This window comes from Somniosus microcephalus, chromosome 14 (assembly GCF_052327205.1).
Source record: "Somniosus microcephalus isolate GS21.2 chromosome 14, FLI_Smic_1.0, whole genome shotgun sequence".
NCBI lineage: Eukaryota > Metazoa > Chordata > Chondrichthyes > Squaliformes > Somniosidae > Somniosus > Somniosus microcephalus.
The window spans coordinates 74,027,609-74,099,697 of NC_141000.1; the positions used below are offsets into that span (position 1 = coordinate 74,027,609).

The 72,089-nt window shown below is 46.2% G+C and overlaps 1 protein-coding gene across 2 annotated transcripts; it reads right to left on the reverse strand.

The window, feature by feature from the left end:
• Nucleotides 1-5,887: 5,887 nt before the first annotated feature.
• fundc1 (FUN14 domain containing 1) lies at nt 5,888-60,437 on the reverse strand. Of its 2 annotated transcripts, none has more exons than XM_086006689.1 (5): nt 60,352-60,437; nt 36,149-36,305; nt 34,643-34,718; nt 26,721-26,849; nt 5,888-7,600 (listed from the first exon to the last, which is right to left on the reverse strand). In XM_086006689.1, the coding sequence occupies exons 1-5, from the start codon at nt 60,380-60,382 to the stop codon at nt 7,523-7,525; spliced, it is 471 nt and encodes a 156-aa protein (XP_085862815.1). In that variant the 5' UTR covers nt 60,383-60,437; the 3' UTR covers nt 5,888-7,522. The 2 variants fall into 2 exon arrangements, with proteins under 2 accessions (XP_085862815.1, XP_085862816.1); XM_086006690.1 differs by lacking the exon at nt 60,352-60,437 and adding an exon at nt 48,281-48,350.
• Between the last annotated feature and the right edge of the window lie 11,652 nt (nt 60,438-72,089).

Genomic DNA, 72,089 nt, shown 5'->3' on the forward strand with positions numbered 1-72,089 from the left:
GGAACGATCGGGCGAGGGTCCCCCATGGAGACATCGCAGAGCAACGAGGTGCCTGGTGCGTGGAATTGCACATCGGCCAGTTGGAGGCTAGAGGTGTCGGTGCGATACGACTGCGTTTCATGGTCGGATGCTTGGTCGGTGGCCATGAGGGCCTAATCGATGCCCAACTGGACTGCCCGTACGGGCACGCGAGAAAGGCAATCGGCTACCAAATTGTCCTTGCCAGCTACGTGCTGGATGTCTGTCGTGAATTCCGAAATGTAAGTTAGCTGTCTCTTCTGCTGTCAGGCCGACCACGGTTCAGCGGTCTTGGCCATTGCAAAAGTCAGTGGTTTGTGATCTACAAACGCGGTGAAGGGACATCCCTCCATCAGGAAACGAAAATGGCGAATGGCCAGGAACAGTGCCAGCAACTCACGGTCGAAAGTACTATATTTGCGTTCATTGCGCCGGAGTTGGCGGCTGAAGAACGCCAGTGGCTGCCATGACCTGTTGATCCACTGTGCTTGCACGGTGCCTATGGCATAGCCGGAAGCGTCCGTGGTGAGGGCGATGGTGGCTCCTGGCAGAGGGTGCGCCAACATAGTTGCTTTGGCTAGAGCGGTTTTTGTGTTGTCGAAAGCGTCGTCCATTGCCGCCGTCCAGGTTATTGCATCCTTTCCCATCTTGCCTTTGAGGGCCTCGTACAGGGGCTGCATGAGTTGTGCTGCCTTCGGCACAAAGCGGTGATAGAAGTTCACCATACCCAGGAATTCTTGGAGGGCTTTGGTGGACTGTGGCTTCGGGAATGCCGAAATTGCTTCGACCTTTGACTGCAGCGGGATTGCACCCTCCTGGGTAATGCGGTGGCCCAAGAAGTCAATCTGATGTAGGCCGAACTGGCATTTGGCCGGGTTGATTATGAGGCCATGCTGGCTGAGGCACCGAAAAAGGGTGCGGAGATGGTCGACGTGCTCTGCTTTGGTGGAGCTGGCTATCAGGATATCATCCAGGTAGACAAATAAAAACTGAAGATCCCACAGGACCGAGTCCATGAGTCGTTGAAAGGCCTGCGCGGCGTTCTTGAGCCCAAAAGGCATTCTGAGGAACTGGAATAGTCCAAAGGGAGTAATAACCGCAGTTTTTTGGATGTCCTGCTGGTGTACGGGGACCTGATGGTAGCCCCGGACGAGGTCGACCTTGGAGAAGATTGAGTTTCCCACCAAATGGGCGGAAAAGTCTTGAATGTGCGGGATCGGGTACCAATCGGGCGTCGTTGCATCATTCAGTCGACGGTAGTCCCCACATGGCCGCCATCCGCCGCCAGGCTTTGGAACGAAGTGTAGGGGTGAGGACCAGGGACTGTTCGACCGGTGAATAATCCCCAGCCGCTCCATCGTGGCAAACTCGGCCTTCGCTGCCGCGAGCTTACCAGGTTCCAGTCGCCGAGCTCGTGCGTACACTGGGGAGCCGGTCGTAGTAATGTGGTGTTGGACACCATGCTTAGCTGCCGAGGTGGAGAAAGTGGGCTTGGTCAGCTCCGGGAATTCACTTAGTAGGCGGGTGAATTCGTCCGGCGAGGGTAACGCGCAGGAGACAGTATGGGCCGGTGCGGAACTGTGGAAGCACGGAATGGAATGGAAGGTAGCCGCGTTGACCAGTCGACGGTTTTGGACATCTACCAAGAGGCTGTTGGCGCATAAGAAATCCGCGCCGAGGATGGCTTGTGAAACTTTGGCTGTGATAAATTCCCACTGAAACCGTTGTCCGCAGAAGCACACCCGGACCTGCCGTTTGCCAAAGGTACGAATGGCCCCGCCATTAGCTGCCTCGAGGGCGGGACCGTGCCTCCCAGACTGGATGTCAAGTGCTGAGGCGGGGAGGGTGCTGCACTGCGCCCCAGTGTCGCATAAAAAGAGCCGGCCTGAAAGGGAATCGGTAATGTAGAGGAGCTTCCCGGAATTCCCAATCGCCATCGCGGCCGCAGCCCGTACCTTAAACTCGATCCTCCTTTTCTGGGGCTGCTGCCGGGGTTGCTGGGTTTTTTTAGGCGCGAAACTGCAAGGAGGGCGGCAGCTTCTGGCTTTCGCGCCGAAACGGGCGTGGTAAAAACACAAGCCGGGGGATGGAGGCGTCGGGGCGGCGTCCACGGAGGAGGGTTGTCTCGTGGCGGAGCAGTATTGCTGCGTGACCGCATAAACCGTGTCTGCTTCTGCAGCCAGTGCTGCGCAATCCGCGGTGTCCGATCTAGCGAGAGCGGCTTGAACCTGTTCGGGGAGTTGACTCAGGAATAACTCCCGAAAAAGGAAGCATTGGGGTTCGGAGCCCAGGAGCGTGAGCATCTGGCTCATTAACTCAGATGGCTTGGAATCGCCCAGGCCGGGCATAGAGAGCAGCTGGCGGGCCCGCTCTGCCTTCGTGAGTCCGAAGACCTGTATTAACCGTGCTTTAAGAGCATCATACTTGCTGGCCTCTGGGGGGTTTTCGAGCAGGCTGATGATCCGTGCGACCGTGGAGCTGTCGAGTGTGGAGACCACGTGGAGGTAGTGGGTCTGATCCGTGGCGATGTTACGGAGTTCGAATTGTGCTTCTGCTTGGACGAACCAGGAGGCAGCATATTGTTCCCAAAACTGTGGGAGCTTCAAAGCCACGGTGTGTGCTTCCATGTTTCATTACGCTCCTTTCGCGAAAATTGTCCACGAAAATTTGGGGTCACCACTGTAGGAACGGCTAGATTCCTAACTAAAGGACTGAGATCGAGTCAGTCTATTAAACAAACGATGTTTAATACTAATAAACAGAGTTTAACACTAAAACAATGGAAAGCTGGATAACAGGTCTGTACTGGTTGCTAGCTCCACGAGGACTGACTAGAGCCCCTCCCTGGTCGGACGTCATGACGTCATCACGTTTTCCCGCCGCTGGAGGATTACGTGATCAACGTGATGACATCATTGCGTTGGATCTCAGTCTTAAAGGGACCGCGCTATGTACATACGATAATATGAACAGAGATACAGATTCATTCTGTAGCTAACAATTAGTTAAAGATAATTATGTACATAAGATCAGAGTCCCCTTGGTGGCTCTGCCACAATACCACTTTGTATTGAGCTGGTTAGTAGAAAATGGGGCCCCATTAACGGACATGTTATTGGTTACTTGGAATAGTTCTGATTGCTTGCAGAGTATTCACACATTCTGAATAACAAGAATAATTTGCATTTACAGTATTTGGTGAGTTCCTAAGCATTCTATTCTAGCAATGTGCTTTAGGTAGCAGAAGTGGTTTATGGGAGAAGGTAGTTAAGCAAGGGATGTTTCCTGAACAGTAAATCCGTCCATCTTCTACCTTCCAATATCAATATTTCTTAATCTTAACAGCACTTCTTGTCCTTATTCTTTATTTCGTGCATTTGAGAAAACTAAGGATTTTCAGGGGAATAAAAGCCTAAACAACATAAATTTAGTAAAATGTCCTAAAGCACTTCACAGTTTGGGATCAGATCCAAGTAGGAGTAGGGCTCAGGGGAGGTGGCCAAAGGCATTGTTAAAGAAGTACATTTTAAGGAAGATTATGAAGGTGGAGATGTAGGAAGGGGTGTAGGGAGGAAATTCCAAAGTGTGGGACAAGATGGCTGAAGACTGCCAGGAGGGAACAAGCTGACAACCAGCATTGGAAGAGCAGAGGCTGTGAGCAGGAAGGTAAGACTGGACGAGATAGCAAAGGCAGGAAGGAGCGTGAAGATAGGAATGAAGATTCCAAAATTGATGTATTAAGAGACTGGCAGCTAATGGAGTCTTACAGGAATCGAAAATATGGTAACCTAGTAGTTACGGTAATGGACTAACAACCTAGCAGTCTTGAATTCAAATCCTGCCACGGCAACTTGTGAAACTGAATTCAATAAATCTGGTCATTTGTGGACTAGTACCAGAAAATGACCACAAAAGCTGTCAGATTGTTGTAAAAACTCAACAAGTTCACTAATGCCCTTTAGGGAAGAAAAAGAACTTGCATTCATATAGTGCCTTTCACAATCGCAGGAAATCTCAAAGCGCTTCACACCCAATAAAGTAATTTTGAAGCGTAATCACTGTTGTAATGTAGGGAAATGTGGCAACCAGTATTCACACAGCAAGATCCCACAAACCGTAATGAAATAAATAATTGAACTGTTTTAATGGTTGCTGGTTAAGGGATGAATGCTGGCCAGGACTCTTACACCCTTGGGGCAACTAGGAATGGATAATAATGAGGAATTTTGTGTGGGTAAGATCCAAGCTGCTGAGTTATGGATAAGTTGTAGGGTGGAGCTAGGAAAACTAGTGATAAAGAGATTGGAAGAAAATCACCTGGAGGTGACAGAGGGTGTGGGGGAGGGAGTTTCAGAGTGTGGGGTAAGAAGGGTGAAGGCTAAAAATACTAAATATAATGGCCCTGAAATTGCAGTCGGCAGCATAGCTAAGGAGTACACTACCAACCTCCGAACGAAATCCGCACTTACCTGGTGCGAGGCCCCAAACGAAAACTTGCTTTGAAATGCTGCAGAGCTGTGCGCAATGTAGTGGCCCACAGATCCCAGGGATGCACCGTTGTGCGTAAGCACACATGGGGCAGTGCTCCTTTCACTAGCCAATCAGGAAACAGAAATCTCAAATATAGAATCAGATTTGAGTTCAGATCTGATTTCAGATTGCTGGGAAAAGTTGTGGCAATGCATTACTCACCTGAGATACAGCATAGTATTCTGGAAAATAAAGCTTATTTAAAAAATATATATATTCTTCTCAATTTAAGAAAATATTCCTTCCATTTTTATCTAGTAGTGAGATCTCCCCATGGTTCAGTGGATAACATAGGAACTGGAGTAGGCCATTCTGCTGCTTGAGTATGTTCCACCATTCAATTAGATCATAGCTGATCTGCATCTTAACTCCATCTACCCACCTTGGTTCTGTAACCCTTAATACCCTTGCCTAACAGAAATCTATCAATCTGTTTTGAAATTTTCAATTGACCATGCCTCAATAGCTTTTTGGGGATGAGTGTTACAGATTTCCATTACCCTTTGTGTGAAGATGTGCTTTCTGATATCAACCCTGAACAGCCTAGCTCCAATTTTAAGGTTATGCCGCCATTGTGTTCTGGGCTCCACCTCCAGAGGAAATAGTTTCTACCTATTCTATCAATCCTTTAATCGTCTTAAACACTTCAATTAGATCACCCCTTAATCTTCTAGAATGCAAGGGAATACGAGCCTAGTCTATGCAACCTGTCCTCATTAACCCTTTTAGACTTGGTATCATTCTGGTGAATCTGCGTTGCACCCCCTCCAAGGCCAATATATCCTTCCTGAGATGCAGTACTCCAGATGGGGTCTAACCAGAGCTCTATTCAGCTGTAACATAACTTCCACCCCATTGTATCCCAACCCTCTTGATATAAAGGCCAACATTCCATTCGCCTTTATTATTTTTTGTACCTGTCCACTAGCTTTGTGATTTCTGTACTTGGACCCCTAAATTTCACTGCTCATCCACAGTTCCTAGCTTCTCGCCATTTAGAAAATACTCATCTATAAACGCTACACCCAATGTTGTAGTAAGCTGTACAGACCAGGAAACTCCCAAGTTCAATCCAGAGCTGTGCTGAGTTATTTGATCTGTTAAGCTGATAATGAGGGGCCTACACCCCATGGCTCCAAAATGATGGGGGGGGGGGGGCGAAATCAGGTTTCCCACTCCCTATTGCACAGGATTAGACTCAGTTTTGAGGTCCTCATGGTTAAATACTCACTGGTATTGTCTAGATAATCGGTGGTAGAAAGTGGCAGTGCCCTGTGGAACCAGACAGGTGTAATGAGAGGGAAATGGGGGGGCGGGAAGAAAAGAGAGACAATTGTAGAAGTGGGAAATAAATTGTTTTAATGAATTTTCATCCCCATCTCATGATAGGTTTGAATACACTACCATTGAACTTCCATTCTGATTTAGAGCCATAAGCCCCAAGGTTTTTAAAATCTTCTAAGTCTACTTCTAGCATCTGGCATGGTGTCAATCTTTTTAGCACTATTTGAACTGCAGCTGCTCACTTATGCCATGCCACCAATGTAGCACGAGACAGGTTAGCTACAGTTCGAATAGTGCCCAATTTTAGTTGTTTAGTCAGGGGAGGTGCCAACATGTTACCCGCACCAATGGGGATAAAAAAGATATTGAAAGCAATTCATAATTACTGATTATTGAGGGCATTGTAAGAGCCATCAGAGCAGGTCAAGAACAAACTTCTGTTTATATTGTGCCTTTAATGGTCTCAGAGTATCCCATAATGCATCACAGCCAATTAATGATTTTTGAAATGTAGTCACTGTTTTGTAGGCAAATGCAGCAGCCAATTTGTGCACAGCAAGCTCCCACAAACAAACAGATAAATACAAGTTAAACATTCTCCAGGACATTGGCAGAACTCCTACAGCTCTTCTTTGAATAGTGCCATGGTTATTTTTTCACCTGAATCCACAAACCAAGTTGAGAGATATAACTCAGTTTTATCCAACAAGTCCTCTTGTCTATCTCTACATTGGTGTTTGATTTCTCCCTGAGTTGCCTTGCACGTTTTTGTTGGATCTTTGGAAAGACCATTTATTATAGTGTACAATACTACACAGTGGCTGTTAGACTAAATTTACAATTATCTTGCTATGATAATTCAAGACAGATAGCTGAAAACAAAAATAAACAGAAGCCAAATACCACACTGTACTCAAGGTTATGTAGTTAGAAAACTGTAACAATGGCTACTGTAATGTAACAATTGTTAGAATGAAATTGCTGATCTGATATTTAGTAACAAAAGCTTGATGAGCACCAGACCTTAGCTGGAATTGTTCCTAAGTTACTGATTTCCTAAAGGTGGTCTCTCAAAACATTTATGGCTGATAAATAGGAAGGATCCACGTGTAAATAAATTACCAAAATTATACTTTTTTGATTTTAAGCAATATTCTGTGAAATCTGAGGCAGACTTTTTAATTTATATTCAACCAACTGAATTGCATGAATGTGGAGATAGACCAATTGCAGCTAGACAATAGTAAGCTCTTTATATATTAATCAGATCCATTTTTCTAATAAATTTTAAATAGTATGTTTAATAAGCCTATACAACAGAAAATACAGCATTTACTTGGCTTGCTCTAGAGTTGCGAAGAGGTTTACAGCATAATAAGTACAATATAAGAGGAGAAACTATACAAAACTTTTTTTAAAACTCAACTGAGAAAATTAAAGTCTTTCTTGACAATATAAATTATATCATAAATCGATTCAATGAATTAAAATTACAAGCACAGGATAAATATTTTTTTCTTTTGTGTCCTTTTAATATTTAACTCTGTGCACTTGAACTCTAAATTGTGACTCTTCGCGGGCTGTTGATACTGGTGTGCTAGTTTTGCTCATACAGTGCTTTGGATTTTCAGGACCAAACTGTAGCTTTGTCTTCTTTGTTGTCATTGTGTCTGTACAGTGCCAGAAATTCTTAGGAAGCCAGTCCCAATAAAAAGCCTCCAACAAAACCACTGGCCAACACGATATTCTTCTTTACAAATTCAGTTGACTGTGGGGAAAATATTCAACAGTCGTCAAGTGATATAACTCAAACCTGGAAATTTGCTTATATATACATAATATTGCAACATTAACACAAATAATTTTATGACACTATAAGATTATTTGTAAAAGGAAAATAGTGACTATATTCATTTTTTTGTAATGGTTGCATTACTAATTTTCACAGAAAGCATACACTGATTATCTAGCATTCAAAGATAACCAAAGTTGTTGTATGTTTTGTTAATGTAAATTCAAGTAGTCAATCCAGAGCCTGGAATTTAAAGAAACATTACGTTCACAGGTTTCAATCTTATTGGTCTAAAGAGTACACTCTTTTTAAAATATCTTGTTCATATACTTTGCTGAAAAATCCCTATAAAGATCTGAAATACGCATTGGTTCTGAAAAAGTTGGGTGGGGAGATTTTTGCACAAGTAACATACTAAAACTACAAATGAGGAGTGTATTAATTAAAAATAAAATAATAATTAGAGATAGGAGGAAGTGTAGATTTGTACTTTAAAAGACACTGTAAGAAATTTTCCCTATTGCGATCTTCCAAGGTACGACTGGTCAGAAATTGAAAGCAAAGCTGGTCAAGCCAAATAATAACATTTTGCAGAATATGTTTTTAACTACTAAAATGTTTGTGTATGGCAAAAATGGAAATTTCTCACCCCAATGATGATTGTTTTAATCAAAGTTCTCAGACACGCAAAAATGATTTAAGTGGCATAATCTGTTACAGCACCAATGAACATATGCCCCTTGGAAATTACATTACGGTTGTCATAATTGGCAGCCCTGTTTTTGAATCAACTGTCTAGCTGTTAGGAAATTTCCTTCTCAGTGCAGCATTTCTCCCCTGCCTGCCATTGACTCTATTGGCTTCAGTTCGATGGGTGCTGGTCCCTCGCCCAAATGTCCTTGGCAACTTGCAGCAGTGCATCCTGAGATGGTACTCACTGCAGCCAAGGTACACTCGTCGTGGAGGGAGTGGATGTGCCTCACATGTGGCTGGAGGATATTACTCGGGTAGGGTGAGATGAGGCTGTGGATTGATTTGAAAGTAAGGACAAGAATCTTGAAATTAATTCACTGGGGCTCAATACAACTCAGAAAGAACAGGATAGAAATGTAGTGTAATGTGCAGTTGAGGACATCTGTTCATGCACCCCCTTTAGGATTGTACCCTTTAGTTAATATTTCCTCTCCTCATTCTTTCTGCCAAAATGTATCACTCTGCTTTTTTCCGCATTAAATTTCATCTGCCACTTGTCCGCCCATTCCGCCAGCCTGTCTATGTCCTCTTGAAGTCTATCACTATCTTCCCCACTGTTCACTATACATCCAAGTTTTGTGTCATCTGCAAATTTTGAAATTGTGCCCTGTACACCCACCTCCAAGTCATTAATATATATCAAGAAAAGCAGTGGTCCTAGAACCGACCCCTGGGGAACACCACTGATTCTCGTAAAAACCCATCTGGTTCACTAATGTCCTATAGGTGGTTGACTCTTAACTGCCCTCTGAAATGGCTGAGCAAGCCACTCAGTTGTAAAAAACCACTACATAAAACAGTAATAATAATAAAACAGGATGGACCACCCAGCATTGACCTCGGCACCGGCTTCAGCCCAGTCGACCCTGCAAAGTCCTCCTCACTAACATCTGGGGACTTGTCCCAAAATTGGGAGCGCTGTCCTACAGACTAGTCAAGCAACAGTCATACTCACAGAATCATACCTTTCAGCCAATGTCCCAGACTCCTCCATCACCATCCCTGGATATGTCCTGTTCCACCAGCAGGACAGACCCACCAGAGGTGGCGCCACAGTGGTATATGGGGGGGGGAGTGGCCCTGGGAGTCCTCAACATTGACTCCGGACCCCATGACGTCCCATGGCTTCAGGTCAAGCATGGGCAAGGAAACCTCCTGCTGATTATTACCTACCGCCCTACCTCACGCTGATGAATCATTACTCCTCCATGTTGAACACCACTTGGAAGAAGCACTGAGGGTAGCAAGGGCACAGAATGTACTCTGGGTGGGGGACTTCAATGTCCATCACCAAGAGTGGCTCGGTAGCACCAGTACTGACTGAGCTGGTTGCGTCCTGAAGGACATAGCTGCCAGACTGGGCCTGCGGCAGGTGGTGAAAGAACCAACGCGAGGGAAAAACCTACTTGACCTCGTCCTCACCAATCTACCTGTCGCAGATGCATCTGTCCATGACAGCATTAGTAGCAGTGACCACAGCACAGTCCTTGTGGAGATGAAGTCCCGTCTTCACACTGAGGACACCCTCCATCGTGTTGTGTGGCACTACCACTGTACTAAATGGGATAGATTCAGAACAGATCTAGCAGCTCAAAACTGGGCATCCATGAGGTGCTGTGGGCCATCAGCAGCAGCAGAATTGTATTCCACCACAATCTGCAACCTCATGGATGGGCATATCCCTCACTCTACCATTACTATCAAGCCAGGGGACCAACCCTGGTTCAATGAGGAGTGCAGAAGAGCATGCCAGGAGCAGCACCAGGCGTACCTAAAAATGAGGTGCCAACCTGGGGAAGCTGTAACACAGGACTACATGCATACTAAACAGCAGAAGCAGCATGCTATAGACAGAGCTAAGCGATCCCACAATCAACGGATCAGATCCAAGCTCTGCAGTCCTGGCACATCCAATCGTGAATGGTGGTGAACAATTAACAGGAGGGGGAGGCTCAACAGTTTAGGGCCTAGGCAGCTGAAGACACGGCCACTGATGGTTGAGTGATTATAATCAGGGATGCTCAAGATGGCAGAAGGACAAGAGCAGCAGGCGCATGGGAACACCATCACCTGCAAGTTCCCATCCAAGTTGCACATCACCCTGACTTGGAAATATATCACCGTTCCTTCATCGTCGCTGGGTCAAAATCGTGGAACTCCCTCCCTAACAGCACTATAGCAGTACCTTCACCATACAGACTGCAACGGTTCAAGAATGTGGCTCACCGCCACCGTCTCAAGGGCAATTAGAGATGGGCAATAAATGTTGGCCTTGCCAACGACACCCACATCCCAGGAACGAATAAAAAAAGATCAAATCACACAGTATGTGCTGGTTGAATGTGCCTCGACTTTTTCCTCTGAGCTGTAGCCTTGGAGACAACAAAACTTCGTAACATTTGAATCAAATTAGAACATAAGAACTAGGAGCAGGAGTAGGCCATACAGCCCCTCGAGCCTGCTCCGCCATTCAATAAGATCATGGCTGATTTTCGACCTCAGCTCCACTTTCCCGATCCCCATTTCCCTTAATTCCCTGTGAAACTCTGCCTTGAATATATTCAACGATTGGGCATCCACAGCACTTTGGGGTAGAAAATTCCAAAGATTCACAACCCTTTGAGTGGAGAAATTCCTCCTCATCTCAGTCATAATTGGGTGACCCCTTATCCTGAGACTATGCCCCCTAGTCCTACACGCTCCGGCCAGGGGAGACAACCTCTCAGCATCTACCCTGTCAACCCCCCCTCAGAAGCTTATATGTTTCAATGAGATCACCTCTCATTCTTCTAAACTCCAGAGTATAGGCCCAATCTACTCAATCTCTCCCCATAGGACAACCTCCTCATCCCAAGAATCAATCTAGTGAACCTTTGTTGCATCGACTCTAAGGCAAGTATATCCTTCCTCAGATAAGGAGACCAAAACTGTGCACAGTACTCCAGTTTTGTGGTCTCACCAAATCCTTGTACAATTGTAGTAAGGCTTCCTTCCTCTTGTACTCCAACCCCTTTGCAATAAAGGCCAGCATGCCATTTGCCTTCTTAATTGCTTGCTGTATCTGCATGCTAACTCTCTGTGTTTCCTGTATGAGGACACCTAAATTTCTCTGAACACCAATATTTAATAGTTTCTCACTATTTAAAAATTATTTTGTTTTTCTATTCTTCCTACCAAAGTGAATAACCTCACATTTCCCCACATTATACCCCATCTGCCACTCTATTGCCCACTCACTTAACCTGTCTATATCCATTTGCAGGTTCTTTGTGTCCGTCTCACAGCTTACTTTCCCACCTAGCTTTGTATTGTCAGCAAACTTGGATACATTGCACTCGGTCCCTTCAAATAAGTCATTAATATGACTTCATTGGCTGTAAAGCGCTTTGAGACTTCCGGTGGTCGTGAAAGGTGCTATATGGCCTGTAGTTCCCTGTTTTCTCGCTCCCTCCTTTCTTGAATAGTGGGGTTACATTTGCTACCTTCCAATCCGCTGGGACTGTTCTAGAATCTAGGGAATTTTGGAAGATCACAACCAATGCAGCCACTATCTCTGCAGCCACCTCTTTTAGAACCCTAGGATGTAAGCTATCAGGTCCAGGGGATTTGTCGGCTTTTAGTCCTATAGTTTCTCAAATACTTTTTCTCAACTGATATTAATTACTTTAAGTTCCTCACTCTCATTAGCCCTTGGATCCCCACTATTTTTGGTGTGCTTTTTGGGCCTTCTATTGTGACGACCGATACAAAATATTTGTTTAAAGTCTCTGCCATTTCCTTATTCCCCATCATAATTTCTCCTGTCTCAGCCTGTAAGGACCAACTCTTACTTTTGCTACTCTCTTCCTTTTTACATAATTGTAGAAGCTCTTACAATCTGTTTATATATTTCTTGCTCATTTACTCTCACATTCTATGTTCTCCCTTTTGATCAATTTTCTGGTCATCCTTTGCTGGTTTCTAAAGCTCTCCCAATGCTCAGGCTTAATACTATTCTTCACAACATTATAAGCCTCCTCTTTTAATCTAATGCTATCCTTAACTTCTTTAGTTAGCCACGGTTAGATCACTTTTCCCATGGAGTTTTTATTTCTCAATGGAATGTATATTCGTGGAAAATTTTGGAATATTTCTTTAAATGTTTGCCACTGCTTATCTACCGTCATACCTTTTAATCTAATTTCCCAATCTACCTTAGCCAACTCACCCCTCATACCTATGTAATTGACTTTATTTAAGACTTTAGTTTCAGACTTAAGTATGTCAGTCTCAAACGCAACGTGAAATTCTATCATATTATGGTCATACATATTATTGTTCTAGGAAACTGTCTCAAATGCATTCCATGAACTCATCCTCCAGACTACTTTTTCCAATTTGATTTGCCCAGTTATTAAGTCCCCCATGATTATTGCATTACTGTTGTTACAATCTCCTGTTATTTCTTGATTAATACTCTAACAGTATGGCAACTGTTCGGGGGCCTATAAACTACTCCCACCAGTGTTTTCTGCCCATTGTTATTTCTTATCTCTACCCATACTGAATCTACTTCCTGATCTTTCGAGCCAAGATCCTGTCTCACTTATGTCATCCTTTATTAACAGGGCTACCACACTCCTTTTCCATTCTGCCTTTCTTTTTCAAACATCAAGTACCCTGGAATATTTAGTTCCCAACCTTGGTCACCTTACAATCACGTCTCTGTAATGGCTATTAGAACAAACCCATTTATCTCTATTTGTGCCACTAATTTGTCTATCTTGTTACGAATGCTTTGTGCATTCAGATAAATGCCTTTAATTTTAACTTTTTACCATTATTCCCTGCTTTCACCTTATTCGCTAATGCACTTTTACCATTAAATTCTCTGTCCCTTCCTGTCACACTCTGCTTATATTTACCCAAATCGCTACACTGCTCCATCACCTTGACTTTTCTCTTTAGATTTCTAAGTTTTCCCTCACCTGACCCCTCCCCTCCCCCCTTTTAGTTTAAAGCCCTATTTGCCAGGACACTGGTCCCAATGGAACAGCTCCTTCTTTCCCCAGTACTGGTGCCAGTGCCCCATGAATTGAAAACTCTTCTCCCACACCATTCTTTGAGCCACACAACTCTCTGATCTGCTTGTCCCTATGCCAATTTGCATGTGGCTCAAGTCACAATCCAGAGATTATTACCTTTAAGGTTCTGCGTTTTAATTTGGACCCTAGCTCCTTAAACTCTCAGCAGAACCTCAGTTTTACCTATGTGGACCACGACAACTGGATCCTTCCCCTCCCACTCCAAATTCTTCTCCAGGCGTGAGGCGATATCCTTAACCCTGGGACCGGGCAGGCAACACAGCGCCTTTGGAACTCCCGGTCACGGCTGCAGAGAATAGTATCTATCTCCCTGACTATACTGTCCCCTACCACTACAACATTCCTTTTCACTGCACCCACTTGAATGGCCTCCTGTACTACGGTGCCATGGTCAGGTTTGCTCATCCACCCTGCAGACTTTGCCCTCATCCACACAGGCAGCAAGAACCTCATACCTGTTGGATAAGGGCAAAGGCCGAGACTCCTCTAGGGGTCCCCATACCTGCCTGAGTCACAGTCACACCCTCCTGTCCCTGACCACTAATCAGATCTGTGCCACTACTTAACCTAAGGGGTATGACTGCCTCCTGGAACAAAGTGTCCAGGTAACTTTTCCCCTCCCTGATGTCCTGCAATGTCTGCACCTCAGACTCCAGCTTAACAACTCTTGAGCTGAAGTTCCTCGACACTTACTGCAGACCTGGTCGTCCGGAATTGCGATGCTCTCCACAAACTCCCACATGCTACAGTTGCGGCACACCACCTGCACTGCCATCCCTCTATAACCTTGTTTTATTTATTTAATTAATTAAAGTTTACGTATTTAATTAACTTAGCTTATAGTTTAGTTTGTTAACTAATTATTAGATCTAGTTTATGTTAAAGGTAGATTAAATTAAATATTTACCTGTAACACAAACCACTACAAGTATTGGAGGCAAAAAGCAGCACCTCTTTCCCCCTCTGCACCGAATTCCCACTCTCTCCAAATTCCCAACTTTAACAGTCTGTTTAAGTGCACTCCATTTAAGACCACTCTGTGCAGACCATTCACAGGCTGGGTACATGATTTTGAATCAGCTGTTATTTTTAAACTACTTTAGTATTGCAACTGAATTAAAAGGGACTTCCAAACTAAAACATTTTGCTATAGTGGCCAAGAATAACCCTATCATTACTGTTGGGGAAATACAATATAGTTTGTATTTTTATAAGTTTTTTCTAAGGAAAAATACAACAAAAATGATTTTGATCTTGATAGCACGAAGATTGTGCAGGGGCTAAATACTATTGAGATGAAATAGATTTTCCAAAGTGGACAATGGTGCAAGAAGAGAGAATTTTTTTAATGTAAAAGTCGATCTCATTGCACATAGGAGATGGGATAGATTTTGACTTTGTGCGATAGCGTAAATCGACAGCCCATTTTACATCTCCAGATTTCTACTGAAGTCAATGGAAATAAAATGAGGGAGAGAAGTAAAACGGGCTGCTGATTTGGTATTACCTGTTTTACACTATGGTACAAAGTCAAAATCTACCCTGGGGAATCAAGACCAAGATCAGTTGAAGCAGAGCTAAGGCAGGGGGAATAATTGAACCAAGACATGCAGGTGTAATTCAGCACCCATTTTAAAGTCAGGCATTATGTCCTTTTTATATAATAATTATATTTGATATTATTTGAAGTTAAATAGCAAATTTTACAGAAATTTGATGAGCAGAAAAGCAGAGTTGTTTGGAGCAAAGGAGCATCTCTACTGTACAGGTTGACGAGCTAGGAGTTGCAAAACTGAGGTTTTACAGCACCACCACTCGCCAGAGAGTGTAATTACTACATGACAAATTTACATAGGCAGTTTTCATTACAAATGTGCACATAGTAATTTATAATGGGAAAAAATGTGAATAAAACATGACAAGAACTAAGGAAGTAGAGAATAGAGGCATATGGCAGGCAGGGTGGGAAGAGGTAATCAGATTGGGAGGAGGTTCATGTGGAGTATAAAAACCAGCAGAGACCAGTTGGGCAGAATAGCCTGTTTCTATGCTGTAGATTCTATTTAATTTTAAGTAAGGTTTAGTAGACAGAAAGTGTGTGGAAATGCAACATTTTTAATATATTATAGATATACCACAACATTCTAAGTGATAAATCATTTAAGTACACTTGAAAAGCTATTTATTTGCAATATCAGTTTGAAATCATACGTATATGCCTGTATATTCCACAGGACACTACATAAAATTAAGATTTTAGCCTTGCCTTCTTACCTTTAAAATTTTTTTGTTAATTATATAATTCAGATTGTGACTTAATTATCAAGCATCAACATTGCTATGTGCGTGCTCATAATCTCTCAGAACTTTATTGTTCAGAATGGGGCTTTGAAAACAAAACTATGCATGAGGCCTATTAATAATTGAATTACTATCTGCTGCAGTTTATATAGTTGTTTTGTTACAATGCAAATACAAACAGAAATTCTGATAAAGTGTTTAGGTATTAGTGATGACATAACTGCAGTGAAAATCAAATCTAACTACAACTAGTCATGCAACTGCCAAGAGTGCATAAGTGTACCATGAGCAATGGAATAAATATTTGTACCCGTCATTAACTATATGCTGAGTTCATGATCTCACAGACCAGCATTAGGAGACATCAACAGTAGATAACAACTTCTCCAGAGAGGGAGGAAAAACTGCAAGGTGAGTCAAGCAGTTATTGAAAGAGCAGTCACAATTACAATTACCGTAATTGTGACCATCTTCAAGAAAGGTGACAAGTCCGAATGCGGTAATTACAGAGGAGTTTCCCTGCTATCTGCCACAGGGAAAGTCATCGCAAGAATCCTCTTCAATCGCCTTCTCCCAGTGGCCGAAGAGCTCCTCCCAGAGTCGCAATGCGGATTCCGCCCACTAAGGGGCACAATGGACATGATCTTCACCGCACGTCAATTACAAGAGAAAGGCAGGGAACAGCACCAACCACTGTACGTGGCCTTCTTTGATCTCACAAAGGCCTTCGACACTGTCAACCGTGAGGGATTATGGAGTGTCCTCCTCAAATTCGGCTGCCCTCAAAAGTTTGTCACTATCCTCCGCCTGCTTCACGACGACATGCAAGCCGTGATCCTGACCAACGGTTCCACCACAGACCCAATTCACGTACGAACCAGGGTCAAGCAAGGCTGTGTCATCGCACCAACGCTCTTCTCGATCTTCCTTGTTGCAATGCTCCATCTCACCCTCAGTAAGCTCCCCACTGGAGTGGAGCTAATTTACAGAACAAACGGGAAACTGTTCAGCCTCCGTCGCCTCCAGTCCAGATCCAAGGTCGTCCCATCCTCTGTCGTCGAATTACAGTATGCAGACGATGCTTGCGTCTGCGCTCACTCGGAGGTCGAACTCCAAACCATCGTAAACACGGTAAACACTAAACATCCGTAAGACAAAGGTCCTCTACCAACCTGCCCCCGCCACACAGTGCTGCCCCCCGATTATCAAAATCTACGACAAGGCTTTGGATAACGTGGACCACTTTCCATACCTCGGGAGCCTACTGTCAACAAGGGCAGACGTCGATGACGAAGTCCAACACCGCCTTCAGTGTGCCAGTGCAGCCTTCGGTCGCCTGAGGAAGAGAGTGTTTGAAGACCAGGACTTCAAACCCGGCACTAAGCTCATGGTCTACAGGGCAGCAGTGATACCTGCCCTGCTGTATGCCTCAGAGACATGGACCATGTACAGCAGGCACCTCAAAGCACTGGAGAGGTACCACCAATGCTGCCTCCGCAACATCCTGCAAATCCATTGGCAGGATAGGCGCACCAACGTCAATGTTCTTGCTCAGGCCAACATCCCCAGCATCGAAGCTCTGACCACGCTCAATGAGCTCCGATGGACGGGTCACATTGTCTGCATGCCCGATAGGAGACTCCCAAAACAAGCGCTCTACTCGGAGCTCCGGCACGGCAAGAGAGCCCCAGGTGGGCAGAGGAAACGCTTCAAAGACATCCTCAAAGCCTCCTTGAAAAAGTGTAACATCCCCACCGACACCTGGGAATCCCTGGCCCAAGACTGCACAAAGTGGAGGAGAAGCATCCGGGAAGGCGCCGAACACCTCGCGTCTCTTCGCCGGGAGCAAGCGGAAGCCAAGCGCAGGCAGCGCACGTCAACCCAAGCACCCCACCCACCCGCCCCTTCAACCACCGTCTGCCCCACCTGTGACAGAGACTGTAGGTCCCGCATTGGACTAATCAGTCACCTGCGAGCTCATTTTTAATGCGGAAGCAAGTCATCCTCGGTTCCGAGGGACTGCCTAAGAAGAGCAGTATTGGGAGAGGCCTTCTTGCCCCATCTTCACTTTAGTTTAAAAGCATATACAATAAAAGAATGAAAAGCCAGGAGAAACTTAAAAAACAGAAGTAAAACCAAGAGTTGTAAATTAAAAAGGAAATGCTACAACTGCTAGAAATCTTAAATAAAAACAGGAAATGCTTTATACACAGTAAGTCAGTCAGCATCTGTAAAGGGAGAACACAGGTTATGGTGTTTTAGCTGTATACCTTTCATCAGAACTGAAGACTAAAAAGATAGGCAGGCATATGTGTATGGTTGGAAAAATGGAGAAAAGGAGGGGAAGGGGAAGGCAACAAACAAATACATAAATCCCAAGGACCAGATGACCTACATCCTAGGGTTTTGAAAGAGGTAGCTATTGAAATAGTGGACGCATTGGTTGTCATCTTCCAAAATTCTAGATTCTGGAACGGTTCCTGCAGATTGGAGGATAGCAAATGTAACCCTGCTATTTAAGAAAGGAGGGAGAGAGAAAATGGGGAACTACAGACCTGTTAGCCTCACATCAGTAGTTGGGGGGAAATGCTGGAATCTATTATAAAGGATGCAATAACTGGGCACTTAGAAACTAATAGTAAGTTTGGGCAGAGTCAACATGTATTTATGAAAGGAAAATCCTGTTTGACAAGCCTATTGGAGTTCTTTGAGGAGGTAACTAGTGGAGTAGACAAAGGGGAGCCGGTAGATGTGGTGTATCTGGATTTTCAGAAGGCCTTCGATAAGGTCCCACACAAGAGGTTGGTGAACAAAGTTCAGGCACATGGAATTGGGGGTAATATACTAGCATGGATTGAGAATTGGTTAACAGACAGAAAACAAAGAGTAGGGATAAACGGGTCTTTTTCAGGATGGCAGGCTGTGACTAGTGGGGTATCGCAAGGATCGGTGCTTGGGCCCCAGCTATTCACAATCTATATCAATGATTTGGATGAGGGGTCTAAATGTAACATTTCCAAATTTGCTGATGATTCAAAGCTAGGTGGCAGTGTCAGTTGCGAAGAGGCTTCAAGGGGATCTTGACAGGCTCAGTGAGTGGGCGAGAACATGGCAGATGGAATATAATATGGATAAATGTGAAGTTATCCGCTTTGGTAGAAAAAACAGAAAGGCAGAGTATTTCCTAAATGGTGAAAGATTGGGGAATGCAGATGCTCAAAGGGACCTGGGTGTCCTTGTACATGAGTCACTGAAAGTGAATGTGCAGGTGCAGCAAGCCATTAGGAAGGCAAATGGTATGCTGGCCTTCATTACAAGAGGATTTGAGTACAGGAGTAAAGAAGTCTTACTCCAATTATATAGGGCCTTGGTGAGACCACACCTGGAGTACTGTGTACAATTTTGGTCTCCTTACCTAAGGAAGGATATACTTGCCGTAGAGGGAGTGCAACGAAGGTTCACGAGATTGATTACTGGGATGGCGGGACTGTCGTATGAGAAGAGATTGAGTAAACTAGGCCTGTATTCTCTTGAATTCAGAAGAATGAGAGGGGATCTCATTGAAGCATACAAAATTATTACAGGGCTTGATAGGATGGATGCTGGGAGAATGTTTCCCTCAGCTGGGGAGTCTAGAACCAGGGACCACAGCCTCAAGATAAAGGGTAGGCCATTCAGGACTGAGATGAGAAGAAATTTCTTCACACAGAGGGTGGTGAATCTTTGGAATTCTCTACCCCAAAGGGCTGTGGAGGCTCACTCATTGGGTATATTCAAAAGAAGTCGATACATTTCTGACTAGTAAGGGCATCAAGGGATATGGCCATAGGGCCGGTGAATGGAGTTGAGGCAGAAGATCAACCATGATCTCATTGAATGGCGGAGCAGGCTCAAAGGGCCGAATGTCCTACTCCTGCTCCTATTTCTTATGTTCTTAAACAGTTTGATGATATAAAAGCTCATCAATGAAATAACACTGAAGAAATGCTGCAGTCCTTGTGCTGATATTGCTTTCACAATGGTGTTAGATAAGGAATTACAGGATATTGACCCAGTGACAATGAAAGAATGGCAATATACATCCAAATCAGGATGGTCTGTGACTTGGAAATGATAGTGCTACCATGACATTATTGCTTTTGTCATTCTCGGTGGTAGAGGTCACAGGAGACAGAAGTGCTATCGAAATAACCTTGGAGAGTTGCTGCAATTCATCATGTACATTCTGCAGCCACAGTGCACTGATGATGTTGGGATTAATATTTAGTCCAGTGGCAGAGGCCACCACGCTGTCCTGGACGTTATAAGGCTTCTCGAGTTCTGTTGCAGCTGCTCCCATCCAGGTGAGTGCTGAGTATTCAATCACCCTCTGAATTGAGTTTGTAGATGATAAAGCTTAGCTATAAAAAGACAAATCACTCATTACAGAGTACTCTGCCTCTGTCCATAAAGTTATTGGCAATTAGGTGGCACTCAATGGCACTAATAAACACTCCTTCCATCACGTTACTATTTGCGACGAGGCTGACAGGTTTGGTTAGAGTTATTACATACTACATAGAATTACATATTACATAGAAATTACAACACAGAAACAAGCCGTTTGGCACAACCAGTTGTAGTTGGTGTTTATTCTCCACAAGTAGTAATGCTAATCCCATGTACCCGCTCTGTTCCCATATCCCTTTAATCCCCACTTTCCTTCAACCACCTAACTAACCTATTGTTAAATTAGGACGTGGTCCCTGACTCAATCACTAACTCCAGTAGTGCATTTCAGTCTCACAGCTCACTTAAAAAATGTTTTCCTGCTCTCTGTCCTAAATATCTTTTCATTCAATCTTATATCTATGACCCCTCGTTCTAGATCCCTGAACCATTGGAAACAGTGGCCTAGAAATTCAGTTGCTAGCGCCTTAGGAGGAGAAGTGGGGCGCTAAGCGGCTAGCGCCCGGGCGCAGCGCGATCTGCACCTCTCGCGAACTTCACTCAAGATTTAGCGTCGGCGCAAAACCGCAGCGCCCGCTCAGCTGCGCGCGCAGATCCCGACGTCATTTCATGGTGCAACGCCCTTGGTGCGCCCCGAACCGGAACTTCAGTGGCGCCGCCCTTCTGTGCGCCTGGCACCCCCAGCGACCGGTGGAGGGGAACGGTTCCCAGTCGCTCCGGGGCGCGGGGGGCGCTATTTAAAGGGGACTCCTCCTGCATTATGTGGCAGCCATTTTGTGCCAATCCTGTGTGAGAGACGGATATTTGGAGAGAGACAAAGGGAGAGAGCTTTCTGCTTTGACTTAGCGCTCGCACAGGTACTTCTGGCTTCAGGCCAGAGCTTTGCTCTTGGATTTAACTTTCAGTGCCATAGCCTTGAGTCGCCACATATAATGGGGGCTGCAATGGGTGGAAACGTTGGGCTTCTCCATTGCATTCAAAGGGCTCAGAGACGCCGTGAGAGAGTGCCAGTCATGGCCAGACGGAGAAGGGCCAACAGGCGTCGGCACAGGAGGCCTTACCCACCCAGGGTATACCGCCAGCAGTTCTCATATCTGAACATGTCTGAGGAGCAGTGTGTTCGGAGGCTGCGATTCAGAAGGGAGGTGGTCACTGAGATCTGCCACCTGCTTTGTTTGAAGGTCGAGAGCTGGAGTGACAGTTTGAAAGACGAGAGCTGGAGAGAGCAGTTTGAAGTTCGAGAGCTGGAGTGACAGTTTGAAGGTCGAGAGCTGGAGTGACAGTTTGAAAGACGAGAGCTGGAGAGACAGTTTGAAGGTCGAGAGCTGGAGAGAGCAGTTTGAAGGTCGAGAGCTGGAGTGACAGTTTGAAGGATGAGAGCTGGAGCGGAACCCGGTTACCAGGACGCCATGTTGGACAGCCAGGAGTAATGTGCAGGCCAGGTGTGTGGAAGAAACCGAGGGGAAACATCGAGAAAAACTGAGAGGAAACATCGAGAAAGACAGAGGAAACATCGAGAGAGAGAGGGGAAACATCGAAAGAGACCAAGATGGAAACATCGAGAAAGACTGAGGGGGCACTTTATTTATTTAATTAAATTAATTAATTAATTAAATTTATTTAATTATAAGTTGTGAGTTCCTCACGATGCTCTCCCAGTGCGGCCACCCTGTAACCAGAGATTATTCTAGAAGCCTGGGTAGAAATATCAATGTAATTACTGTAGAAATTACTTTTTTTACATTATTGCTTGTTCATTTTATGTGCTGTTTTTTTATGTCTTTTATTTATTTTATGTCTGCTTTATTTATATTTAAAGTATGTATGCGTGTATATGTCGGTATGTGTTTTTTTGTGATGGCGCCGATGAAGATGGCTGCCGTCCTTGCGAGCTCCGTGCGTACCAGGCAGCTAAGTGTTCTTGCTGCTTGGTGCTCTCGGCTCGTCAAGAAAAAAGCATTTCACTGACTAGATTACACTTCTTGTATTTAGTTATGTGACCAATAAAATTGAAATTGAATTGCTTCGCAGAGATCTGCAGCCACAGCTGAGGAGCAGGACGTCTCTGTCGGTGGCAGTGAAGGTGACGGTGGCTCTCAACTTCTATGCCACCGGCTCCTTCCAATCCGCTACTGGGGACATTGCCAACATCTCCCACTTCGCGGTACATTGCTGCATCCGCCAGGTGACCAATGCCCTTTTCAGAAGGAGACGTCAGTACATCTCCTTCCCCATGACCCTGGACAAGCAGCAAGAGCGTGCAATGGGATTTGGAAGAATAGCGGGCTTCCCCATGGTCCTGGGCGTAGAACTGATGAACCAGCAATGGGCAGGCCTTGCTTCAGGGCTGCAGTGTGCAGGGCGTTGCAGCCAAACAAATCGACCCTCCCCCTTTAAGAGCTGACCGGCGCCAGCGTGTCTGCCTTCAATCAGCAACTCGCCGCACCTGCGCTGCGCCCGCCCTCGGTGTTAGCGCCTCGGCTCGCCGGCTTAGCGCCTTATGATAGTCGTGCATCGCCTGCTTTAGCGCAGCAGCAACCTCTTGGGGCGATGCAACTCAATTTCGGCGAAGGTGGCGCTATGTTGCGCCGGGCGCTAAATTTAGCGAACGCCCGGCTGTAGCGCCCCAAACGTGGCGATACTGAATTTCTAGGCCAGTGTGTTTCTATCTACCCTATCTCATCCCTTCATAATTTTCAACACCTGTATTAAATCACCCCAGTGCTTGAAGACAAAGTCTAATTTCCAAAGTGAGGGCATTCTCCATCGTATAGTTGGTACTACCACCATGCTAAATGAGACAGATTGAAGAACCAATCTAGCAGTCCAAAACTGGCCATCCATGAGGTGCTTTGGGTCATCAGTAGCAATAGAATTGTGCGCCTCCACAATCTATAACCTCAGGACTCCTCACATCTCACTCTTGAATCATTATCAAGCCAGGAGCACACCAGGCATACCATAGAATGAGGTACCAAATGATAAAGGTATTGCATGCTAAACACCAAAAGCAACAGGCTATAGGCAGAGCTAAGGGGTCCCACAACCAATGATCAGAACAAAGCAATCTAGTCCTACCACTTCCAGTCGAGAATGGTGGTGGACAACAAGGCAATTAATAGGTAGTAATCTCTGGTTTACTCCTAGTGTCACGCGCTAGCGAGAGTAGAAATAGAAAGATAGGGAGGATCAATGCGTGGCTTGAGGCATGGTGCAGGAGGAAGGGCTTCAGATTCTTAGAGTATTAGGACCAGTTCTGGGGCAGGAGGCACCTATTCAAAAGGGATGGGTTGCACCTCAACAGGACTGGGACCAATGTCCTCGTGGGGAGGTTCACTAGTGTGGTTGGGGAGGGTTTAAACTAAATTGGCAGGGGGGTGGGCACCAGCATATAGAAGTAGAAAAGCAGAATAAGATGCATAAAGGAGGGAGAGTGTTGGATAGTACTAGAGAAGGAAGTAGTACCATATTAGATAGGAGCAGACTAAGAAGGACTACAAGGAATACAAAGACAGGTTTGGAATGCATGTACGTAAATGCACAAAGAGTGGTGAATAAGGTTGGTGAGCTACAAGCACAATTAGCTGTGTGGGAATATGATGTAGTGGCAATAATGGAAACATGGCTTAAAAATGGTGAGGACTAGGTGCTTAATATTCACGGATACAAGGTGTTCAGAAAACATAGGGAAGGTAAAAAGGGAGGTGGGGTAGCAGTACTGATTAGGGAAGACATTGTAGTGTTGGAATGAGAGGATGTCCTTGAGGGGGCAAGGACAGAATCCATTTGGTTAGAGTTGAGAAGCAAAAGGGTATGATCACACTATTGAGGGTATTCTATAGGCCTCCAAATAGTGAGAGAGAGAGAGAGGCGCAAATCTGCAGGGAAATCACAGAGATGTGCAAGAGCTATAGAGTGGTGATATGGGGGACTTTAATTACCCAAATATCGATTGGGATAATATTAGAGTAAAGGGAAAGGAGGGGGAGGAATTTCTGAAATGTGTTCAGGAGATCTTCCTTGACTAGTATGTTCTTGGCCCAACTAGGATGGAGGCATTGCTGGATCTGGTGCTGGGGAATGAGGTGGGCCAAGTGGACCAAGTGTCTGTGGGAGAACACTTGGGTACGAGTGACCATCGTATCATAAAATTTAGATTAGCAATGGAGAAGAGCAAGGAACAATCTAAGGTAGAACTTCTAAATTGGAAGAGGGCTAACTTCAATGGGATGAGAGGGGATTTAGCCAGGGTAAAATGGAACCAAAGATTGACAGGAAAAACTGTAACAGAACAATGGGTGATCTTTAAGGAGGAGATGTTTCAGGTACAGGCTAGGTACATTCCAACAAGAGGGAAAGGTAGGGGAACCAAAGCCAGGGCACCTTGGATGACGAGGGAGATAGAGAATATGATGAAACAAAAACAGAGGGTATGTGATGCATGTCAGGTGAATTCTTCAAGTGAGAACCAGGCCAAATACAAGATGAGAGGGGAAGTGAAGAGGAAAATAAGACTGGCAAAGAGAGAATGAGAGATAGAATGGCACTTAATATAAAAGGGAACAAAAAAATCTTCTACCGGCATGTAAATAGTAAGTGGGTAGTAAGAAGCAGGGTGGGGCCTATTAGGGACAAAGAAGGTGATATATGCTTAGAGGCGCAGGGCAAGGCTAGAATACGTAATAACTACTTTGTATCTGTGTTTACCAAGGAAGAGGATGCTGCCAAAATATTGGTAGAAACGGAGATGGTAGAGATAATGGAAGGGGTGAAAATTGATAGGCAGGATGTACTGGAAAGGCTGGGTATGCTTAGTGTGGATAAGTTGCCTGGTCTGGATGGCTTGCATCCCAGGTTGCTAAGGGAAGTGGGGATGTAGATAGCGGAAGGGCTTGCCATAATCTTCCCTAGATACAGGGGAGGTGCCAGAGGATTGGAAAGTTGCAAATGTGACACCCTTGTTCAAGAACGGGTGCAAGGACAATCCTCGTAACCGCAGGTCTGTCAGTTTAACATCAGTGCTGGTTTTAGAAACAATAATCAGGGAAAAAAATTAACAGGCATTTGGAGAGGTTTGTTAATTAAGGAGAGCCAGCACGGATTTGTAAAAGGCAGATCGTGTTTGACTAATCTAATAGAATTTTTTGATGAAGTAACAGAGAAGGTTGATGAAGGGAATGCAGTGGATGTTGTCTATATGGATTTTAAGAAAGCGTTTGACAAAATACCATATAAAAGGCTGGTTAACAAAATTGGGGCTCATGGAACAGGAGGGTCAGTGTCAGCTTGGATAAGAAATTGGCTTTTTTTTTTTAAATTTGTTACTGAGATGTGGGCATCTTTAATTGCCCTTGAGAAGGTGGTGGTGAGCCACCTTCTTGAACCGCTGCAGTCCATGTGGTGAAGGTACTCCCACAGTGCTGTTCGGTAGGGAGCTCCAGGATTTTGACCCAGCGACGATGAAGGATCGGCGATATACTTCTAAGTCAGGATGATGTGTGACTTGGAACGAACTTGGAGGTGGTGGTGTTCCCATGCGCCTGCTGCCCTTGTCCTTCTAGGTGGAAGAAGTCGCGGGTTTGGAAGGTGCTGCCGAAGAAGCCTTGGCGGGTTGCTGCAGTGCATCTTGTAGATGGTACACACTGCAACCACGGTACGTCGGTGGTGGAGGGAGTGAATGTTTAAGGTGGTGGATGGGGTGCCAATCAAGCGACAGGCCTTTTAAGGACAGAAAACAGCAAGCCGTGGTAAATGGTTGTTTTTCAGACTGGAGGGTGGTAGACAGTGGTGTTCCCCAAGGGTCAGTACTAGGGCCACTGCTTTTTTTGATATATACATATAAATGAGGATATTGGAATACAAAGTAAAATTTCAAAATTTGCCAATGATACCAAATTTGGAGGTGTGGCAAATAGTGAGGTGGATACCAATCGACTACAACAGGACATAGATAGGCTAGTAGAATGGGCAGACAGGTGGCAGATAGAATTTAATACATGTGGTGCGGTGCTAAACTTTATTGATCAAGAAAGTACCAGGTTTGATTCTTGGTCTGTGCCGAGTTTGCTAGTTTCAGTTGGGGAAGTGGTGTGGGAACTACAAATAGGGGAAAGCTATGGGTTCAACTCCTGTTCTTTGCAAGTTGGCTAATCTCATTTGAGACGATGATATGGGCAGGGGGTTGGAGGAACAAATAAATCAGCCAGAGCTGCTGCTTTTTGCCCATTGAAGTGTACGTGTGAACATCAGATGAATTTAGATTTGGACCCAGCTGTGATCTTCCCCACACCAGTTCAATAGTCCACCAACACTTACTAACTAGCCCAATGCATGCAGAACGAACATTTGGATGAGGTACTGGAGGTCTGCCAACACCTATGGAACTGCACCCTGCATAAGTCTGGAACTTATGAGAAGGATGGAAGAAAATTTGGGGGGAAAATACTGCCAAAGCTGTACAGAAAATACTGTACTTGAAATAGAGATTATTTCAGATGCACTTCTCTCACCTCTTCAATAAAGGTGTTGATTTCTGGAGCAGCTTTATTTGCTTTCTTTCTCAACTGTCGTTTGGCTTTATTTACATCTTTTTCAACTCTTTTCCAATCCACTTTAATATAGCCACTGTGATTTGCAACCTGAGGAAAAATATGCATTAATGAGTAAAGGTATATGAGATAGTCCTTGAGTACCTAATATATTTATAAATAAGTTATATAGGTTTTACAACTGGCTTGCTACAGTGAGTGAGTCAGCATTTGGATCCACTCAGGTATTGGCATTCTCATTTCCTCTAGAACTAGTGTGATACTAAAGCGGCAAATCATGCTACACGAGGCAAGTGTAGAAAATGAGATTTTTTTGCACAATTTCAATTGATAATTCGAATTAAGCAACTTTGAATTATGAGACGGCTGCAACTGCATTTGCATAACTCAGTTTATCCTACTTGTCCATAAATGCTTCTCTAGAAATCTAATCAAGTTCTAAATAATAAAGTAAAAGAAACTGATGTATCTATAGCATCAAAAGTCTTGTGTCTCTGATGTGGTGCTGTAGTTTGCAGTCCCTTTGACCAATCGGTTTGCAGAACCAGAGACTATTGTCCAGTCCACCAATCACCTGATCATAAAACACTAAGCATCACCTACCCAATCATCTGTTTCTGCTGTTGGGTTTTCCCCGGGATGAATCTGGAGGATCGCTGGGATTTGCTGTTCATACTATTACACTCTCAATTCAAACCAGAATCACAATGAGACTTGTAATATTTGAATTCCATATCCAATTGTAGATTTAAAATTTAACATTTATAGATACAAAATTGCAAATTTAAAATAGCCACCAACCTGTGACCATAGGCCCCACTTACAGAAACACATCAATGAAATGGCTATTGCATCACTCAAAATTGTCATTTAGTTTGTAAACAAAAATCAAAAGTTGAAGGTTTGCTAGCACTGTTCGGGGGGGGTTTAAACTAAATGGCAGGGGGTTGGGAACCTGAGCAGGGAGACAGAGGAAAGGAAAACAGGGATAAAAGCAAAAGATAGGAAGGAGAAAAACAAAAGTGGCAGTCAGAGAAATCAACGGTTTAAATCAAACGTGGCCACAGTAAATAAAATAATTCTAATAGGTCTAAGAGCGTTAAAAAAACAAGCCTGAAGGCTTTGGCCTAGAAATTCACTATGGCCCCGCCAGCTGGCTAGCGCCCAAAAGTTAGCGCTGGGCGGGAAGCCTATAGCGATCGTCAGATATTCATTGTTAGCGACCCAATTCGGAACCGGGAGCTATACCAGGGTGTGCCCGCCTCCGCTTGGGGCGCTGACACTGAATATCAGCGCTCTTGGCGCCGCTGCGCCAGCCGCTGCAGAGCGGCAGGCTGCGGTACTGCAGGCCTCCTCCTTCTCTTAAGGGGGAGCTGCCTGCAACGGGAAGATCGCCGCTGGATAGTGCCGGCAAATGAGCCCGGCACCACGGAGAAGTGCCGGGCTCGCGGAAAGCAGCCGGCAATGCCGCGGGGGGGGGGGCGGTGGAGGAGGCCGGGGAAGGAGGTGCGGGCAGGCGGCCGCCGAAAAAGCGGCCGGCCGCACCTTCCGCTTTAAAGCGCCCCACTAAGGCAGCAGGACGGCCCCGTTTTCTGGTCGCTGTTTGCGGCCGCTTCGGAGGAGGCGGCCGCAACTAAATATGGGGATCGGGCCGGTTTCGGGGCGGAACCGGGGCACTGCGCACACTGATGACGTCATCGGTGCCGGCGCAGCGCTAATGGCTACCGCCGCCAATACCGCTGCGCTGAATATCTGCGCAAACTCATTTCGGCCGCAAAATCACTCTTTAGGCGTTAACTGGGCGCAAAGCTGGCAGCGCCTTAATGAATTTCTAGGCCTTTGTGTCTTAATGCGAGGAGCATTTGTAATAAGGTGGATGAATTGGCTGCGCAAATAGAGGTAAACGAATACGATTTGGTTGGGATTACAGAAACGTGGCTCAAGGATGGCCAAGACTGGGAACTCAACATCCAGGGGTATTCGATATTCAGGAAAGATAGGCAAAAAGGAAAGGGAGGTGGTGTAGCATTACTGGTTAAAGAAGGGATTAATACAATTGTAATGAAGGATATTAGCTCTGATGATGTGGAATCTGTATGGGTAGAATTGAGAAATACTAAGGGGAAAAAAACATTAGTGGGAGTGGTATATAGACCTCCAAACAGTAAGGCGGAGGTTGGGGATGGCATTAAAAGGGAAATTAAAGAAGCGTGCAATAAGGGCACAGCAGTCATCATGGGTGACTTTAATCTACATACAGATTGGGCCAACCAAATTAGTAACAATACTGTGGAGGAGGAATTCCTGGAGTGTTTACGGGATGGTTTCCTGGACCAATATGTCGAGGAACCAACCAGAGATCAGGCCATCTTAGACTGGGTATTATGTAACGAGAAAGGGTTAATTAGCAATCTTGTTGTACGAGGCCCCTTGGGTCGGAGCGATCATAATATGATCGAATTCTTCATTAAGATGGAGGATGAAGTAGTTGACTCAGAGACAAGGGTCCTCAATTTAAATAAAGGAAACTACGATGGTCTGAGGAGCGATTTGGGTAGGATTGAGTGGGGAATGGCGCTCAAGGGGTTGACAGTGGATAGGCAATGGCAAACTTTCAAAGACCGAATGGATGAGCTACAGAATTTGTTCATCCCAGTTTGGCATAAAAATAAAACAAAAAAGGTGACTCAACCGTGGCTAACAAGGGAAATTAGGGATAGCATAAGATCCAAGGAGAGGACATATAAATTGGCTAGAAAAAGCAATAATCCTGAGGATTGGGAGCAGTTTAGGAGTCAACAAAGGAGGACAAAGGGATTAATTAAGAAAGGGAAAATAGAATATGAGAGTAAGCTAGCAGGGAACATAAAAACTGACTGTAAAAGCTTTTATAGATATGTGAAGAGAAAAAGATTAGTGAAGTCAAGCGTAGGTCCCTTACAGTCAGAATCAGGGGAATTTATAATGGGAAACAAGGAAATGGCAGACCAACTAAATACATACTTTGGTTCTGTCTTCACAAAGGAGGACACAAATAACCTCCCAGAGATGCCGGGGAACATAGGGTCTGATGAAAGAGAGGAACTGAAAGAAATCAGTATTTGTAGGAAAATGTTGTTAGGAAAATTGATGGGACTGAAGGCCGATAAATCCCCAGGGCCTGATGGTCTACATCCCAGGGTACTTAAGGAAGTGGCCCTAGAGATAGTAGATGCATTACTGGTCATCTTCCAGAACTCGATAGACTCTGGAACGGTACCCATGGATTGGAGGGTAGCTAATGTTACCCCACTATTCAAAAAAGGTGGTAGAGAAAAAGCGGGGAATGATAGACCGGTAAGCCTGACATCGGTAGTGGGGAAACTGCTAGAGTCTATTATAAAAGATGTAATAGCAGAGCACTTGGAAAGCAGTGACAGGATCGGACAAAGTCAACATGGATTTACAAAAGGTAAATCATGCTTGACTAATCTACTGGAATTTTTTGAGGATGTAACTGGTAAAATAGATAGGGGAGAACCAGTGGATGTGGTTTATTTGGACTTTCAGAAGGCTTTCGATAAGGTCCCACACAAGAGATTAGCGTGCAAAATTAAGGCACATGGGATTGGGGGCAAGGTATTGACTTGGATAGAGAACTGGTTGGCGGACAGAAGGCAAAGAGTTGGAATAAACGGGTCGTTTTCCGAGTGGCAGGCAGTGACTAGTGGGGTACCGCAAGGATCGGTCCTAGGACCCCAGCTGTTCACAATATATATTAATGATCTGGACGAGGGAATTGGATGTAATATCTCCAAATTTGCAGACGACACAAAGCTGGGCGGGAGGGTAAGCTGCGAGGAGGATGTCGGGAAACTCCAGTACGATTTGGACAGGTTGGGTGATTGGGCAGAAACATGGCAAATGCACTATAATGTGGATAAATGTGAGGTTATCCACTTTGGTGGCAAAAACAGGAAGGCAGATTATTATTTCAATGGCAATAGATTGGGAGAAGGGGAAGTGCAAAGAGACCTGGGTGTCCTTGTGCACCAGTCGCTGAAGGTAAGCATGCAGGTGCAGCAAGCGGTTAAGAAGGCAAATGGTATGTTGGCCTTCGTAGCAAAAGGGTTCGAGTACAGGAACAAGGATGTCTTGCTACAGTTGTACAGGGCCTTGGTGAGACCGCACCTTGAGTATTGTGTGCAATTTTGGTCACCTTACCTGAGGAAGGACGTTCTTGCCATGGAGGGAGTGCAGCGAAGATTCACCAGGCTGATACCTGGGATGGCAGGAATGACGTATGAGGAGAGATTGTGTCGATTGGGCTTATACTCACTGGAGTCTAGAAGATTGAGAGGGGATCTCATCGAAACCTATAAAATTCTGTCAGGTCTGGACAGACTAGATGCAGGAAGGATGTTTCTGATGGCCGGCGAGTCCAGAACCAGGGGTCATAGTCTAAGGATAAGGGGTAAGCCATTTAGGACTGAAATGAGGAGGAATTTCTTCACCCAGAGAGTGGTGAACCTGTGGAATTCTCTGCCACAGAGGGCGGTGGAGGCTAGTTCATTAAATATATTCAAGAGAGAGTTGGATATATTTCTTGAGGCTAAAGGGATCAAGGGATATGGGGAAAAGGCAGGGACAGGGTACTGAATTTGGATGATCAGCCATGATCACATTGCATGGCGGAGCAGGCTCGAAGGGCCGAATGGCCTACTCCTGCTCCTATCTTCTATGTTTCTATGTAACATTTTGACATCTGCTAACATCATCCTTGTTGTTCCATTTGGCACTACAGTCTCCATGGATGCCAACCTTATATTTAAATCTAGGTGTCCAACACTCTACAATTCAAATTATCACAGTTGGGCCCAGGGTGAATCACTATTAAAAAAAGTCATTTGATGGCTCCAGATAAATTCAATTACTTCAATAAAAATTCCAGATGCAGAACTTTTTTTGTGCCTTCTTCAAATTAAATAGGATTTATGGATTAAAATATGAACATTAAATTCTTGCAGATTTTCCACTGACAGCAAAAATTTACCACAGCTATTATCGACTTATTTGCAAATGTACAGTTGCCCAAGTTATGACTGACTTTAAAAACGAATGTATCTAAAGAATTGTGTATAGAATCATGCAATTTTGTTCCTATTTATAGGATTTCAAAAAATAAAATTTTTGTTTGCTGTTACAACTCAAATTGTACTGGAACATGCTACATAGTAAATATACAACAAACAGCATTTAGTCCAAATAAACATGAAGCACATGTAGAATTTTGGTTACCCGAGTCACAAATGAATAGATACAAGGTTCTCAGGTTTTTGTTAGGCCATACTTGGAGTACTGTGAACAGCTCTGGTCTCCATATTATAAAAAGGATATAGAGGCACTGGAAAAGGTGCAAAAAAGATTTACTAGAATGAGAGGTTATACCCATGCTGGGGCTCTTTTCTATAGGAAAGAGGAGACTGAGGGATAACTTGATAGGTCTTTAAGATTATGAAAGGGTTGAGATAGGATAGATGTAGAGAAGATGTTTCCACTTGTGGGGTAGACCAGAACTAGGGGTCATAAATATAAGATAGTGACTAATAAATCCAATAGGGAATTCAGGAGACACGTCTTTATCCAGAGTGTGGTTAGAATGTGGAACTCACTACCATCTAGAGTAGTTGAGGTGAATAGCATAGATGCATTTAAGGGGAGGCTCTATAAACCCATGAGGGAGAAAGGAATAGAAGGAAATGCTGATGGGGTTAGATGAAGAAGGGTGGGAGGAGGCTCGTGTGGAGCATAAACACCAGCATAGACTTGTTGGGCCGAATGGCCTTTTTCTGTGCTGTAAATACTATGTAAAATACATTTTTCATTTTTTTATTATGCTTTTATTACAACATTTTAGCAATTGTTACCATTATCAAGGCATTGAGTAAAAACATAAGATTTTTTAGGAATGTAAAACTGTAGGTTTAGGAAAAGGCCATTAGTTCTAAAAGGCCTCTCTCTTTCTGATACAACTGAACTCCACTAGCCATCTTCTCACCATCGGGGCAAATTCACTTCAATCGAAGTAAAGTCACAGGCTGTGTGTGCCTGCTATTTCTAAAGATTTGCTTCCCACGAGAGTCGCTCCCCACTGGGAGCATCAGATCATGGCTCCTCATATCCTTCAATCCCTTCTCTCTCCAGAAGGACATCTAATTATCTCTTGAACTCGTTTATATTGTAGAGCGCCATTAGTTTATAAAAAAATTTCCCTTGAGCATTGTGCTGTTACATTTCATTGATACATTAACTTAAGAAAACCATATGAATAAAATAAACCTACTAGCTACTTGCTCCTTTTGAAGCCAACGGTAGCATTTGAAAACATATTACCTACATAGCGCCAACAGGTTTCACAATACTGTTACAGGGTGCAGAATTAATTCTACTCCTGTCAAAATTTCTTTCTTTATTTTAAGGTCCTACATGCCGGAAGGTAGGTAAGCAACCTATTTCCTGACTTTTACCAATGCTTAAGTTTCTGCTAGGAGCTGCAAAGGTGGCCCAAGTAACTTGCCCTCCACTTATGGGCTATTCTTGGCACCTACCTAATGAAATTAGGAACTCAGTGTGCAAGGAATTGCGGATGTGAACCTATGTCTTACCTTCACACTGGTTCATTATTGGCACTGAACCAACTACAGTTTTGCATTTAGCACAAAAAGAAAAGGTATGTTCTCAAAAAGTGAACACCTTCCCTTCAGGACAATAAAACTACTTTATACACATACTAAAAAATTATAAGTCATTTTATATGTGGAAATGTCACATTTTGCATTGGAGAATTCTTCCCTCATTTTTTGTATTAAAATAACTGTGTTATCAATTTGTAACTACGAACTAAAATCTTAGCCTTCTATGTAAGAAAGGATTTATTAAATGAAAAATCCAGATGAAGGGCTAAAAATTGTTTTTGTAGAAACCACTTATAAAAACATTGAATTCGTTTGTTCTTCAAGATACAAGTGATTTGATTTCAACAGGAATTTTTTGAGTACATAATATTAACCTATACAAGTATGGGAGGAACACAATGATAAATATGAGTCCTGTTAGATGATTACAGAATCTCACTAACAATGACCATAGAAGGTCTATGCTTCTGATTGAATTGAGTAAGTGTAGTGCAGGAGACTGCAGTGGGGCCTAGAGAAATAGAGAGAGGTGCATAATCTCATAGGATGGTGGTGACATACGTAACAAATTTTTTTTAAGTTTCGCATTCTGATAAGGTTCTTATAAGTACCATAAACCTTACTTCAATCTTGTATATTTCCAAGCTGGTTTTGAAGTCCAATCTCCATCTGTCCCAATAATTGATGTTAACTGCAAGGTTTGATTCACCACTGGCATTAACTATATTCACATCAGGATAGGGCTCCTGCTGATACAAAGACTTCTGCCAATGCAAACTAGCATCAGACTTATAACTTCAATCTCACTAATGCTGGTTGACATTCTCTTTTTTTCTGGGTGCCACTTTCCTTCCACCTACCACTTATCCCTATCTAACAGGAACAATAAAGATTGGAAGCAACTGAACACCCAACCTGTATAGCAACTCAGTAAATGCAAAATGGATGACTGCCCCATTACAATGAACTGCTGCCTGGGTGAGCGTTAGAACTATAACAAAATCCTGGATGTTGACTACTTTATAAGCTACTCTGGTTTTGCTGCTGTGGTATTCTTGAGCAACAGACCCCTGTACTACTGCCTTTAAGGCTCTCCCACAGTTGACTTAATTTAAATAACATCGCACCCTATTACCGTGAAACTTGTCTGCCAACACTTATGAAAATTAAAATGCTGAACAGATATTATTCAAATTAACCTTTATTTACCTGCATCAAAAGGAACCCACCACCAATGGCTGTAGCTGCCAGCTTGCCAATCTTCTGAAATACAAAGCCTGCACACCTGAAAGTTAGGAGATACAACAGCATTAAATATTAATTTTAGTTTAGGCTCTCCTTCTAAAACACTTTACTTGGATAAGTAATTTTACACCTCAATGTTTGAAAGTTTATTTTCTCCCCATGTTTAGGGTTTCCTGGTCCCTTTTCACATATCCAAACCAACAGTCAAGGCAGATTATCTGTTCAATATCCTGCCAATACTGCTTTGTGCTAACATTTCTGTTGCAGTGTAGAGGGAGCTTTAATCCTCATACCAGACCTGGGAGAGTATGACACTAATAGCCAGTGCAAAAAAAGTAGGAAAACATTTCATTCACCAGCATTGGCATCTTTGTTTGATGGGTAAACAATGTATATATTTGTAAGCAGACTAAAATGAAAGATTGGAAAAATAAACAGGTCAAGCTATACTAGACAATTAGCTAAGAATTCCCTTATTCTACTTATTGATAGTAGTTAATACTAAGCACTGTGTTTAAAAGTAGGTAACCTATGTGGCATGCATAACTAAACCAATGGAATAAATCTGGCACTATTCATTCCTAAGTCAGAATAACAGTATGCATGAATGCATTCCACCAATGGGCTAATGGAAATATGCAGTATCTGTTCTAGCAGCAAAGCATGCAGACCAGAAGGTACCAGGGCCAACACCCTTGGAACTGTACTCCAGCTAGAACCAGTATCTTCTACAGAGGAACTAGAACAAATTTTTTAAAGTAACCACTCCTGTTAACACTAATGAAACTATTGTATAAACCTTACAGAACAATTTTGCTTATGCTAAGATGCACAGATAAGAACCACTGCTACTGAGATGAAAGAAGAGGAAAATTATAAAAGAAAAAGTAACATGAAATAGTCAATATAAAATTAAAGAGCATCACAATGCACCACGGTTAGTTTTTTCCATTTCCCACACCAACACTCTGCAACAATCTCATTTGAGGGGACACTTCAGTGCAAATTGATGCCAAATTAGTGACAGTTTTGTGCTATGTATCCAGGAACTGAGTTCAGACTACCAAACTCATTTCAAGTAGGTCCTTAAGAGCCAGCAGAGTCAGGAGACTTTCATCTCATCAGTCTGGGCTAAATTCAAACTGAAATGACAAAGCTGAAAGGACAGAGCATTGATCCACTGTGCGGCCCAGGATACTTTCATTAAAATATAACTTCTCTTTTATAAAAGCTACACATGTAGAACATTAGCACAGTGCTACTGGGCACGTGATTTTAAAATCCACGTCATTTTTGACCATACAAAAAAACTCTCAGGAACTATTTTTGACTCAAACAATTTATGCATTCCAAAGTTTTTGTTTCTCAGCTGCTTCTAAATGTGCATGTGCGTTGGGGGAGGGAAAGAGAATTGTAAGAGTAGTTTAAATAGTGTTAACTTTAACAATATACAATGGACTACACACTCACCAGCCAGTTACACCACCCATCATTATTTGAGTAGCTACAGAATATTTCTCCGCAACTGGTCCGGAATTCTGTCCAAAAATACGGCCCCACCACTCACGTCGTCCTGAATACTCTGTCAGATTTACTACCTCATAGGACTCATCATCACTGTTTTGACCTAAGGAAAGTGAACAGTACAAACAATGATTTATTTTCCTACTGCACAACAGACAAGCTCTTATGAGAAACAGGAGGTATGACAAAGAAGAGCTGAAGGAATAGAGTATGGTTTCAGTTAGAAGTTATGAAGAGAAAATCAGCCTAGGTTTCCATCCCCAATGCTGGTAATGTAATTACAGAGAACAAAGATAACACTAACTGCTCTGGCTAATATCAGGTATGCACTATATGGTGTCATTGCCGGAGCTGAGCGGCGGACCTGCGAGAGGCACAGAGTCAGCGAGAGGAGGATAAAAAGAGCGCGGAGAGGAGGCTTGGGACCGGAGCTGAGCGGCGGACCTGCAAGAGGCACAGAGTCAGCGAGAGGAGGATAAAAAGAGCGCGGAGAGGAAGCCTGGGACCGGAGCTGAGCGGCGGACCTGCGACAGGCACAGAGTCAGCGAGAGGAGGATAAAAAGAGCGCGGAGAGGAGGCCTGGGACCGGAGCTGAGCGGCGGACCTGCGAGAGGCACAGAGTCAGCGAGAGGAGGATAAAAAGAGCGCGGAGAGGAGGCCTGGGACTGGAGCTGAGTGGCGGACCTGCGAGAGGCACAGAGTCAGCGAGAGGAGAGAGAGAAGTAAAAAGTAATCGAAGTGTGACGTCACCAGAAAACAGGTAAGTGATTGGTTGGTGAGTATTTCTCTCTTTCTCGCTTTTTTCCAAACTTAAATTTTGTGGTTTATAGTTGCTAAGGTCTCTGTTGTGTAGCGGGGACTGCTGGTAAACAAGGGCCCTTGAGTATATCATTTAATTGTAGTGTAATTGGTGGGATTGATTTGATTTAATTTAATTTGAATTAATTAAAGGGTAAGTCATGGCAGTACAGCTTGGCGCCGTGGTATGCTCCTCCTGCACTATGTGGGAAATCAGGGACACTTCCTGTGTCCCTGACGACCAGGTGTGCGGGAAGTGTATTCAGCTGCAGCTACTAGCAGACCGCATTGCGGCGCTGGAGCTGCGAATGGATACATACTGGAGCATTCGCGATGCTGAGGACGTCATTGATAGCACGTTTAATGAATTGGTCACACCGCAGGTAAAGGCGGCACAGGCAGGAAGGGAATGGGTGACTGTCAGGCAGAGTAGTAGGCGCAGGCAGGTAGTGCAGGGGTCCCCTGTGGCCATCCCCCTCTCAAACAGATATACCACTTTGGATATTGTTGAGGGAGATGGCTTATCCGGGGAAGACAGCAGCAGCCAACTTCCTGGCACCGTGGGTGGTTCTGCTGCACAGGACGGGAGGAAAAAGAGCGGGAGAGCTATAGTAATAGGGGGTTCTATTGTAAGGGGAATAGATAGGCGTTCTGCGGCCCCAAACGAGACTCCAGGATGGTATGTTGCCTCCCTGGTGCAAGGGTCAAGGATGTCTCGGAGCGGCTGCAGAGCATTTTGGAAGGGGAGGGTGAACAGCCAGTTGTCAAGGTGCATATAGGTACCAACGATATAGGTAAAAACTGGGATGAGGTCCTAAAAGCTGAATATAGGGAGTTAGGAGGTAAGTTAAAAAATAGGACCTCAAAAGGTAGTAATCTCAGGATTGTTACCAGTGCCACGTGCTAGTCAGAGTAGAAATAGAAGGATATTTCAGATGAATATGTGGCTCAAGGAATGGTGCAAGGGGGAGGGATTCAAATTCCTGGGACATTGGAACCGGTTCTGGGGAAGGTGGGACCAGTACAAACTGGACAGTTTGCACCTGGGCAGGACTGGGACCGATGTCCTAGGGCGAGTGTTTGCTAGTGCTGTGGGGGAGGGTTTAAACTAAAATGGCAGGGGGTTGGGAACCTGTGCAGGGAGACAGAGGAAAGGGAAGCAAGGATAGAAGCAAAAGACAGAAAGGAGAAAAGCAAAAGTGGCAGTCAGAGAAATCAAGGGTTTAAATCAAACATGGCCACAGTAAATAATAATTCTAAAAGGTCTGAGTGTTAAAAAAACATGCCTGAAGGCTTTGTGTTTTAATGCGAGGAGCATTCGTAATAAGGTGGATGAATTAGCTGCGCAAATAGATGTAAACGGATATGATATGATTGGGATTACGGAAACATGGCTCCAGGGTGACCAAGGCTGGGAACTCAACATCCAGGGGTATTCAATATTCAGGAAAGACAGGCAAAAATGAAAAGGAGATGGGGTAGCACTGCTGGTTAAAGAGGAGATTAACACTAATTTAAGGAAGGATATTAGCTCTGATGATGTGGAATCTGTATGGGTTGAGCTGAGAAATACCAAGGGGCAGAAAACGTTAGTGGGAGTTGTATACAGACCTCCAAACAGTAATGCGGAGGTTGGGGATGGCATTAAACGGGAAATTAGAGACGCGTGCAATAAGGGCACAGCAGTTATCATGGGTGACTTTAATCTACATAAAGATTGGGCTAACCAAATTAGTAACAATACTGTGGAGGAGGAATTCCTGGAGTGTATATGGGATGGTTTCCTGGACCAATATGTTGAGGAACCAACTAGAGATCAGGCCATCTTAGACTGGGTATTATGTAATGAGAAAGGAATAATTAGCAATCTTACTGTGCGAGGCCCCTTGGGGTGGAGCGATCATAATATGATAGAATTCTTCATTAAGATGGAGAGTGAAGTAGTTGACTCAGAGACTAGGGTCCTGAATTTAAATAAAGGAAACTACGATGGTATGAGGCGCAAGTTGGGTAGGATTGATTGGGGAATGTTACTCAAAGGGTTGACGGTGGATAGGCAATGGCAAACATTTAAAGATCGCATGATGGAACTACAGAATTTGTTCATCCCTGTTTGGCATAAAAATAAAACAAAAAAGGTGACTCAACCGTGGCTAACAAGGGAAATTAGGGATAGTATAAGATCCAAGGAGAGGACATATAAATTGGCCAGAAAAAGCAGTAAACCTGAGGATTGGGAGCAGTTTAGGATTCAGCAAAGGAGGACAAAGGGATTAATTAAGAGGGGGAAAATAGAATATGAGAGTAAGCTTTCAGGGAACATAAAAACTGACTGTAAAAGCTTCTATAGATATGTGAAGAGAAAAAGATTGGTGAAGTCAAGCGTAGGTCCCTTGCAGTCAGAATCAGGGGAATTTATAATGGGGAACAAAGACATGGCAGACCAATTAAATACATACTTTGGTTCTGTCTTCACAAAGGAGGACACAAATAACCTCCCAGAGATATCGGGGAACATAGGGTCTAATGAGAGGGAGGAACTGAATGAAATCAGTATTTGTAGGGAAATGGTGTTAGGGAAATTGACGGGATTGAAGGCCGATAAATCCCCAGGGCCTGATAATCTACATCCTAGGGTACTTAAGGAAGTGGCCCTAGAAATAGTAGATGCATTGCTGGTCATCTTTCAAAATTTTATAGACTCTGGAACAGTTCCCATGGATTGGAGGGTAGCTAATGTTACCCCACTATTCTCAAAAGGTGGTAGAGAGAAAACGGGGAATTATAGACCGGTAAGCCTGACATTGGTAGTGGGGAAAATGCTAGAGTCTATTATAAAAGATGTAATAGCAGAGCACTTGGAAAACAGTGAGAGGATCGGACAAAGTCAACATGGATTTACAAAAGGTAAATCGTGCTTGACTAATCTACTGGAATTTTTTGAGGAGGTAACTGGTAGAATAGATAAGGGAGAACCAGTGGATGTTGTGTATTTGGACTTTCAAAAGGCTTTTGATAAGGTCCCGCATAAGAGATTAGCGTGTAAAGTTAAGGCACATGGGATTGGGGCAAGGTACTGACTTGGATGGAGAACTGGTTGGCAGACAGGAAGGAAAGAATTGGAATAAACGGGTCTTTTTCCGAGTGGCAGGCAGTGACTAGTGGGGTACCGCAGGGATCGGTGCTAGGACCCCAGCTATTCACAATATATATATTAATGATCTAGACGAGTGAACTAGATGTAATATCTCCAAATTTGCAGACAACACAAAGCTGGGTGGGCGCGTGTGCTGTGAGGAGGCTGCCGAGAAACTTCAGTATGATTTGGAATGGTTGGGTGATTGGGCAGATGCATGGCAGATGCAGTAAAATGTGGATAAATGCGAGGTTATCCACTTTGGCGGCAAAAACAGGAAGGCAGATTATTATCTGAACGGCAATCGATTGGGAGAAGGGGAAGTGCAACGAGACCTGGGTGTCCTTGTGCACCAGTCGCTGAAGGTAAGCATGCAGGTGCAACAGGCGGTTAAGAAGGCAAATGGTATGTTGGCCTTCGTAGCGAGAGGGTTCGAGTACAGGAACAAGGATGTTTTGCTGCAGTTGTACAGGGCCTTGGTGAGACCAGACCTTGAGTATTGTGTGCAGTTTTGGTCACCTTATCTGAGGAAGGATGTACTTGCCATGGAGGGAGTGCAGCGAAGATTCACCAGACTGATACCTGGGATGGCAGGAATGACGTATGAGGAGAGATTGGGTCGATTGGGCTTATACTCGCTGGAGTTTAGAATGAGAGGGGATCTCATTGAAACTTATAAAATTCTAACAGGACTAGACAGACTAGATGCAGGAAGGATGTTCCCGATGGCGGGGGAGTCCAGAACCAGGGGTCACAGTCTAAGGATAAGGGGTAAGCCATTTAGGACAGAGATGAGGAGGAATTTCTTCACCCAGAGAATGGTGAACCTGTGGAATTCTCTACCACAGAAGGCAGTTGAGGCCAATTCATTAAATATATTCAAGAAGGAGTTAGATATATTTCTTAAGGCTAAAGGGATCAAGGGATATGGGGAGAAGGCAGGGACAGGGTAATGAGTTTGGATGATCAGCCATGATCTCATTGAATGGCAGAGCAGGCTCGAGGGGCCGAATGGCCTACTCCTGCTCCTATCTTTTATGTTTCTTTGTTATTGCACTTATCCACTCCACTATTGGGGTCAAGAACCAGCTTTTTTTTTACTCCAAAATCAAGTTCTGGGGGTCCCTGATGGCTTAGTGAGTTTATCACGATTTGATCCCCTATCTGCATTAACTGATCTCAGTCAGGGCAACAATAGGAGTGCTACAGCTCGTCTCAGTGCCCTTGATTAGGGAAGGGGAAATTATCCAGGGTTTCTGCTCCTAAAGTTATCCACAACCACTGCTTGATGTGTGCATATGGCATTGGATTAAGCACAGAATCAGACATGGTCATGTCCTCTGCAGCTGTGAGACTATACTCCAGCAAGGAGTTGACACCTTCGGAAGAGTAGGAAGAAAATATATTAAGAACCTAAGAACTAAGAACAGACAGGCGTTTCTGCGGCCGTAGACGTGACTCCAGGATGCCAGGGTCAAGGATGTCACTGAGCGGCTGCAGGACACTCTGAGGGGGGAGGGTGAACAGCCAGAGGTCATTGTCCATATCGGTACCAATGACATAGGCAGAAAGAGGAATGAAGTCCTGCAGGCAGAGTTTAAGGAGCTAGGAGATTAAAAAGCAGGACCTCAAAGGTAGTAATCTCTGGATTACTCCTGGTGCCATGTGCTAGTGAGTACAGGAATAGGAGGATAGAACAGATGAATGCGTGGCTGGAGAGATGGTGCAGGAGGGAGGGCTTTAGATTCCTGATGCATTGGGACTGTTTCTGGGGAAGGTGAGACCTGTACAAGATGGACGGGCTACACCTCAACAGAGCCGGGACCAATATTCTCGCGGGGAGGTTCGGTAGTGCTGTTGGGGAAGGTTTAAACTAACTTGGCAGGGAGATAGGCACCAGCATATAGGAGTAGAAAAAAGGAATAAGGTGCATAAAAGAGTGAGTGTGTTGGATAGTACTAGAGAAGATAGTACTAGAGAAGATAGTACTAGAGGTGGTAGTAGTACCATATTAGATAGGAGCACACTAAGAAAGACTACGAAAAATTCAAAAATGGGTTTAGAATGCGTGTATGTAAACGTACAAAGTGTGGTGAATAAGGTTGGTGAGCTAGAAGCACAATTAGCTGTGTGGCAATATGATGTTGTGACAATAACAGAAACGGTGAGGACTGGGCACTTAATATTCAAGGGTACAAGGGGGGAAAAATTCAGTTGGTTGCGCCTCCTGTTAGCGCCTTAAGAGGGCGCTAACGGGACGCAACACAACTAGCGCCTGGGCGCGGCACTGCCCACGCCTCCCGCAAAATTCAGCGGGAGGTTAGTAGTGGTGCTAACCGGTAGCGCCCTGCGCCGCTGGCGATGACGTCATTGGTGTGCATAGCGCCCCGCTCACGAACTTCGGGAGCGCCCCCTGACTTACCACCGGACGCTATGTCTGACGGGGTCAGGGGGTAGTACCTGCGGCCGGGGAGGCGCAATTTAAAGGCGAGGTGTGGGGCGGCCATTTTTGTTGCTGGCCTCCTGCCAGCACCTGCCTGCGCTCCCGTCCCAGACCTCCTGAAACGCCCCCCCCCACCACCCGCAATGGAGAGGAGCAAGGAACAATCTAGAGTGGAACTTCTAAACTGGAATAGGACTAACTTCAATGGGATGCGAAAGGATCTAGTCAGGGTAAAATGGAACCAAAGACTGACAGGAAAAACTGTAATGGAACAATGGGTGATCTTTAAGGAGGAGATGTTCCAAGTACAGGCTAGGTACATTCCAACAAGAGGGAAGGGTAAGGGAACCAAAGCAAGGGCTCCTTAGATGAAGGAGATAGAGAAGATGATGAAACAAAAAAAGAGGGTGTATGATGCATGTCAGGTGAATTCTTCAAGGGAGAACCAGACCAAATACAATAAGTTGAGAGGGGATGCGAAGACGAAAATAAGACTGGCAAAGAGAGAATATGAGAGTAGAATGGTGGTTAACATAAAAAGGAACCCAAAAATCTTCTACCGGCATGTAAACAGTAAGCGGGTAGTAAGAGGCGGGGTGGGGCCTATTAGAGACAAAGAAGGTGATATATGCTTAGAGGCACAGGGCAAGGCTAGAATACTCAATGAGTACTTTGTATCGGTGTTTACTAAGGAGGTGGATGCTGACAAAATATCGGTAGAAGTGGAAAAGGTAGAAGCAATGGAAGGGGTGAAAATTGATAGACAGGATGTACTAGAAAGGCTGGGTATGCTTAGAGTGGACAAGTCGCCTGGTCCAGATGGCTTGCATCCCAGGTTGCTAAGGGAATTGGGGGAGGGGATAGTAGAAGGGCTTGCCATAATTTTCCAATTACCCTAGATGCGGGGGAGGTGCTTGAGGATTGGAAAGTGGCAAATGTGACACCATTGTTCAAGAAAGGGTGTAAGGACAATCCTAGTAACTACAGGCGGGTCAGTTTAACATCAGTGGCGGGTAAAGTTTTAAAAACAATAATCAAGGAAAAAATTAACGGGCATTTGCAGAGGTTTAAGCTAATTAAGGAGAGCCAACATGGGTTTGTAAAAGGAAGATCGTGTTTGACTAATCTAATTGAATTTTTTGATGAAGTAACAGAGCGGACTGATGAAGAGAATGCAATGGATGTTGTCTACATGGATTTTCGGAAGGCGTTTGACAAAGTACCGCATAGAAGGCTGGTTAACAAAATTGAGGCTCATGGAATAGATGGGTCAGGGGCAGCTTGGATAAGGAATTGGCTTAAGGACAGAAAACAGCGAGTTGTGGTAAATGGCTGTTTTTCAGACTGGAGGATGGTAGACAGTGGTGTTCCCCAAGGGTCAGTGCTGGGGCCACTGCTTTTTTTGATACATATAAATGACCTGGATATTGGAATACAGAGTAGAATTTCTAAATTTGCCGATGACACCAAACTTGGGGGTGTGGCAAACAGTGATGATATCAATTGACTGCAACAGGACATTGAAAGGCTAGCAGAATGGGTAGACAAGTGGCAGATGGAATTTAATACAGAGAAGTGTGAGGTGATGCATTTTGGCAGAAGGGTTAGGGAGAGGCAATATACACTTAATGGCACAGTTTTAAAGAGTGTGCAGGGACAGAGGGACCTGGGAGTTAATGTGCATAGGTCCCTGATGGTGGCGGGACATATTGAGAGAGTGGTTAACAAAGCATATGGGATCTTGGGCTTCATAAATAGAGGTATTGAGTACAAAAGCAGGGAAGTTTTGCTGAACCTTTATAAAGCTCTGGTTAGGCCACAACTGGAGTATTGCCTCCAGTTCTGGTCACCACACTTTAGGAAGGATGGGAAGGTCCTTGAGAGGGTGCAGAGGAGATTTACCAGAATGGTTCCAGGGATGAGGGATTTTAGCTACAAGGTTAAATTGGAGATGCTGGGGTTGTTCTCCTTGGAGCAAAGGAGGTTGAGGGAAGATTTGATAGAGGTGTACAAGATTATGACGGGTTTGGATAAGCTAGTCGGGGAAAGGCTGTTGCCATTAGCTGATGGTACATGGACTAGGGTTTTGGGCAAGAGATACAGGGGGATGTGGGGAAATACTTTTTTACACAGCGAGTGGTGATGACCTGGAACTCACTGCCGACGAGGGTGGTGGAAGCGGAGACACTCAATGTTTTCAAAAGGAAATTGGATAGGCACTTGAGGGAAATAAACTTGCAGGGCTACGGGGATAGAGTGGGTGAATGGGACTGACTGGATTGCTCTACAGAGAGCTGGCACGGACTAGATGGGCTGAACAGTTTTAGTTACTACTTTTGTTGGTGTGAAACTACCATTTGTCTGTGGTTCAGTGCCCCAAATTTGGTCATTTATGTTGGAAGACTTGAAAAATGTTGAGAGTCTCTGCATTTTAACAACAACTTGCATTTATATAGTGCAGTAAAACGTCCCAAGGTGCGTCACAGGAGCGTTATCAAACAAAATTTGACACCGAGCCACATAAGGAGATATTAGGGCAGATGACCAAAAGCTTGGTCAAAAAGGTAGGTTTTAAGGAGAGTCTTAAAGGACGAAAGAGAGGTAGAGAGGTGGATCGGTTTAGGAAGGGAATTCCAGAGCTTAGGGCCCTGACAGCTAAATGCACGGCTGCCAATGGTGAAGTGATTAAAATAGGGGATGCGCAAGAGGCCAGAATTGGAGGAGCGCAGAGATCTTGGAGGGGTTGTAGGGCTGGAGGAGGTTGCAGAGATAGGGAGGGGCGAGGCCACGGAGGGATTTGAAAACAAGGATGGGAATTTTAAAATCAAGGCGTTGCTTAACTGGGAGCCAATGTAGGTCAGCGAGCACAGGGGTGATGGGTGAATGGGACTTGGTGCGAGTTAGGACACGGGCAGCCAAGTTTTAGATATCCTCTGGTTTTTTAAAAATATAGAATTATTGCTTACACATCCTGTTGTCCTTGTTTCCCATTAGACCTCGCTTCATACACCAGGCTCACTGTTGACAGTTGTACTATCAATACCTACAGCTCAGAATTCAGACACAATACAATACAAATCGCTTTTTTTTTTGACTGAATTTTAATGGTGAAGGCGGGTTGGGAGCGGGGGGGGGGCCTCCAAAGCAGTCGGGAAACCCTGGCGAACAGGTTTCCTGCAGGTCCTGCCAAATTTAACGGCTGGGCCTGATTAACATTTCAAAGCTCTGTTTCTCACTCATTGAGAGGCTGGCTGGCTCCAGGCAGGTATGCCTGCGGCACTAGGCTGCAGAGAGGAAGGAGGAAGGGATTGCGTGGGGGGGGGGGGGGGGGGGCGGGGGGGGGGGGGAGGAGCACGGGGTGGACCGGAGGAGAGGACCGCTGAAGATCGGGGGCCGGAACCAGCACAGGGCGGGGGGGGCGGTCGGACCAGCACGGGGGTGGTGGGGCGGCGGGGGCTCCAATATAAACTTCTCATCCTTGTGCATGGCCTTGCCATTTCCCATCAGTGTAACGTCTTCCAACCCCCAACCTCCCTCCCAACTTTCCTTTGCACAGACTCTTGCCCCTTATGCATCCCTCCTTTCCTTTGACCCACAACTGGCAGTGATGCCTTCAACCACCTGGGCCCCATGCACTGGAATTTGATCCTAACCTCCTTCAGGAACTGCCTTAAAGCCCACCTCTCCTAATATCTCCATTTTTTGGCTTAGTGTCAATTTTTGTCTGATTGTGCCTTGTGATACTTTACTACACTAATGGCATTATCTAAATGAAAGTTGTTGTCATATTTGGGTAACAATCTCAAATTTTGGCTTAAAAATGTGACCTATACATACCTGCCTTAAAATACCCTTCTATAATGTTTAAGTGTGTTTGTAAACCATATCACTTGTTTTCTTGATCTCTCTAAAGTTGCTGAATATGCCATTTGTTCCACACCAGGTACACCTATATAACTTTTTTTTTAAATTTGACAACCCAAATGAACAGCTATAGCCCATAATGCAATACAAAGGAAAAGAAGACAAGATACATTAGGTAGCAGTGAATAGGCTTGGGCTTAAAAACCTGAAGATTATAGGAAGAAGAAACATCTGAGCGAGTAAAGGAGATCCACAGTTTGAGGTCCTGGAAAAGCAATGGCTCGGATTTTGTGGTGGTATCGATGGCGAAACAGTCAGCGTTCACCGTCATTACCCCTCTACATTTCCTACATTACAACAGTGACTCCACTTCAAAAGTACTTAATTGGCTGTAAAGAGCTTCGAGACATCCGGTGGTCGTGAAAGGTGCTATATAAATGCAAGTCTTTCTTTCCTTGAAACTGCTGTAACTTCAGGATTTAGCGCATGCGCAAATAAATGCAGTTATTCCCTGCTCCGCTGTGGAACTCCCGATAGCTGGCAATCAGTGAAATCACTTGAATTGACGAAAGCTTCCCCTTTTCCGCTCTAACATCGCAGTTAAACACACCATAAAAAGTTAAGCCTTGTTGAAAGAGGTGTAACGGGTTTTGGCGGCATATTGACTGAACAACAATTCTAGCCCTGAAAAACTAATTTTATATTTGTGGAATGTCAAATTTCTCCATTTTGATAAAAATGACTAGATTTTAAAATAATATATATATTTTTAATTTTGTTTATATATTATGATGATATTTCAGCTTCTACCTTAATCCCATGTGTATGTCCCAATCTTTATTTCACTCTCTAAAATTTAAAAAAAGTGAATGATAAAAGGTGCTTTCTATTTTCTGGTTTGCTGGCCGTGAGAATTCTTCAATGTGATTGGCTGCTTAGACAGCTTGATGACATCACTGCTGCTGGACACTGGAGATTCGCTATAGATAGCGGTACAATCAAATTAGGTTGAGAAAGCTAAAGTTTTCGCCACAGAGATCGCGAGATCTTTGTGGGCAGCTTTCTTTGAGGTTAGCGGCGATCGCTGTCGCTTCGTCGCTGACCACAAATTCCGGGCCATTATTAGTTATGGAGACTGTGGGATCGGCTTCATTTCAACACGGAGAAAAGATCTAGAGAGGAGAAAGAGCAAGTAGGATAGCATATTTGGTACTTGGAACGAAAATGCGATGAAAACACAAGCTGGTCATGTGGCCTCCTTCCTTCACTGAGCAAACATCACATTCAATCGACAACTTTCTGTGCTGTATCCTCCAGATTTCCAATCGTCAGACTCATAATCCACTGGAGATTTTATACTGGGTCACCCTCAAATGTGAAGATTGCACATCAAGTTAAATTGCTGCCCATTTCATGTCTATTTCTGTAATACATCTTAAATCCGGTTTACATCAGAAACTATCTGATGTAATTTTGACACCTTGTCTACCAGTGGAGATAGGACTTTTATTACTTCTTTTCATGGCCATTATATGAGGGGATCGAGATGTGCCATGAGCTTAATGGAAATATCTTTAGAAAGCATTAAATAGCATGTTTAATGCGTTATAACTAAAATTAAAATACGCAGCTACTTAATGGCAAGGATCAGACAGAAAGCAGACATGTTCCTCCAACCATCACAACAAACGAGTCCGGTAGAATGCTGTTGCGATTCCGCACCTTCTCCACACTCAATCGGACCGTGCCCAGCGACTCCGCACAAGCCCCTTTACACATAAATAAATAGAGATAATTAAACCTAATTGAACAGCTCGCCGCTTCCATCTCACCTTACCTCCACGCTCCGCCATACTGCAGCTGGTCTTAACGTTGATAAATAGCGCCAGCTCCTAACCCGGAAACACATCCGGTGTGGGGTCAGAATGACAGGCCGGGTGCCATGGTGATGGGGCCAGAGACCAGCTGTACATTTTTGCAAATCGTAATTTTCCAGTTAATTTTTTTAACTCCTGTTATAAGAACAAGTACTCAATTTTTACCTCTCGTTTTTTCATTTCTCTTTACAATCTTCCACCTAAGTTATGATGGAAATTCCAGTTGACTTCTTTTAATTTGAGCTTTTCAAAAACTGTTTTCTCACTCGAATGGATTGATAATTTCCGTTGACAGTCTGCATGCCTTATGAAATTAAATCTTTTTTTTGCTTTCTTCCTTACAGAATTAATCTAATAATTGACCCTGATTAAATACAATGGAAGAACATCAAAAGATCTGGTTATAAGCCCTTAAATTCTTTAAAGATAGGGCTGCAATCAGTTGTGATCAAAGCAACAACAATGCGCACAGATGCTAAATTGTTTTAAGATTAAATCAAAATATCATTTAAAAAAGATAACTCATGGTTTGGAGTTTAAATTAGCTTAACATTACAGTGTCTGCAGATCCCAGGATACCTACAATTAGCTTTTAATAACAGTTGTGATCGAAAGGTCATTGACCTGAAACAACTGTTTCTCTCTCCACAGATGCTGCCTAACCTGTTGAGTATTTCCAGCATTTTCTGTTTTAATAACAATTTAAAGTCCAATTCACACACGGATTAAAGGAAATTTAAGAGGTTAAGTGGCTGTAATTCAGATAGGATATCTCTGAGCGCTCGCGCCTCTGAATCAGAAGGTTGTGGGTTGAAGTCCCAGTCCAGAGACTTGACTACATAATTTAGGCTGACACTTCAGTGCATTATTGAGGGAGTGCTGCACTGTTGGAGGTGCTGCCTTTCGGATGTGACGTTAAACTGAGGTCCCGTCTGCTCACTCAGGTGGACATAAAAGATCCTACGGTACTATTCGAAGAAAAGCAGGGGTGGTCTCCCGGTGTCCTGGCCAACATTTATCCCTCGACCAACACCTAAAAAACAGATGATCTGGTCATTTATTTCATTGCTGTTTGTGGGAGCTTGCTGTGTGCAAATTGGCTACCACGTTTCCTATATTACAACAGTGAATACACTTCAGAAGTACTTCATTGGTTGTCTCTCTTCTCTTCGGCAGTCCCTCGAAACCGAGGATGACTTTCACATTAAAAATGAGTTCGCAGGTGACTGATGAGTCCAATGCGTGACCTACAGTCTCTGTCACAGTTGTGCAGACGGTGGGTGGGTGAGGTGCTTGGGTTGATATGCGCTCCTTGCGCTTGCTCCCAGCGAAGAGACTCGAGGTGTTCGGCGCCTTCCTGGATGCTTCTCCTCCACTTTGTGCGGTCTTGGGCCAGGGATTCCCAGGTGTCGGTGGGGATGTTACACTTTTTCAAGGAGGCTTTGAGGGTGTCCTTGAAGCGTTTCCTCTGCCCACCGGGGGCTCTCTTGCCGTGCCGGAGCTCCGAGTAGAGCGCTTGTTTTGGGAGTCTCGTATCGGGCATGCGGACAATGTGACCCGTCCATCGGAGCTGACTGAGCGTGGTCAAAGCTTCGATGCTGGGTGTAGTGTATGTAACCTGTACCACCTTAAGAGGATACCTTAAGGTGATGGACTACTTTTTAATGGCTCCTGTACATTGTAGTACCGGTGGTGACCACACCGGTATATAAACCCTGTGGAGCAAAGTGTATTCCAGTTCAGCCCTGACCCTCAATTACTAAAGACCTGTTTAATTATTTCTGTAGTCTGTGTCCAGTTATTCAGCATAACTACATTTGGAAACACAGACTCAACAGTGGCGACGAGTCTGATCTTACCTAGCGGCAGTTGCATCAAAGGAAGCTTCGCCTCTGAAACGGGCGTCGATCAAGGACATCCACCCTCAACATCCTGCTGGGCACTGCATAGCACGGGAGGCAATCGGGAACCCGGGTTGGTTTCTGGCCACGAAGTCAAACATCAGTGAACATCCCTTCGACGACAGCGGCGGGTAAACCCGATCGAGCGGCACGGGGGGGAAGTTGGCCGAGTTGTCAGTAAGAGAAGGGGAGGGAAACGACGAAAAGGGCGGAGAACACGACCGCAGCCGGTGTCGGGGGCCGGACTGCAATCGGGGCAGAGACGCGCAGCAGCCAGAAAAGCGTTTATGTCCACAAGGACCGCGGGAGCGGCGGGGAACAAGAGCAGCAGCGTAGGGGAAAATAAAGGACCGCTGGGAGGCGAGAACGGCAACAGCGCGGTAATCGCCATTTTGAGTCGGCGGGGGAAGAAGACAAGCGCGGGAAAAGCCGCCAAGCGCGGGAAGCCGCCATTTTGAAAAAAAAATAATAATAATCATATCCGAAGGAAAGGAAACTCAACAAGGATGCCAAAAACGCGTAACATCACTGCTTTTGATAGCGATGTGGAAGATTGGGCCACTTATGTGGAACGCGTCGAAGTTTACTGTACAACGAATGAGGTACCGGAGGATAAGAAAGCACTAACCCTATTAAACTCGATGGGTGCGAAGACGTACGGGTTATTAAGGAACCTTGTAACACCAGATAAACCGGTAGGAAAGAGTTTTGCGGATATTGTTACTATCCTGCAAGAGCATTTAAACCCCACGTCGCTGCTGATAGCGGAACGATTTAAATTCTACAAAAGAATTCAACTTAAAGAGGAAAGCAACGCTGAATTCTTAATCGAACTGCGCAAGTTATCAAAGTACTGTCAGTTCGGTACAGGACTAGCAGACGCACTGAGAGATAAGTTTGTGTGTGGGCTCCTAAGGGAAGGAACCCAGAAGCGACTGCTAGAGGAAAAGGATCTTACGCTGGACAAAGCTTTCAGCATTGCAGCATCGCACGAGGCAGCAGCATGAGGCGCTGCAGAGATACAGCAAAGGCCACTGGAATTCAGCACCAATGAAATGGCATTGGGTGCAGTAAAGTGCTATCGTTGCGGAAGGACAACGCATGACCAGAACCAGTGCTGGTTCAAAGATAAAGAATGCAGGCAATGTGGCAAACTTGGTCACATAGCGAGAGTATGCTGGTCAGGAAAGAAGACCAGCAGCAAAAAGTCGCCGCAGGAGAAGTACAAAAAAGTACACAAGGTGACAGAGAACAGTTCGGATGAACAGAAGATGGATTCAGACTCCAGCAGTAAGGAACTGGGTTGTCTAAAAATACATAATGTGGGTAACACAGCAGACCACCAAACTATCTGGGTCACACTTCAGATAGCAGGAGTCCAAGTGAAGATGGAATTGGACACTGGATCGGCATTGACGGTCATGAATAAGCAAGATTACAAAAGGTTATTCTCGCACATTCCCCTGAGGGATACGGAGATTGTATTGAAAACATACACGGGGCAAATAGTATACCCCATCGGAAAGATAAAAGTAAATGTGGTCTACAATGGTAAAGAAAGTCAGGAAATGGACTTGTATGTGTTACCTGATGGAGGTCCGCCACTACTGGGACGGGAATGGATCCGGAGAATAAATGTGGACTGGCATTCCATACAAGCACTGACTGTAGATTCCTGTAAAGAGGACGACGTCAAACCTAAACGACTGTCCAAAATATTGGACGATGCTAAGGAGGTGTTCCAACAGGGACTGGGAACACTGAAAGGAATTACGGCAAACATCAAGGTTGAAGAACATGCAGACCCAAAATTTTTCAAAGCCAGACCGGTACCTTATGTGATACGACCTGCTGTGGAAGCAGAGCTGGAAGGGCTAGAACGTTCAGGAGTACTGTCAAAGGTGGACTGGAGCGAATGGGCCACACCCATTGTTCCTGTCATGAAGCGTTCGTTGAGCAACAAGCCGGGGGAACCTGGGAAGGTTCGCATCCGTGGCGATTTCAAGATCACTGTTAATCCGGTTCTTCACACGGTGCAATATCCGCTTCCGCGGATTGAAGATATCTTCGCTTCGCTGTCTGGCGGGAAACACTTCACCAAGATAGACCTGGCGCAGGCGTACCTACAGATGGAAGTTGATGAAGCGTCACGCCAGTATCTCACGATCAACACACATAAGGGCTTATATCGGTATAATAGACTGGTTTTTGGAGTGGCATCGGCTCCAGCGATTTGGCAAAGGGCCATGGAACAGGTATTGCAGGGAATTCCAGGCACACAATGCTACCTGGACGACATTCTGATTACAGGAGATGATGATAAGGATCACCTCACGAATTTGGAGCAGGTGCTCACCAGATTGAAAGAATATGGGATCAGAGTTAATCGCCAGAAATGTGAGTTCTTTCAAAAGCGAATCTCGTACTGCGGCCACGTCATTGACCAGGAGGGGCTCCATAAGTCACCTGACAAGATCGAAGCTGTTGTGAAAGCTCCCGCTCCGGAAAATGTATCCCAGTTGAGGTCGTTCCTTAGGTTGGTTAACTATTACCACAAGTTTCTTCCAAATTTATCCACGGTGTTACACCCACTGAACACTCTTTTGCAAATGGGAATACCATGGAAGTGGAGCGATGATTGTAAGCGGGCTTTTCAAAAAAGCAAGGCACTGATCACCTCTAAGGAAGTGTTGGCTCACTTTAACCCAACGCTGCCTATTCGCTTAGCTTGTGATGCTTCTCCATATGGTATCGGGGCAGTGCTCTCACATAAGTTTCCAAATGGCTTGGAAAGGCTAGTCGCGTTCGCATCCAGATCATTGACCTCCGCTGAGCGCAACTATGCTCAGATAGATAGGGAGGCTCTCAGCCTCATGTGGGGAGTGATGTGCCTTCAATAACCACAAAACTAGAAGTTATAGACCTTAACAAGTTGGCTTTTAATCACTAAGATCAGAGCTAACATCTCAACACACTGACTGGCTCGCAGGAATGAGTCATATAGATCCTGGGATCTTTATTTAAGAGAAGTCAGGGGCGGAGCCAAGAGCCAAGACCTGGAACATTCCAGGTTAGTCAGGAAAGAGGAAGTGAAACTATACACCGTGTGGGGGAGGGTAATATACATGAGTGCAAAACGAATACAGGCAAGCCAAACACATTTCATTACATTCACCCCTTCTTTAGATTTAGTCCATCGGGGTGATGTTTCTTAAAAGTTGGTATAAGTGAGTCTGTCAGGAGGTTTTGCGGTTCTCAGTGATCGGCGCAAAGCCGGTTGGGGTGCCTCTAGGGGAGTGGATTCTGGTTCCTCCGCTGTCCGGGCCTCCGCAGTGTCTTCCAGGTTATCTGCAGTGTCCTCCAGGTTAAAGTTGGGTATTGATACCTCTGGGCGTCCTGTCTCTTTTTGGTGTAGGTCTTCCTCGGGTAGTCTCTCATCGTTCTCTCCGCTCCCCGAGGGAGCGAAGTCTTTTATGGAAACAGTGTCCTCTCGCCCGTCAGAGTATTCGATATAGGCGTACTGAGGGTTTGCATGGAGGAGCTGTACCTTTTCCACAAGGGGGTCCATTTTATGGCCTCTCACGTGCTTCCGCAATAGTACTGTCCCCAGAGACGTCAGCCACGCGGGTAGAGATATGCCCGAGGTAGATTTCCGGGGGAAAACGAACATCTTTTCGTGAGGGGTAGCGTTAGTGGCTGTACATAACAGAGACCTTATGGAGTGGAGCACGTCTGGGAGGACTTCCTGCCAGCGGGAGGTCGGAAGGCCTTTTGACTTTAAGGCTAACGTGACAGCCTTCCAAACAGTAGCATTCTCCCTTTCCACTTGCCCATTACCCCGGGGGTTGTAGCTAGTGGTTCTGCTGGTGGCTATCCCCTTTGAGAGCAAGAACTGGCGCAGTTCGTCACTCATAAATGACGTTCCCCTGTCGCTGTGTATGTAGTTCGGCATGCCAAACATGCAGAATAGATTACCGAGACACTTGATGACCGTGGCACTGGTCATGTCTGGGCAGGGAATGGCGAAGGGGAAGCGGGAATATTCATCAATGATATTGAGGAAGTATACGTTACGGTCGGCAGAGGGAAGGGGTCCCTTGAAGTCCAGACTTAGGCGCTCGAATGGCCGTGTGGCTTTGATAAGGTGTGCACGGTCAGGCCTGTAGAAACGAGGCTTGCATTCCGCACAGATGCGGCAGGCTCTGGTCATTGCCCTGACCTCCTCGATGGAGTGGGGCAGATTGCGGGACTTTATAAAATGGTATAGTCGGGTGACCCCTGGGTGACAGAGGTCGTTGTGGAAACCCTGTAATTTGTCCGTATGAATGCTGGCACACATTCCCCGCGATAGGGCGTCTGGGGGTTCATTAAGGGCTCCCGACCTGTACATAATATCATAGTCGAACGTGGATAGTTCGATCCTCCACCTGAGTATTTTGTCATTCTTGATTTTCCCCCTTTGTTATTAAACATGAAAGCCACCGACCGCTGGTCGGTGAGCAGGGTGAAACGTTTGCCGGCTAGGTAGTGTCTCCAGTGCCGCACTGCCTCCACTATAGCCTGTGCCTCCTTCTCGACAGAAGAGTGCCTGATTTCAGGTCCCTGAAGGGTTCGGGAGAAGAAGGCCACAGGTCTCCCAGCCTGATTGAGGGTCGCAGCTAAAGCAAAGTCTGACGCATCGCTTTCGACTTGAAAGGGAATGCTTTCGTCCACTGCACACAGTGCAGCCCTTTCAATGTCCTGTTTGATACTGGTGAAAGCCTCCCGAGCTTCAGCTGATAGTGGGAAGGACGTCGATTTAATGAGAGGTCGGGCCTTATCAGAGTAATTGGGCACCCATTGGGCATAATACGAAAAAAATCCCAAGCACCTTTTTAAAGCTTTGGGATTGTGTGGCAGGGGCAGTTCCTTTAGGGGGCGTAATCGGTCAGGGTCCGGTCCAATTACCCCATCTTCCACCACACAGCCGAGGATACAGAGACGGGCTGTGTTGAAGACACATTTGTCTTCGTTGTAGGTTAGATTCAGCTTTAGGGCAGTTTTAAAAAATCTCGCAAGATTTAGATCGTGGTCTTGCTGGTTGTGCCCGCAGATAGTGACATTGTCCAGATAGGGGTAGGTAGCTTGTAGTTTATTCTCGTCAACCATGCGGTCCATCTCACGTTGGAAGACCGAGACCCCATTTGTTACCCCGAAGGGCACTCTGAGAAAATGGTAGAGGCGTCCGTTCGCCTCAAAGGCGGTGTATGGGCGGTCCTCCATTCTAATGGGGAGCTGGTGATACGCGGATTTGAGGTCGATAGTCGAGAAGACTCGGTATTGCGCGATCTGGTTGACCATTTCTGATATGCGGGGTAAAGGGTAGGCGTCCAGCTGGGTATAAATATTAACAGTCTGGCTGTAGTCAATTACCATCCGTTTCTTTTCGCTATTTTTAACTATGACTACTTGGGCACGCCACGGACTGGTACTGCATTCAATAATGCCTTCCCGCAGGAGTCTGTCCACTTCCGCCTTGATAAAGTGTCTGTCTTCCAGACTGTACCGTCTACTTTTGGTCGCTATGGACCTACAGTTCGGAGCGAGATTAGCGAATAAAGAGGGCGGGCTGATTTTTAAGGTTGATAGGCCACAGACTGTGAGTGGCGGCTGGGACCCGCCATATGCTAGCGTGACACTTTCGTGGTGGCACTGGAAGTCCAGGCCCAAGATTACATTAACACAGAGTTCTGGCATCACGAGGAGTTTAAAATCCTTGTAGTCCGTGCCTTTTACAGTCAGTGTTACCACACAGTAGCCCAAAATGTCTGAAGTGTGGGGCTTAGCAGCCATAGCAATTCTGCTCCGTGTAGGGGTTACCGTTAATGAGTGCTGCCATACCAGGCTAGGGTGGATAAAACTCTCGGTACTCCCACAGTCAATTAAACATTTCGTTAAATTCCCGTTTACCTGTATGTCCATCATGGATTTTGTCAACGGGTGTGGCCACCGTGATCGAAGCCACTGTTGGGCCCTGGGCGGCCGTTGAGTCGGGAAAAGATGGCGGATCCCAAGATGGCAGCCCGCACGGCACGCACGAGGTGGTGACGGAGTTGGAAATCGGATTCCCCCTGCAGACTTTGCTAAAATGCCCCTTTTTCTTACATTTGAAGCATGTAGCGTCCTTCGCTGGGCATCGTTGTCTGGGGTGCTTGGCCTGGCCGCAGAAGTAGCATTTCGGGCCTCGAGACATTGCTGCTGTAGTAGGACTCCTGGGTGAACTTCTGTGTGGGGACTCCGGCGGTGTAGAGCTGGTCTGAGACCTGGATGGGGAAGATGGCTGATTCCAAGATGGCGGACCGCTCGGTGCGCACGAGGCGGTGAGGGCCGCATGGCCGGAAGAAAAACAGTCAGAGTTTTTCTGGGCCATGTCCAGCGATCGCGCAGTGGCCACTGCCTTTTTTAAGTCCAGGACCTCCTTCTCCAGCAGTCTCTGCCGGATATAATTCGATTTGAGGCCCGTGATGAAGGAATCGCGGACCAATTCGTCAGAGTACGCGTTGGCCGTCACGGCCTTGCAGTTACAGTCCCGGACCAAGTCCTTTAGGCCCTGTAAGAAATCGTCCATTGATTCCTCAGGTCGCTGCCTGCGTGTAGCCAGCAGATGTCTGGCGTACACTTCGTTTACCGGCCTCTGGTATTGGGCCTTCAGGATAATGATGGCCTCCGTGTAAGAGGTGGCGTCCCGGATGAACGAATAAATCCGATGATTAACGCGAGTAGTCAGTAGACTCAGTTTATCTACCTCGCTAGCGGATGAGGTCCTCGCAAAGAGTTCGAAGCATTTGAGCCAGTGTCCAAATTGATTTGATGCTTCAGCAGAATGTGGATCCAAGTCCAGATGCTCTGGTTTTAGGAGTCGATCCATCCTAGTATTCTTTAGTGATTAAAATTGATGTGCCTTCAATAACCACAAAACTAGAAGTTATAGACCTTAACAAGTTGGCTTTTAATCACTAAGATCAGAGCTAACATCTCAACACACTGACTGGCTCGCAGGAATGAGTCATATAGATCCTGGGATCTTTATGTAAGAGAAGTCAGGGGCGGAGCCAAGAGCCAAGACCTGGAACATTCCAGGTTAGTCAGGAAAGAGGAAGTGAAACTATACACCGTGTGGGGGAGGATAATATACATGAGTGCAAAACGAATACAGGCAAGCCAAACACATTTCATTACATGGGAGTTAAGAAATTTAACCATTACCTGTAAGGCCAAAAGTTTACGCTGCTGACAGATCACCAGCCGTTGGTTTCCATTTTTAACCCTAAGAAGGGTGTTCCGGTTATGACGGCGCAGAGGCTTCAGAGATGGTCCCTTTTCCTAGGGGCACATCAATATGATATCGAATTCAAAGGTACAAAGCAACATGGTAATGCTGATGGGCTGTCGCGCCTGCCACTACCTACAGCGGAAGAGGCACCGGCAGTTGACCCTGTCGAGATATTTCACTCGACCATCATCGAATGCTTACCAGTCACCAATGCGGGTATTGAGAGAGAGACCCGAAACGACCCGACACTGTCTCGGGTCTACGATTTGACAGTGAAGGGATGGCCAGCACATGGCGACCCACTGTTACCAGCATTCTCAGCCAGACGAGAACAGCTGTCCGTCTGTCAAGGAACATTGATGTATGGAACAAGGGTGATTATTCCTCCTAAATTAAGGGAGAGAGTTCTGAAGGAATTGCATGAAGGTCATCTGGGGGGAGTCAAGATGAAAAGCCTTGCTAGGGCTTATGTGTGGTGGCCAGGTATCGACAAACAAATAGAGGATCTGACTAAAAGCTGCTCAGGGTGCCAAAAAGTTCAAAACGCACCTCCAATTGCACCGCTGCATCCGTGGGAATGGCCTTCAACCCCATGGCAACGTGTGCATATCGACTTTGCAGGTCCATTCATGGATTCCATGTTTTTGATAGCAGTAGACGCACATTCTAAATGGCCAGAAGTGATTAAGATGTCGACCACTACCTCTGAAAAGACGATTGCAGTTCTAAGAACCATATTTGCAAGGAATGGGTTGCCGGAACAAATATGTTCAGACAACGGACCACAGTTCGTGTCAGAAGAATTCCAGAAATTCATGAAAAAGAATGGGGTGAAACACTATACATCTGCCCCATATCATCCGGCTACAAATGGGTTGGCCGAGAGATTTGTACAAATGTTCAAAAAGGCGATAAAGGCCATGAGCGAAGACCATATTCCACTACAACACAAGGTGGACAATTTCCTGATGGCATATCGAAACGCCACGCATGCAGTGACAAATCAAAGCCCTGCCATAATGTTCTATAACAGGAGGTTGCGGTCCCGGTTGGATTTGTTAAAACCCAATGTGCGTAGGGGAGTCGAAAACAAGCAATTCCAGCACGTAAATAACAAGGCCACTCGGAGTTTCGAAATAGGACAACCAGTGTTGGCCAGGGACTATAGGAATGATAAATGGCAATCCGGAACAATTCGTGCCCGACAAGGACCCTTGGTGTACACGGTAGACGTTGGAGAGAACGTAATACGACGTCATGCTGACCAACTTGTGGAATCGAGAACAAGGGTCGACCCCATGTCTACGGCAGAGGCACCAGTTGAAGAAGTTATTGAGCCTGTAGCATCTACCTCAGACTCGAACGTACATGATGATGTTCAATCCATAGGAGATCAAATGGATGAGTCACCCCAGCAACGAGAACCAGAGACCCCTGAAAGGCGTCATCCGGCCCGGATCAGGAGGCCTCCTCAGAGACTGAATCTTTGAACAGTTTTGTGTGAAAGTTGTATATATGTTATCCATGTAATGTTTAAATTGGGGTGTACACTGTTAAGCTAAAAGGGGAGGAATTGTAGTGTATGTAACCTGTACCACCTTAAGAGGATACCTTAAGGTGATGGACTACTTTTTGATGGCTCCTGTACATTGTAGTACCGGTGGTGACCACACCGGTATATAAACCCTGTGGAGCAAAGTGTATTCCAGTTCAGCCCTGACCCTCAATTACTAAAGACCTGTTTAATTATTTCTGTAGTCTGTGTCCAGTTATTCAGCATAACTACATTTGGAAACACAGACTCAACACTGGGGATGTTGGCCTGAGCAAGAACACTGACGTTGGTGCGCCTATCCTGCCAATGGATTTGCAGGATCTTGTGGAGGCAGCGTTGGTGGTACCTCTCCAGTGCTTTGAGGTGCCTGCTGTACATGGTCCATGTTTCTGAGGCATACAGCAGGGCGGGTATCACTGCTGCTCTGTAGTCATGAGCTTAGTGCCGGGTTTGAGGTCCTGGTCTTCAAACACTCTCTTCCTCAGGCGGCTGAAGGCTGCACTGGCACACTGAAGGCGGTGTTGGACTTCGTCGATGTCTGCCCTTGTTGACAGAAGCCTCCCGAGGTATGGAAAGTGGTTGTAAAGTGCCTTGGGACATCCTGAGGTCGTGAAAGGTGCTGTATAAATGCAAGTCTTTCTATTTTAGATTTTAACAAAGTTAGTGAAATCCAGCATAGATCTGGATTACCAAACCTTTTAAGTATACTTTTAAACCCATCTAGTCTGTCTTTGCCATAGTTTTGCAGCATTTTGGAGCACCAATAAGTGACATTGCAGTAATTGGAGATAAGATTTTATTAATTAATTTCAGCCATGCTCTTGTGGGGAAGCTCCCAAGCAGAAGGGTTAGGGTGAGATGGAAAATCAAGATAGTTACGGCTCGACTGCTCTTGGTTCAAAAGTGACAATAGCAGAGGTTTGGAAGCAGGTCTCATACTAGCTGTTGGCTAAAGAAGGACCATAGCCAAATAAGACCAGAATGAGAACCTAATGTATCCTCAAAAGCATTATATAATGCTAATTAATAGAGAGGCACTATGCCAATTGAGTAGAATCCTTTGGCTTGGAATTTAAACAGAATCCTTCATTTCTATGAGCGATGCAAAGAAGACATGGGTTAAGGAGGCAGTTCATTGTAGAAGAAAGGAGCCTGAATTAGTCTTACTCTCCAGTTATTGCACATTTCTTTTAATGTTTCCTGGCAATTTGTATCATTAACCATCTACAGTATGCAGACTTTATTGCTAAAAAATTACCATACCTCTCAACCTGCAATCGAATAGTGAAGGCATATCTCTGCAGTGCCAAGCAGCTCTGGCAGGGACTCGGAATTCACAATCTTGGGTAAGGACAGGTTTGTGCAAACCACCTCGTGCCCTCTGATCATTTTCCCGCAACTCTTCCTCAAGCTCCCTGAGGAGAAGGTGAATGCTTAGAGAGTTTTCACTTTAATGGTAAAAAAGGAAAGAAGAAAAATCAAAGCTGCAACAAAAAAAGTGAAAAACAAAATAATGCAAAACCTAAATGTAACAAAAAAAACCCCAAAAAGCTCAAAACAACACAATACTCTTTTAAGAACACTCACGCTTGAAGACCAGGACGTGTGGTTTCAAATCCGCTAGGTTCTTATTTGCCAAACGACAAAGACATTGCTTTTCTGATCCAAACCACACAAAATAAAGGATAGGGAAGCTCCACCATTATCAACGTAATTTTAGAACTTCTAATGAGCTTCTGCTGTGCTGCTATTGAGAATCTACAATGAGAGTAGCGCAGATTGGTTCCAAAAAGATCGGCTGTGTAACCCTGATGCTGAGTACACACAAGGTCTATTTCTGGTATTTTTCGATCCCCTCGAAACCCATTGTGCAACTAAAACTTGCACACGGCATTTCAATATTTACCTGGATGAGTGCAGCTCCAACAACACTCAAGAAGCTCGACACCATCATCGATATATATAAAGCGGTCGATCTGTCTGTCATTCCGTCTGTCTGTCTGTATTGTATAAACTCGAAAGTTATAGAGCGTACCTACACGTGTGTTACATCGAAAGAAAGCTTACGATTCCAGAACCGTCATAAGCGTATTTACGTTTCGGCGAGACAAAAATTGCGCCCGCGGTATCCAAAAAACGTTCAACATTCCGCTCATTAGCATCGAGTGATGTCGAGGTCGACCAATCGTACGGTCGAGCGACCCGACGGTCGACCAATCGCTGTGTGGCGGGGGCGGGTTCCTGGCGCATGCGGGCGGGCCCTCCTAGAGTCGAGTGACGGGACGATTGACCAATCCTACGCTTCGGTGACCTGACGGTCCACCAGTCGGTGCGTGTGTGGGCGGGCCTTATCATTTCTTTTTCCCGCTGTCTGTGTCTTTAAAAAAAAAGTTGCTTTTAAAACACATATTGTTTAAAAAAAAAAATAATTACTTTCTAAATCTTTTATCTAATCTCATTAATTTTCCTACCTTTCCCCGTTTTTGCAGGTAGGCCTCGAAGCCTGAGCGTCTGTTGCCAGCCATGCTGGACCCTAGGCAATTGTTTTGTGGCAAGCTCCTCCCACCCCTCACCCCCCACCCCCCCGCTGGGCCCGATTCTGAACCAGCGGCCAGCCATCTTGGTAAAGGCTGGCTGGGCTCACTGCAACTTCCTCGTGCTTCATTCAGGGGGGGGGAGGGGGAGCGGAGAGGGTTACCCCGGCAACCGGGCTCACTAGCCGCAATCGGCCGCTCAGGCCCGGAGATCGGGAGGCGAAGAGGGGAGGAGGGTTACCAAGGCAACCGGGCCCGGCCAGCCGCAATCGGCCGTCTCAGGCCCAGGCCCGGAGATCGGGAGGCGGAGAGGGGAGGAGGGTTACCAAGGCAACCGGGCCCGGCCAGCCGCAATCGGCCGTCTCAGGCCCGGTCTCGGGAGGGCGGGGCTCGGGTTCACCGAGGCGCTGCGCTTGGCATGTCAGTGCGTGGGGCGGCACGGAGCTCAGCGGAGCCATCGCCGGCAGTGGGGAGAGGGTCTGCTGGCTCCCCCACTCCCTTTCTCCCCCCTCCTTCCCCCACCTCCTCCACCCCTCCCCTCTCCCCCACCCCTCCCCTCTCCCCCACCCTTCCCCTCTCCCCCTCCCCTCCTCTCCCACTACCTCCCTCCCCTCTGTAGTGTATGTACTTTGCAGAAGGAACTATATTCTGCAGCCCCTGTATACTGCAGTACCAGTAGTGACCACCCCTGTATATAAGCCTGTGTAGTAACTTTGCATAGTTAGTTCCAGTTTGCCGCCATTCAGTAAAGACCTGTTATAACCAACTCCTGCAGTCCGTGTCTCAATTACACACGGACATAATACTGGCGACGAGCAGATCCGAACTTACCTACAGTCTGCACCACCTCATGGGGATCCATCCCTGAAGCGAAGTTGTCAGAGGCCGAGGCCAGAAGAAAGAAAGAAAAAATAAATAAATAAAAAAATAAAACGATCAGAAAAAACGGGCGTCGACCGTGGGGCAACCGCCTCTAATTCATCGGAGTGAAAAGATTTGCAAGAGAGGCTGTCGAGAGCGGGGCTTGGTTATCCTGTCGATGGTGTTCCAGCTAATCGGGCTGGTGGCAGGTAGTACACTGATCCTTCCTGGGCTGCGGCGGGCTAGAGCTCGATCGGGTGGCTTTTCAACGGGGCCGAGTAGCGTTGTCGGGAAGGAGAGAGAGGGTGGAGCACACAGGGCGCGGCCGGTGCTACGAAGCCGGGCAGCGTACAGACCCGAGAAGAGGGAGGAAAGTGTCCCGCAGGGTTGCTCCGACGACGGGGAAATAAAAGAAATTAGAAGCGCAGAAAGCCGCGAGGAGCTGCCGTTTGCCACGGGAACCGCGGAGAGCGGCGTTAGCAGCAGCGCGGGGGGAAGTGCGCGAAGACCATAGGGCATCGCCATCAAGGCATAAAACGCCAGCAACAGCGCTAGCAGCAGCGGAGAAGACGGAAAGCGCGGGAGGCGCCATTTTGTTAAATCGGGGAAGAAGGCAAAGCGCGGGAGGCGCCATCTTAGATTTCCAAGATGCCGAAGACTGTCAATATCACTGCCTTCGATAATGCAATAGAAGACTGGACCACGTATGTGGAAAGAGTCGAAGTATATTGCGAGGCAAATGAAGTAGCCGATGAGAAAAAGGCATCGGTACTACTAAACTTAATGGGCGCAAGAACGTATGGCCTATTGCGGAACCTGATTACTCCAGCCAAGCCGATGGCGAAGAGTTTTAACGAAATTCTTGATATCCTACAGGAACACCTAAATCCTACACCACTGCTGATAGCAGAAAGATTTAAATTCCACAGGAGAAATCAGCATAAAGATGAGAGCAATGCTGATTACCTTACGGAACTACGCAAGCTATCAAAGCACTGCCAGTTCGGAGCAGGACTGGCAGATATCCTACGGGACAAATTTGTCTGTGGACTCCTGAGTGAAGGAACCCAGAAGAGGTTACTCTCAGAGAAAAAGCTGACGCTAGATAAAGCTTTCAGCATGGCAGTATCGTACGAAGCAGCAGCAAGGGGAGCTGCGGAAATACAGCAAAGGCCACAGGAATACGGCACCCACGAAATGACACGGGGATTTGAAAAATGTTATCGCTGCGGCAGAACAACCCATGACCAGAAGGGCTGCTGGTCCAAGGACAAAATATGTAGGCAATGCGGAAAGATGGGACACATTGCACGAGTTTGCAGGTCTGGGAAGAAGACTAACAACAACAAAAAGGCTACTAAGGAACAGTGCAGGAAAGTACAAAAGATGACGGACAGTAGTTCCGAAGACCAGATGAGCGATAGTGAATCCGGGAACAAGAGACTAAGCTGTCTCAAACTTCACAACGTAATCGCAAAAGAGGATCACCGAACCATTTGGGTCACCCTCATGATAGCAGGGTCCCAAGTCAAAATGGAATTGGATACAGGATCAGCCCTGACCGTCATGAATCGACGAGACTACGAGCGGCAATTCTCACACATACCCTTGAAAGAGACATCCATTGTCTTGAAGACGTATACGGGGCAAAAAGTATACCCCAGAGGGAAAGTAAGGGTGCCTGTCGAATACAACGTCAAGGAAATACAGAAATTGTATCTGTACATACTGCAGGATGGTGGACCACCGTTATTGGGACGTGAATGGATCAGAAAGATAAGTTTAGACTGCACTCCATTCAGGCACTGACGGTGGCTGGTAAAAAGGATGACGACGTCACACCTGGACGATTGTCAAAAATCTTAGCTAACGCCAAAGAGGTATTTCAACAAGAACTGGGAACTCTTAAAGGCGTAACCGCCTTGATAAAAATAGAAGAGAATGCAATTCCCAAGTTTTTCAAAGCAAGACCGGTACCATATGCAATTCGCCCAGCCGTCGAGGCAGAGCTGGAGAATCTGGAGAATGCAGGCGTGTTATCTAAGGTAGACTGGAGCGAGTGGGCGACACCCATCATTCCTGTCATGAAGAAAACGTTAAACAATAAGTCTGAGGAGCCAAGGAAGGTTCGCATCTGTGGGGACTTCAAGGTGACGGTGAACCCAGTCCTTCACACAGTACAGTATCCTCTCCCGAGGATAGAAGATATTTTCGCCTCACTATCTGGAGGGAAGCGTTTTACAAAAATTGACCTAGCACAAGCATATTTGCAGATGGAGGTTGAAGAATCCTCTCGGAAGTATCTCACGATAAACACCCACAAAGGTCTTTACCAGTATAATCAACTGGTATTCGGAGTAGCATCAGCTCCGGCGATATGGCAAAGAGCGATGGAACAGGTCTTGCAAGGGATTCCGGGGACTCAGTGTTACTTGGACGACATCCTAGTGACAGGTGAAGATGACAGTGAACATCTTGCCAACCTAGAGCAGGTGCTCACTAGACTAAGAGAACACGGGCTACGAGCCAACCGCCCCAAGTGTGAGTTTTTTAAGAAACAGATATCGTATTGTGGCCACGTGATTGATGAAGAGGGGTTACATAAGTCCCCTGACAAAATTGAAGCGGTAGTTAAGGCTCCAGCACCTGAAAATGTGTTGCAACTGAGGTCATTCCTCGGATTGGTGAATTACTACCATAAGTTTTTGCCGAATTTGTCCACAATTCTGCACCCACTGAACGCCCTACTACAAACTGGAGTAGCATGGAAATGGAGCGATGAATGTAAGCGGGCCTTTCAGAAGAGTAAAGACCTAATCACTTCAAGAGAAGTATTGGCTCACTACAACCCATCACTACCGATAAGACTGGCGTGTGATGCGTCTCCCTACGGCATTGGAGCGGTACTGTCACATAAATTCCTTGATGGTTCAGAGAGGCCGATAGCTTTTGCGTCACGCTCGTTAACTTCAGCCGAGCGTAACTACGCCCAGATTGACAGAGAGGCCCTCAGCCTGGTGTGGGGGGTGAAGAAGTTCAATCACTACCTGCACGGTCAAAAATTTACTCTACTAACTGATCATCAACCTCTTGTCTCCATTTTCAACCCTCAGAAGGGCGTCCCGATAATGACAGCACAACGGCTACAGAGCTGGTCCCTTTTCCTAGGGGCACACCAATATGACATCGAGTACAAAGGAACTAAACAGCATGGGAATGCTGATGGATTGTCGTGCCTACCGTTGCCGACGGTGGAAGAAGCACCTGCAGTGGATCCAGTGGAGATATTTCACTCGACCATAGTCGAATGTCTACCTGTGACGAATGCAAACATAGAAAAGGAAACACGAAATGACCCGGCACTCTCCTGGGTCTATGATTTAACGGTGAAGGGATGGCCAGCACATGGCGAACCATCGTTGCCAGCATTCCCGCCTGATGCGCTATCAATTACTCATAAAAGACGGAGAGTTAGGGGAGTAACTAAAAGGCTTTTATTAACAAAGAACAGAGCATGCCTCTCGTGGTTGACTGGTTTCCAAGAAGGCAGGGGGCTGCAGGGCAGTCACCTTTATACCTGGACATGTGGGTGGAGCCAGGGGCGGAGCCAGCTGAGGCATGCATAGATACAACAGTGTGCAACAACAACAATGGTGAACAACAATAACAGTGGTTTACCACATTCACCCCTTGTTTAAAATTGAGTCCGGCGGGGTGAAGTGTACTAAAGGTTCGTGTAAGTAAGTCTATCAGGTGGCCTTGTATGCCGTCCTGATCGTCGTGGTGGCGGCGGTGATGGTGCAGCATCCAACGTTGAATCTGGCGTCTCATTGAGTGGTTGGGTGGTCAATGACGGGTCCTGGGGCTGCGGCATGCCGTCTACAGGGGTTGGGTTGTGGGTAGTGGTGGATGGCAATGGTAGTGTTTCAGGGGCACCCGAAGGTGCGAGGTCTCGTATGGAGACTGTGCCTCCCGCCCGTCCGGGTACGCCACGTAAGCATACTGGGGGTTGGCGTGGAGGAGGCTCACCCTCTCGACCAGGGGGTCTATATTATGGGACCTCACGTGCTTCCGCAGTAGGACGGGTCCTGGAGACGTCAGCCATGTCGGTAGCGAGGTCCCCGATGTGGACTTCCTGGGGAAAGTGAACATTTTTTCATGGGGGGTGGCATTGGTGGCCGTACAAAGCAGTGACCGAATGGAGTGGAGCGCCGCAGGGAGGACCTCCTGCCAGCGAGAGGTCGGAAGGCCCTTAGATTTTAAGTTTAAGAGGACGGCCTTCCAAACCGTCACGTTCTCTCTTTCCACCTGGCCGTTCCCCCGGGGGTTGTAGCTGGTGGTTCTGCTTGTAGCAATACCTCTCGTGAGCAGGTACTGACGGAGTTCGTCGCTCATAAAGGATGAGCCCCGGTCGCTATGGATATAGCTAGGGAAGCCGAACAAGGCGAAAAGGTCATTCAGACCTTTAATGACCGTGGTACTGGTCATGTCTGGGCAAGGGATGGCAAACGGGAAACGGGAGTACTCATCAATTATGTTGAGGAAGTACACGTTGCGGTCAGAGGAGGGGAGGGGCCCTTTAAAATCGACGCTCAGGCGCTCGAAGGGGCGAGTGGCCTTGATCAGGCTTGCTCTGTCTGGCCTATAAAAATGCGGTTTGCACTCGGCACAGATTTGGCAGTTCCTGGTCATGGTCCTGACCTCCTCGATGGAGTAGGGCAGGTTACGGGATTTGATGAAATGGAAGAACCTGGTGACCCCCGGGTGGCAGAGGTCATTGTGGAGGGTCTGCAGTCTATCAACCTGCGCGTTGGCGCATGTACCACATGATAGGGCATCTGGGGGCTCATTGAGTTTCCCGGGCCGGTACAAGATATTGTAATTGTAGGTGGAGAGTTCAATTCTCCACCTCAAGATCTTGTCGTTCTTGATTTTGCCCCTCTGCTTATTGTTAAACATAAAAGCTACTGAACGCTGGTCAGTGAGCAGGGTAAATCGTTTTCTGGCCAGGTAATGCCTCCAATGTCGCACTGCTTCCACAATGGCCTGGGCCTCCTTTTCGACAGAGGAGTGTCGAATCTCGGGGCCCTGGAGGGTCCTTGAGAAAAAGGCCACGGGTCTCCCCGCCTGGTTAAGGGTTGCAGCTAGGGCGAAGTCGGATGCGTCGCTCTCCACTTGGAAAGGGATGGACTCATCCACTGCGTGCATTGTGGCCTTCGCAATATCTCTTTTTATGAGAGTGAAGGCTGCACATGCCTCTGCTGTCAGGGGGAAGGAGGTGGACTTGATGAGGGGTCTGGCTTTGTCCGCATAGTTGGGCACCCACTGAGCATAGTAAGAGAAAAACCCTAGGCATCTCTTCAGTGGTTTTTGGCAGTGGGGGAGGGGGAGCTCCATAAGGGGGCGCATTCTGTCGGGGTCGGGGCCGATGACTCCGTTCTCCACTACGCAGCCAAGAATGGCGAGGCGCGTGGTGCGAAACATACATTTGTCCTTGTTGTATGTTAGATTCAGCTGCTGGGCCGTACGGAGGAATTTCTCTAGGTTAACGTCATGGTCCTGCTGGTCGTGGCCGCAGATGGTGATGTTGTCTAGATAGGGGAAGGTGGCCTGCAGCGCGTTCTGGTCAACCATTCGGTCCATCTCCCTTTGGAAGACCGAAACCCCGTTGGTGACGCCGAAGGGGACTCGGAGGAAGTGGTAGAGACGACCGTCAGCTTCAAAAGCTGTGTACTGGCGCTCCTCAGCCCTGATGGGGAGCTGGTGGTATGCCGACTTCAGATCAATCGTCGAGAACACCCGGTATTGTGCTATCTGATTGACCATGTCAGATATGCGGGGGAGTGGGTATGCATCTAACTGGGTGTAGCGATTGATCGTCTGGCTGTAGTCAATAACTAGGCGCTGTTTTTCGCCAGTCTTCACTACCACCACTTCTGCTCGCCATGGGCTAGTGCTACCCTCAATAATCCCTTCCTTCAGGAGTCTTGCTACTTCGGATTTAATGAAGCTCCTATCCCCGGCACTGTACCGCCTGCTTTTGGTAGCGATGGGCTTACAGTCGCGGGTGAGGTTAGCGAACAAGGGGGGGGGGAGACTTTAAGCGTGGAGAGGCTGCAAATGGTGCGCGGCGGGCGATTTAAAAGCTGCTGGCTGCAGACTGTGAGTGGGGGGAGGGGTCCGCCGTACGCTAATGTGACACTTTTAAGGTGGCACTGAAAATCCAACCCCAGTAGAACGGCAGCGCAGAGATGGGGCAGGACAAGAAGTTTAAAATTTTTGTATTCTGTGCCCCTTACTGAAAGGGTCACTACACAGTAGCCACCGATGTCTGCTGAATGGGATTTGGAAGCCATAGAGATCCGATGGCGCGTTGGCAGGACCGGGAGAGAGTAACTGCGCACCGTCTCGGGGTGGATAAAGCTCTCCGTGCTCCCGCTGTCGAAAAGGCAGGTAGTGGCGCGGCCGTTTACCGTAATGTCCATCATGGACCTGGACAGTTGGTGAGGGAGAGATTGGTCCAGCGTCACGGAGGCCAGCGTATGGTCGAGCGAGTCGCTGTGGTCGTCAGACGAGGCGGTGGTTGAGTCTGGGTCACCCGCGATTGGAGTTGGAGGCGTCCAAGATGGCGGACAAAATGGCTGCGCCCATGATCCCGATCCCCACGCGGCTGGAGGTGTCCAAGATGGCAGACAAGATGGCTGCCCCCACGGTTCACACGCGGCGCTGCTGGCGTTAGCGGTTTTACCTTTGCAGGCGCTGACGTAGTGTCCTTTCTTCCCGCAGCCAGAGCAGGTAGCGTTTTTCGCCGGGCAGCGTGCTCTGGGGTGTTTTGCCTGGCTACAAAAGTAACATTTCGGGCCCTTGGACATCGCTGCAGCAGTTGGTGCCGGGGGTGGCGGTCCCATGACCCAAGGTTGCGGCATCCACGGTGCGGAGCGGTTAAGGGAGAATGCGTCCATATTCCGGTGGGCCGCGTCTAGCGAGAGGGACACTGCCTTCTTCAGGTCGATTTCGCCCTTCTCCAGCAGTCTCTGCCGGGAGTAGTCGGACTTGAGGCCCGCAACGAAAGCATCTCGGATAAGTCCCTCCGTGTGTGTCGCGGCCGATACCTCTTTACAATCGCAGGCTCGGCCGAGTATCTGTAGTGCCTGTAGGAATGCCTCCACCGATTCCCCGGACTGCTGTTTGCGGGATCTCAGGAGGTGTCTGGCATAAACCGTACTTACCGGGCGTGTGTATTGTCCTTTTAGCAGATCGATAGCCGCCGCGTAGGTAGTCGCGTCCTGGATGAGCGTGTAGACTTGGTGGCCCACCTTGGAGGCCAGGATTTTTAGTTTGTTTCCATCTAGTGTCACGGCTGAGGCTTCCAGGTAAGCTTCGAAGCAACGCAGCCATTGTGCGAACTTGGTAGACGAACCCGCCTCTTGAGGGTCTAGGTCCAGGCATGTTGGTCTGAGGGCATGCAGCAGCGCCTGCTGCTCAGCGTTTGGTGCCGTCATTTGCTGCAGCGCCTGCTGCTCAGCGTTTGGTGCCGACATTTTGTTTTTGTTAATAAAATTGATGCGCTATCAATTACTCTTAAAAGACGGAGAGTTAGGGGAGTAACTAAAAGGCTTTTATTAACAAAGAACAGAGCATGCCTCTCGTGGTTGACTGGTTTCCAAGAAGGCAGGGGGCTGCAGGGCAGTCACCTTTATACCTGGGCATGTGGGTGGAGCCAGGGGCGGAGCCAGCTGAGGCATGCATAGATACAACAGTGTGCAACAACAACAACAACGGTGAACAACAATAACAGTGGTTTACCACACCGCCGAGAAGAGAACAGCTGTCAGTTTGCAGAGGAACCTTGATGTGTGGATCCAGAGTAGTAATTCCACCCAAATTGAAGGATAGAGTGCTCAATGAGCTTCATGAGGGTCATCTGGGAGGGGTAAAAATGAAGAACTTAGCCAGAGCATTTGTGTGGTGGCCGGGAATCGATAGAGAAATCGAAGAGATGACCAAGAGCTGTACAGGATGCCAGAAGGTCCAAAACGCCCCACCACAAGCCCCTCTACATCCATGGGAGTGGCCTTCATCTCCATGGCAAAGGGTGCACATTGATTTTGCTGGTCCATTTATGGACTCGATGTTTTTAATTGCGGTGGATGCACATTCAAAGTGGCCAGAGGTAATGAAAATGTCCTCAACCACCACAGAAAAAACTATCACAGTCTTACGAACCATATTTGCCAGAAATGGGCTGCCTGAACAGATTTGCTCTGACAATGGACCACAGTTTGTGTCTGAAGAGTTCTGGAAGTTCTTAAAGAACAATGGTGTTAAGCATTACACATCCGCCCCATATCATCCAGCCACCAATGGATTGGCTGAGAGGTTCGTTCAAACATTCAAGAAGGCTATCAAGGCAATGTGTAATGAAGACATACCCCTACAACACAAGGTGGATAACTTCTTGTTTGCCTACCGGAATGCGACACATGCGGTTACCAACCAAACTCCAGCCATGATGTTCTTCAATCGAAGGCTACGATGCCGCTTGGATTTGGTTAAGCCAAACATCAGAAGAGATGTGGAGAACAGGCAGTTTCAGAATATGAATGAAAGGCCGACCAGGAGTTTTAAGATAGGTCAACCAGTTTTGGCCCGGGACTACCGCACAGAGAAATGGCAGCCAGGAACGATCTGTACACGGCAAGGACTTCTAATGTATACCGTGGACATTGGAGAGAGCATTGTAAGACGCCATGCTGACCAGATTCTAGAGTCACTGGAAAACGTCAATTCCACACCACGATCCGATACACCTGGTGATGAAACCGAAGTACCAATTGCATCGACCTCAGAATCGGGAATATTGGAAGCAGACGAACCCAACAACGACGTTGATTCCGAATCAACTCTGCCAGAAGAACCTGATACCCAAAGACTGAACTTATAATTGCTTAACTTCAGCTAACGTATATGACAACTGTAATTGTAGATATGTTATTTAATTATTAATCGAATGTTATGTACTGTTTAGCTAAAAGGGGAGGAATTGTAGTGTATGTACTTTGCAGAAGGAACTATATTCTGCAGCCCCTGTATACTGCAGTACCAGTAGTGACCACCCCTGTATATAAGCCTGTGTAGTAACTTTGCATAGTTAGTTCCAGTTTGCCTCCACTCAGTAAAGACCTGTTATAACCAACTCCTGCAGTCCGTGTCTCAATTACACACGGACATAATACCCTCCTCTCCCACTCCCCCCCTTCCCTCCCACCCCACTCTCCCCCCTCCCCTCCCCTTCCTCCCCCCCCTTCCTCCCCCCTCCCCTCCCCCTCCTCCCCTCCCCCTCCCCCCCAGTCGCGCTCTCTCTCTCCCCTTCCCCTCCTCCCCCTTCCTCCCCCCTCCTTCCGTCCCCCCTTCTCAGTCACTCTCTCTCTTCCCCCCCAGTCGCTCTCTCTCTTCCCCCCCAGTCGCTCTCTCTCTTCCCCCCCCAGTCGCTCTCTCTCTTCCCCCCCAGCCGCTCTCTCTCTTCCAACAACAACATGCCCTCGAAAAAGCCTCGGCACCCCCGGGCACTCAAGCTAGTCTATATATATAAAAGGATAGTGGTGT

Coding starts and splice junctions, on each gene's coding strand:
- fundc1 (XM_086006689.1), bottom strand. CDS start 60,382: ATGCCTTCACTATTCGATTGCAGGTTGAGAG. Junction 36,306..60,351: donor ATTCGATTGCAGGTTGAGAG/GTATGGTAATTT, acceptor CACTTTCCTTAG/GTCAAAACAGTGATGATGAG. Junction 26,850..34,642: donor GTGGGTTCCTTTTGATGCAG/GTAAATAAAGGT, acceptor ATTTTTCCTCAG/GTTGCAAATCACAGTGGCTA.